Source organism: Strix uralensis, chromosome 27 (genome assembly GCF_047716275.1).
Source record: "Strix uralensis isolate ZFMK-TIS-50842 chromosome 27, bStrUra1, whole genome shotgun sequence".
Taxonomy (NCBI): Eukaryota; Metazoa; Chordata; class Aves; order Strigiformes; family Strigidae; genus Strix; species Strix uralensis.
In genome coordinates this window covers 6,723,456-6,774,716 of record NC_133998.1, presented here as the reverse complement: position 1 = coordinate 6,774,716, position 51,261 = coordinate 6,723,456, and the positions used below count along the sequence as shown (strand labels likewise).

The 51,261-nt window shown below is 67.8% G+C and overlaps 5 protein-coding genes across 9 annotated transcripts; 3 read left to right on the top strand and 2 right to left on the bottom strand.

The window, feature by feature from the left end:
- Positions 1-1,726: 1,726 nt before the first annotated feature.
- On the top strand, positions 1,727-9,588 carry FSTL3 (follistatin like 3). Its single transcript, XM_074851554.1, has 5 exons — positions 1,727-1,859; positions 4,354-4,539; positions 7,297-7,512; positions 9,099-9,326; positions 9,435-9,588. The coding sequence occupies exons 1-5, from the start codon at positions 1,802-1,804 to the stop codon at positions 9,485-9,487; spliced, it is 741 nt and encodes a 246-aa protein (XP_074707655.1). The 5' UTR covers positions 1,727-1,801; the 3' UTR covers positions 9,488-9,588.
- A 3,039-nt stretch (positions 9,589-12,627) lies between these two features.
- PRSS57 (serine protease 57) lies at positions 12,628-15,756 on the bottom strand. The gene is made up of 6 exons (XM_074851518.1): positions 15,675-15,756; positions 15,265-15,418; positions 14,899-15,043; positions 14,046-14,306; positions 13,755-13,963; positions 12,628-12,994 (listed from the first exon to the last, which is right to left on the bottom strand). The coding sequence occupies exons 1-6, from the start codon at positions 15,730-15,732 to the stop codon at positions 12,628-12,630; spliced, it is 1,194 nt and encodes a 397-aa protein (XP_074707619.1). The 5' UTR covers positions 15,733-15,756.
- A 941-nt stretch (positions 15,757-16,697) lies between these two features.
- On the top strand, positions 16,698-35,464 carry PALM (paralemmin). Of its 3 annotated transcripts, none has more exons than XM_074851536.1 (9): positions 16,698-16,970; positions 26,104-26,152; positions 27,341-27,421; positions 27,524-27,654; positions 28,811-28,934; positions 29,282-29,303; positions 29,574-29,633; positions 30,574-30,705; positions 32,126-35,464. In XM_074851536.1, exons 1-9 carry the CDS (start codon positions 16,966-16,968, stop codon positions 32,710-32,712), a joined length of 1,191 nt encoding a protein of 396 aa, XP_074707637.1. In that variant the 5' UTR covers positions 16,698-16,965; the 3' UTR covers positions 32,713-35,464. The 3 variants fall into 3 exon arrangements, with proteins under 3 accessions (XP_074707637.1, XP_074707635.1, XP_074707636.1); XM_074851534.1 differs by lacking the exon at positions 16,698-16,970 and adding an exon at positions 21,575-21,910; XM_074851535.1 differs by lacking the exons at positions 16,698-16,970; positions 30,574-30,705 and adding an exon at positions 21,575-21,910.
- A 1,980-nt stretch (positions 35,465-37,444) lies between these two features.
- On the top strand, positions 37,445-44,546 carry MISP (mitotic spindle positioning). 3 transcript variants are annotated; one of them, XM_074851996.1, is made up of 5 exons: positions 37,445-37,687; positions 40,515-42,689; positions 43,150-43,361; positions 43,636-43,674; positions 43,914-44,546. In XM_074851996.1, exons 2-5 carry the CDS (start codon positions 40,640-40,642, stop codon positions 43,998-44,000), a joined length of 2,388 nt encoding a protein of 795 aa, XP_074708097.1. In that variant the 5' UTR covers positions 37,445-37,687; positions 40,515-40,639; the 3' UTR covers positions 44,001-44,546. The 3 variants fall into 3 exon arrangements, with proteins under 3 accessions (XP_074708097.1, XP_074708096.1, XP_074708098.1); XM_074851995.1 differs by lacking the exon at positions 37,445-37,687 and adding an exon at positions 38,411-38,501; XM_074851997.1 differs by lacking the exon at positions 37,445-37,687 and adding an exon at positions 39,169-39,921.
- A 1,287-nt stretch (positions 44,547-45,833) lies between these two features.
- Positions 45,834-50,937, bottom strand: LOC141935604 (uncharacterized protein KIAA1958 homolog). The gene is made up of 3 exons (XM_074851998.1): positions 50,865-50,937; positions 48,893-50,078; positions 45,834-47,448 (listed from the first exon to the last, which is right to left on the bottom strand). The coding sequence occupies exons 1-3, from the start codon at positions 50,865-50,867 to the stop codon at positions 46,601-46,603; spliced, it is 2,037 nt and encodes a 678-aa protein (XP_074708099.1). The 5' UTR covers positions 50,868-50,937; the 3' UTR covers positions 45,834-46,600.
- Between the last annotated feature and the right edge of the window lie 324 nt (positions 50,938-51,261).

The window sequence follows — 51,261 nt, the reverse complement described above, 5'->3', positions numbered from 1 at the left end:
ACAGACACCGGAGTCCTCGCCGTCCCTCACGGCAGGGCCCTGCCCCACACACGCTGCCGGAGGTGCTGAGGCACCACAGGGCCCGCCAGCTCCTCCACCAAAGGCCTGTGCTTTACACCAGTGCCACCTGGGGTAAACCCAGCCCTCCCTGTCCCCATCCCATCCGCTTCCTGGGGGTGCAGGGGGCTGTTTGGGGAGAAGGAGGGGAAGAGTCACCTTGGTGGAGGGCCTGGCCGCTGCCCTTCCCTGGGACTCGTCCTTAGGACGGCGGGAGGGACGAGGACATGGTGGTGCCAGCAGACACAACTGCTCTGCCTGCACTGGCTGCTGGCATTGCACCCTGCTCCCCCCGCGTCCTGGGACCCGGGCTGCTCCGTGTCTCGCTGGACCAAAGCTGCATCCAGCCCCGTCCCGCGACAAACCGAGCTGCTCACGCTGTGCTGGCACCGGCTCGGAGCGAGGAGGCTGCTGCCGGGGGCTGGAGGGGTGGTGCAGGGTCCCCTGGGCCCTCCGGCCGGGGCCCCTCTCCTGACAGAGCCCAGCTCAGCTCTGCCGAAAACATGACCTCAGCTGAGGCCAGTGCAAAGGGTAAAACGTTCCTCAGCTGCGCACCCGGGAGACGGACACAGTTCACGGGGCCGGAGAAGGCCCCTGGGCGGCAGCGGGAGGAGCGGGGACGGGCAGAGCTCCCCGTGTCCCCAGCGCTCTGCCCGGGAGCGGGGTGATGGACGGGGGGGCCTGGCTGTGCCCCGACCCCCCTTGCAGACGGGTGGGACTGAGCGGGGCGCGAGGCCAGGCGATGTCGGGGAGCCTGACCCGCCTTTCCCTGGGCCCCCCACGACCCCCTGCCCACCCCCATCCTGCCAGGACCCCCCAAGCTTGGCAGCGCTGGCAGAGCCGCAGCTCCCCGGGCCGGGCCGGGTCTGGCACACGCTGGGGAGCCGTGACGGAGCGGCCCCAGGGACGATGGGGATGTGTGGGGAGGACAGTGCCAGTGTGTGCCATGGGGGGTACATCCCCCCCAGCTCTTCTCCTTCCCCCCCCCGGCCTTGCACGTCTCGCCCAGACAAGGGCTCACGCGGCTCGAGGCAGCAGGACCGGCGGTGCCTCGGTTTCCCGAACGGCGCAGGGTGGGCGATGCCGAGCCGCCGGCGGAGCCGCACCGGGGTTTGGGGAGCGGAGGCGAAAGGGGCCCCACGACACAGCCCTCGCTGTAACGGCGGGGCTGCTGCGGGGAGGAGGAGGAGGGCGGGAGGAGGGTTCACACGAGGATGGGGGGGGAAGGAGCAGCCGTGTGGGAAGGATGGGGTCGGGCAGGGGGGGCTGCTCGGGGTCCCCCACGCCTCGGGGACACTTCCCTGCTCTCTCTGCTCCGGCCCTTCCTCCGTCCTGGACTCTGCACCCCGAGCACGGGGGGCACCCCCAAACCTCCCCCTCCCCATCTCCATCCCAGCGCGGCCCTGCGGACACACGGACACATCCCCCCCCGCCCCCCAACACCCCCCCATCGCCCACCCGGTGACGAGACCCCCGCTGCCACCCCACACCCGCCCCCCCCCGCACCCCGACTCACAGCCCCCATCCCCTCGCCCCCCCCCACCCCCTTGCCCCTCAACTTCTCCCCCCCGCCCCGCTGCCCCCGCCCCCGGCCGCGGCCCCCCCGCCGCCGCCCCGCCCGGTGATTCACGCCGCCCCGCCGCTTTATAACGCCGCCGGCCCCGCCGCCGCCTCACAGGCAACAGGTCGCCGGAGCGTCCCGGCCCCGTCCCGGCCCGTCCCGTCCCGCCGCCCCGGCCCGGCCATGCCGCTGCGGCTGGCGCTCTGCCTGCTCGTCCTCTGCAGCCCCGCCGCCGCGCACGGTAAGTGCCCCCCCGGGGGGGGTCCGGAGTTGGGGGGGGGGGAGGAAGCACCGGGGCAGCCGCTCCCGCCGGGGCCACCCCCCTGCTCCGCCCGCGGCCGTCGGTGCCGCCGCTCCCCGCCGGCAGGTGCTTGGGGACGGGGGTCCCGGTGTCGTTACCGCGCTGTAACCCCCCCCTCCCCACCACGACAGCGCTGCCCTCCCCCCCCGCCTCCTGGCCCCGGTGGGTGTTGGGCTCTCGGCGACAGAAACCCGGTTTACCGGGAGGTGGCCGGGTGCCCGGTGCCTGGCGGTGCCACTTCGGTGGCCCCTGGCCCCCGTCTGTCCGTCCGGCTCAGTCCCGGGGTCCTGCACGGCCCCGCAGCCACATCCCGTCCTGTGGCAACGCGGGTGCCCGACCCCGGCATCCCGCACCCCTGCGACGGGGCCACCGGCACGACAACTGGGCTGGGCCCGCCAGTCCCCCACAGAGCCCCCGGGCCGGGGTCCCGCTCCCCGGGCTGCGGGTGGGAGAGCGTCCGTGCCCTGGAGCTCTGGGAGCCGGCTGGGAAGGACTGGGAACGGCGGCCGGTTCGTGATCTGGGTGTGGAGTTTGCAGCTCGAACCCCTCCCGGTTCAGCTGACGGTGCTGGCAGCTCTCACGGACGCTTGGGAGGTGTTGGGGCTCTTTGGGAGCCGTCCCGGCACCCAGGTCCTCCAGGACCCCGGCGCGGGGCTCCAGCCCCTCTTCCCAGCACCGCGGAGCCGTGGCCGCTGCTGCCGGTTCTCCCGCCGCGGCGCCGGAGTTTCCATCTTCCCCCTCGCACGACGCCGTGTGCCTCCGTGTGCCAGCGTGGGCAGGAGCCGTGCTCCCGGGATAGCGGCAGGTCGGGATGCCTCGAGGGACGGGGGAGGCTCCCACGAGGCCCCTCGTGCCGCTGGAGCCCCCGGGCGTGCGTTTGGCGTCGCCCCAGCCCGCGGGATTTCCGCTTGCTGCTCCGTGGGGCCGGGTTCCGCTGCCGGAAGGCCCCGGGCAGGGACACGCCGGAGCCCGGGTCCTCCAGCCACTCCGAGCACGGGAGCGCCGCACCCGGGGATGGGGCACCCCAAGAGCCCCGCGCTGGCTCCCCCGGCCTGTGGCCACCTTACCCCACTCGCCGGCTGGGTGGGCTCCCTCCCCCTGCCCAGGGCTTGTCCCTCTTGGGGTCCCTGCACCCCAGTGCACCCCAGAGACCGGGCGCGTGGGCCCGTCCCGTTGCGGGTGGGATCACTCTGTGCGGGGCTGTGTCTGCGGGTGCGGGGCAAGCGCGGTCCGAAGGCAGGACACAGCCCCAGGGAGCCTCGTGCTGTGGGGGAACTGGGGCCATGGGGGGTTGCGAAGGAAAAATGGGCTGGAAAGAGCCATGAGACAAATCCATGGAGGATAAACCCCCCGATGGCAGAGGCGTCGTGGCCTGGCTGATGCTGCCAGGGGTGTCCAGGCTGTTGGGTCCCGCAGCCCGAGGGTTTGCTCCATCCCCGGCTGCCCCCCAGAGCCGTCGCTGGGAGCTTTTGGCTGAACCAAAATCGGGTCCTTGGGAGGGAGCGGGGGGGGACACGCGGGGTCCGAGGTGGGTGCTGACTCGGCTTTGGGGCAGGGTGAATCCCTGCTTTGGAGGGGAGCGACTGCAGCCTGGCACGGGCAGGACGTGTCCCTTCCCCCACCCCCCCTCCCGCACATCTTTAGCTGTTTAACAAACCTCAAACGCAGCTAATGAGAGCATAAACCCAAATAAGCGTCAGAAGAGGCTGGTTTGCAGAGGCGGAAATTGCAAAGGAATCACTCACAAAAAAAAAAAAAAATAACCGATTTGCTTGTGGGGTTAAGGAACAAACAGGCTTTTGAGTCAGAGGGATCCGATGCCGCTGGGCTGGCCCCGGCCCAAGGGCTGTGTCAAGTGCCCTGTTCTCCAGCCCGTGGCTCAGATGCTCCTCGCAGAGGCCGTGGGTGTCAGGCCCCCGCGCCGCGGGGATGGTCTCCGTCCCTCCGTGGGGCCGCTGGCCCATGCCGGGGGATCCAGCCCTCGCAGCGCGGGTGCCCACCAGTCCCGCTCTGCCCGTCCTCCCCGGGCTGGAGCCTCCCCTCAGCGGGGTCGGGCAGGAGTGGGGCAGGGCAAGGGGGCAAGCTGCAAGCCCAGATCCTGGCCCGCTGGCTCGGCATCTCCCGGAGCATCCTGGTGCTTCCCTCCGGTCCCAGCGCTGGGTTTGGAGCCTGTTGGCCAGCGGGGCCGGGCTGCCAGTGGCCCAGGGCGTTGGGGCAGCTGCTGCACCGTGCTGGGGGCCCACGGGGACGCCCGCTCTGGGACAGCCCTTGCACCACGGGAGAGGTGGGAGCCAGCACGGAGTGTCCTCAGTTTCCCCGACTCATCCCACGCCGGCCCTTTTCCAGCACCACAGGTGGCCCGGCCGGGGCCCGGCTGCCCTTGGCGTGGTGGCCCAGCACGGCGGGGACCCCTCACCCTCTGCCCTCCCCGCAGGTGGGATCTGCTGGCTGCAGCAGGGGAAGGAGGCCAAGTGCACCATGATCCTGAAGACGGGCGTGACGTGGGAGGAATGCTGTGCCAACGGCAACGTGGACGTGGCCTGGTCTAATTACACCTACCCGGGCAACAAGATCAGCCTGCTGGGCTTCCTGGGGCTGGTGACCTGCCACCCCTGCAAAGGTGAGCATGGTGCGGGGAGGGTGCTGGGAGCCCTGGGGAGGGTGCTCGGTGCCCGCAGCTCTGGGTGAAGCGGCGGTGATGGGACAGGGCTCTGGGACAGCACCGCGACCCCGGGGACTGCTGACCCCAGGCTTGTGGGCCAGTTACGGGCGCTGCCGTGGGGCTTGTGGGCCAGGGACGGGCACTGCCATGGGGCTCGCGGGACAGCTTCCATCCCCTGGCCGCTCCCAGCCCGTGTGTTGTTCCTCTGCGGAGCGGGGTGCCTGACCTGGGTCTTGGCTGGGCAGCCGGGGTGCCAGGAGCCGCGCTGGGGCTCCCCGTTCCCAGGTTAACTCTGCTGTGCCTGGGGCCTCCCGCCCCTGCCCTCGCCAGGTCTGCTCAGAGGGAAACTTCTTAAGTTGTTTTTTTTTTTTAAGGAAAAAAGATCTATTTCTTCCCCTCAGCTCCCCCTTCCTCCTCCCAGCGTGTGTGTGAAATGGCTTTATGTAACGGGCAGTTCCAGAAGTGGAAACTCTCCAGCTGTGAGTTCCAGCCCCGCCAGATGTTTTGGCGTGCGCCGGAGGCGCGGATCCCCCAGTCGCACTTGCGTGGCTGTGTGAGAACATGCTCGAGGACCTGCTGACCGCAGGAGGCAGGAGCAGGTCTTTGGAAGGTCATGTCGTTATTTGCTTAAAGGAGGAAAAAACGGTTCTTAAGAAAACCGCTTCTTCCAGCCCCCCTGCACCTCCCGGCTGCTCCTCGGCCCGTCCCGGCACGGCTCAGGGATGTGCCCTGGACCAGCCGAAGGCTGAGGGAGACCTTGGCCCCGGCTTTTGGCCCCGCGGGTGCCGGGAGCACCGGGACCCTCTCAAGGGGCTGGTTGGGGAGCGCGGGGTCCCCGGTGCCTGGGGCAGAGTGTGGTGGGGATGGGCAGCCCTCGTCCGGGGGGGCTGCCTTCACCTCGGGGGGACACGGGGGGCTGCCAGAGGCCACAGACCGTGGCGGGGGCTGCGGCTCCGGGGGTCACCAGGGTCTGGGAGCAGGAGCTTTGCTGAAAGCGCCAGAGAGCCTGGCCGGCACGTCCCTCGCGACTCCCCACCCTTCAGAAAGCCCCAGCCGGTCCCATGCAGATGGAGCTGGTGCTGCTCCCCATCGGGCTCGGAGGCCTTGGAAAAGGGCAGCTGAGCCGAGCTGCTCCCCGGCGCGCGGGGCCGGGAGGGGTCACTCCGGGATAAAGTGGGCTGCAGCCACCAGCCCCACGCCAGCAGCCGGGACGGCCGAGCCCCCCGGGACGGTGCTGGCCGGACCCCGGGGCTCTGCAGTGGGTCTCCGGTGGGGAGGTGAAATTCCTGGCTCCAGCTGCTGGGGACACGGTGTCCCCCCCAGGGACCCGGCGTGGGGGGGAGAGCCGGGCTGCTGGGTCAGGGTCACAGGCGCATGGTCCAACCACCTCCCTCGCGGGGATGGTCGGGACGGCCGGATCCCGCTGTGCCGGCAGCAGCGTCTCAGCGCGGGGGGGTGACGAGGGTCCCGCTTGCTCCAGCAGCTCTGGGGTGCAGGGCCAGGCCCCCCTGACCTGGGGTCTTGTCCCTGTGGAAAGCCGGGGGGCTCAGCCTGCCCCTTCCCTTGGACCAGCCCCAGCTATGGAAATCAGGGAGCAAACTGGGAAACTGTCTCCCACCAGGGAATTTCCCCTGGGGAGAGCTGGGCCAAGCAGACGGGGAATTTCCCCTTCCTCCTCCTCCTCCTCCCCTCTTGCTGTCTCCCAAAGTGACCTGTCTTGGGCAGGGAAATCCCCCCTGTACCTCCCAGCAGCTCCGGGCACACGCCCTGTCTGTGGGAATCCCTCCTGCTCGGGGGTGAATCCCCGGCTCGGGAAGTTTCTCAGTCCTGCCCGACCTCCCTCCCCACGGGTGCCGGTGGGTCCCTGCACCCCCAACTCCCAGCACTGCCGCGTCCCGGGGCACAGAGTGTCCCTTTGGGGTGAGGGCTGTGTCCGTGCTTCAGGGGGGGCAAGGGGCTTCCAGCTGCCCCAGCCGTTGCCCCCTCCCTGCCATGCTCCAGGCGCTGACCCCTCTGCCTCTCCCCACGAGGCACCAGTGTCCGGGACGGGCCCCTCTCTCCGTCCCCTCCAGCGTGGGCACGGCCCCGGGGCAGCACTGGGTGCTGGCGGGACCCTCTGAACCCGGCCCCCGTGCTGGCCAGGAGGCGACCCGGGGGACAAAGCGACCGCCTGTCTGGGGCTCCGCGCTTGCTGCTGCGTCCTGCGCTTGTGTTCAAGTCACGGAGGCCCGGAGCAAAACAGGGCTGGGTATTGTCTGGTGGAAGCGGCGTTCTTGATCGCCCAGACAACTCGCGAAGCCCAGTTCCTTCTGGAGGAGCTGGGGCCTTGCGGAGATAGATTTTTCCATTGCACAAGAAAAAGAAATGTCTCTTTCCAAAAAATAAATACATAGAAATGAGTGAGCTGGTGCTGAGCGGAGGGCCGGGGCTCTGGCTGGGGCGGGCGCTGGATGATCGCGTGGAGCTGCAGCCAACGACCTGCTCCTTGGCGGAGCTGAGCAGATCCAGATGCTGCTCGGGGCCGCTCGGCGTCAGCGCGCGTGGTGGGACCCCGGCAGGGATTCGGGACCCCGGGAGGGATTTGGGACCCCAGATGCTGACCCCGTCCCAGTCAGTGCCACCTGGCGTGGCCGTGGGGCCAGGCGGGACGGATCCTTCCCTGGTGGGGGGCAGCCACGGCCGGTCCCTCACGTGCTGCTCCTGCTCTGTCCCCAGAGAGCTGCGAGGGGGTGGTGTGCGGCCCCGACAAGGTCTGCAAGATGAAGCATGGGCGTCCCCAGTGCGCCTGCGCCCCTGACTGCTCCAGCCTGCCCCGCAAGCTGCAGGTCTGTGGCTCCGACGGCTACACCTACCGCGACGAGTGCGACCTGCTGACGGCCAAGTGCAGAGACCACCCCGACCTCGAAGTGATGTACCAGGGCAAATGCAAAAGTAGGTCTGGTCGTGCCCCCATCCTGTCCCGTCCGTGTCCCCTGTGCCTCTCGTGCTCGGACTGCTCCGAGCTGCGCCCGCACGGGAGGAGATGAAGGCCGGGGTGGGTCCCCGGGCCCAGGCGCTCACCGGCACCACGAGCCACTCCGGTGCGGAGAGGAAGGGTCATCCTGATGGGTCGTGCTGTCGCGTCCCGGCACGTCCTCCCCTCTCCCACCCGGGAAGCCGCGTCTCCCCGTGTTGTGCCACAAGCACCGGCGGCTCCAGCAGCACGGCGCGGGGGGGTTGTGGCTGGTGCCTGGCCCTGGCTGTGCCCAGGGAGGGAAGGTCTGGCCCGGCACAGGGTTCTCCTGTGGGACGCGGTGCCCGGGGACAGGGCGCTGCTCTGCAGCCAGCCCGGTGCTGATGGGTGCCGGTGGCCCCTGGCCTGCAGCAGGGTCGCACCCCTTGGCATTGCCCTCACTGCGCTCCCAGCTGGCACCCGCCCAGCTGGCGGCCACTGGCCACCCGGGGTCCCGGCCCGGCCACCCCAGCGGGGACGCGGCGGCGGAGCTGCCTGTGATGCCGTCAGTGCAACAGGGGGTTTGGCCTCGCCGTGGGCTGAGGAATAACACTCCGTAAAATGTCACTTAAAAACATCAAGCCCCTTTTTTTGTTGTTTTGTTAAAGAGAGCAGCAATCCTCCTTGCCCTGCCAAGAACTGTCAGAATTATTATGATTATTTTTGCCAGCCCTCCTCTCTGAAATGCTTTGCCTGTCAAACTCTGGCCTGCACAGGGAAATGTGGGGCAAGAAATGTGAGTTGCGAGCTGGGAGTTGCAGACGCCAAATCTCCTTCCAATCCGGCAGGGAAAGAGGGAGGCGGAGGGGCGGCGTTGGGAAGTGTTTACGGTGTCCGGGGAGCGCTGCGGGTCCCGCCGTGCCCCCGCTGCCGCCGCGGGGTTGTGCCGGGTCGGGGGGGCCGCGGGGCTGCACAGAGCCCGGGGTTTTGCTGCGGGATGGGGGGTGCAGGAGCCCCCCACTCTGCGCCAGCCCGGCAGAGCTCTGTGCGGGGCCTGATCCTGTCCGGGCCGGCTCCCGCCACCCTCGCTCACGGGGCTGGGCTGGGTCCAGGGTGACGCTGCCCTTCCCCTCTCACCGGGGCGGCTGCCAGCCTGGCCCGAGCGGCCGCTGCTCCCCCTGCCAAGGCACCTGCGTGGGGCCGCTTGCCCCAGCCAGGTCCCACCGCACCGGGCCGGGCTCAGCCCCGCGCGCTCGGGCTCTGCAGCTGGACGTCGGCTCCCCCCGCGCTGTGACTGCAGCCGGGGCCGTGCCCGAGGGCTGCGGGGCCACGCGGTCCCTCGCACACCCGGAATGTCACCTCCTGCCAGCTCCTGTCCTCGGGAGCGGGGGCAGTGGGGGAGCTTGGGGGGCTTGGGACCCCCTGGCTCCGCTTCATCCCCCGGCAGCTGAAGGCAGGAGGGGGCCCGAGCTGCCCGGGTTTCCCCGGGGTGATGCCCGTGGCCCCCTGCCCCCCCGGGTCGGAGGAGCTGCGGCAGGGGGACGTCCGTCCCGGCTCGGCCGTGACCCCATGTGCTTCCCCGCAGAGTCCTGCTCCAGCGTGGTGTGCCCCGGCACCCACACCTGCGTGGTGGACCAGACGGGCAGCGCCCACTGCGTGATGTGCCGGACGGCCCCCTGCCCCGAGCCCACCAGCCTGGACCGTGCCCTCTGCGGCAACAACAACATCACCTACCCCTCGGCGTGCCACCTCCGCCGGGCCACCTGCCACCGCGGCCGCTCCATCGGCGTCCGCCACTACGGGAGCTGCTCAGGTGAGTGGGGCGGCCCGGGGGTGGGGGGCAGCGGGCTCGGACCCCCGGCGCCCGCCCACCCCACGCACCCCCCTCACCGCTTCTTCTCCTCTCCCGCTCCGTTTCCAGCTGCGGCCAAATTCTCCCCGGAGATGGACAACGCGGAAGAGAACTACGTGTGAATCCTCCCTCGCCGCGAGGCCGGACCCGGGAGACAGGGGCATTATGTGTATATTGTACAAACCATATACCTGATATTTATTAAGATAAAAAGATCCTTATTTATACCCGTGTATGTTATGCAGTCGCAGGGGGCCCGGTTCTCGGTCCGGCCGGCCGGGGGGCAGGGGAGGGGGCTCCCAGCCCGCGCAGCCGGAGCGATGCCGAGCCGGCCCGGGGATGCTCCCGCGCCCGCCCGGTGCCTGGCCGAGCTCCCGGCTGCCCGGTGCCCACTCCCGCGCCCGTACAGCCCTTCCCCGCGGCCGGCGCGGCGCTGAGGGGGTGTCCGTGCTGCCACGCGTTGGGCCCCCCCACGTGTCCTTGGCCGGCAGCCCTGGGCCTATTTATTTTTGGATTGAATTCTCGGTACTCTGCTGACGTTTCTGGCCGGGACCCCGAGGTCTTGAGGGAATCTGCGCTTCGCCGTCCCCGGAGGGGCTCAGCCCCAGCTGCCAGCGGCAGGAAAGGCAGCGCGGTGCCGCATCACATTGGAGAGAGATAGGTAGATATTTTATATATATATATATATAAAAATATATATATATGTATGTGATTTTCTCCTGAAGTTTTAGCATGTGTTTGCTAAAATGGATTTTAGTTTCGGTCCTCCCGGCCCGTTCAGACCAGGCTCCCCCCGTTTCCGGAGGCGAGGCCAGGCCGATGTGCTGGTGGCCGGGCGGCGCTGCCCACCGTGGGCCACGGCAGCTCCGGCCGGGGGCCACGACCGTCCCCCCAGGCCCGCCGAGTCCACAGCTGCTGCAGGTGCCCCCGCCCCGAGCCCCGAGCCCAGGGTCAGCCTGCCCAGAACCCTCTTCACTCCCCCCTGCCAAAACCCCTTTGAAAGCAGCCAGGGGAGGGGGGGGGGGTCCGTGGCCCCTGTGAGGCATTTCCAGGGCCTCGGGACAGCGCTCGGCTCCCGACCCCACTGCAGAGCTGCCGGGGTGGCCGCGGGGAGCACGGCTTGGTGGAGGGGGACAGGAGAGGGACAATGGCCCTGCCCGTCCCCCCGGGGACCCCCAGCCTGGCTCCCCCTCGGCTGCGCAGCCCCCACCTCCCGCACCCCCTGCTCTGTTGACACCGTCTGTATTTATTTTTTCTTCTCTCCTTTTGTGTGTTGTCACCTGTGTAAATACCATCTCATCTCTGACACCGAAAAGCTATTGCCTTTATATAAATATCATATATATATTTTATATATATATATATAAATACCCTGTTTTCTATTTTTGTATGATTGCGTTCCGATTCCCGAGGCAGATGCTATGGGAACATATGCATTTCCTATTCGGTATTGTTAGGGGCATTTTATGGCTGTGTTACAGTTTGGATTATAATTAAAAAGAGTAAACGGTGCTGCGGCTCCAGTTTTGTTGAGCAGGTTCTGGGGCCGCAGGCGGTGGCTGCGTCCCGAGGGGCTGTGTCACCCCCAGCCTGCGGGGCTCGGGGCCGGCGCGGGCAGGGGGGTGCGGGAGAGCCCCGGCAGCGGGCGAGGGGCTCAGCCCAGCTCCCAGCCTGCGTCTGCTCCCACTTGGGGCTTTTCCAGCGCGGCCAAGGCCACTGGCGGCAGCGGGAGGAAAGGGGAGAGCGGGGAAGAGCAACCAGCGGCGCAGTTAAATCTGTTCCCAATATCAGGCCGTGCCATGAGGGTTTGGTATTTCACAAAACAATTCCTGCCATTAATTGGGTCCTGATGTGCGATGCTTCCCGGGCGGCAGCCTGCGGCTTGGCGCTCCCAGCTCAACGGGAGCCGCCGCTGGTTCCCCCTCGGCTGCATCCCCTGTGCCAGGGCCTGGCACGGCGCAGCCCCCAGACCCCACCGAGCCCCCCCAGCCCGTGCCCGGCTCAGGACCCACCACCTGGACGGGCTCTGGCACAGCCCCGACGGCCGCAGGGAGCTCCTGGGGCCAGGCTGGCCCTGACAGACGCCCCCAACCCCCCTGGACAAGGTGGGGTTCACACGGGGGAAACTGAGGCACCGTGAAGCGGTGAGGGGGAACGAGACCCTCGCTCCCGGCCAGCACCCAGCACCCCCAGCTCTCCCTGCGCGCCGGGAAGGTGCGGAGCATTGCGCAGGATCTGGTTTGAACCCAGGAGACTTGTGTGCTCCAGGGCCGCGCCGCCAGGCAGCGGCAGATCAATGCGGGGCGGGCACGGTGGGGACCCTGCTGCAGCCCCTCTCCTCCACAGCTCGGCGATGCCCCCCCTCCCCTTTTTGGGGGTGGGTGTAAAGGAGTTGCCAAAACGCTGCCCAGGACTTTCCCTGGCGCCAGCATTTGCCGCACGTGGTGGTGTGTGGCCCGGGTTTCTCTCCCGCCCGCCCACAGCGCCTTCCTCCCCGAGGCAGCTCGTCATCCTCCGCCTGCCCCGGCCGCAGGGTTTGGCCCCCGAAGCTCCTGGCTCGCTGCCCCGCGCCGAGCCCGCGGGCACCGGCTGCAGCGGCGACGTCAGCTCCCGCCGATGAGCGGGAGATTTCGGCTCCCAAAACAGGCCCGTGAGTCAGGCGCCTCCTTCCCGCCGGTGTTTGGGTGGTCTGGGACAGGCCGGGACAGGCGCCGGCTCTCCAGGCTCCTGGCAGCGCGCAGAAGCCCCGGGGCTGGCAGCCCTACCCCGGCATCCTGGGGGGGTCTGCCCCGCGCTGCCGCGGCCGGGACCCCACGGGGCTTTGGGGCTGCCTTGGAGCCTGGCAGGGGTCTGTCCTCTGCCGGGTGTCCCCAAGGCCACCGCTGCCCGCGGCCGTGTCCCCCCAGCCCCGTGCAAAGCCCCGCAGCAGGGAGCTGGGGTTGGGACGGGAGGGGCCGGGGCAGCCCAAGCCCCCGCGCTCCCCAGCACAGCGGTTGGGGGTGATTTCTGGGGACGTCTGGGCACGCTGGCCTGGCCCTGGCCTGGCCCGTCCCCGGCAGAGCCCCGAGGGCGGCGGGGTGGCCCGTGCCGGACGCTGCGGTCGGCTGCAGGCTCCTGCGGGATCCCCCGGGCAGGGCTGCGCCCCGCGGCCGCGGCGTGCCAGCAATTTGCAGATAAAACAAACAACCAGGAGCAGGGAACGTCTGGGTCCGTCCCCGGAGACGGCCGTGACGCCGGGCAAAGCCGCAGCCATGTGCGTGTCTCAGCTGAGACCCAGCAGCAGCTCAGCACACGCCCCCCCGGCCGGCGCGGGCAGCTCCCGGCCCCTGAGCCCGTGGCCACCCAGGTCCCCCCGGGGCGAGCGCCCGAGCGCGCCCGAGCGCGCCGGGGAGGCGGGGGAGGCTCTCGCCGGGATCCCCGCGGGCTCTGCCAGCGCAGCCGGCGGCCGGGAGCCCATCTGCCCCCGGGAGGTGTCTGTGGTTGCCCCGGTTGGGGGGTCCCGTAGCGCGGTGGGGAGGGTGCGGTTGGGGCGGGACGGGACGGGACGGGGAGCCCCACCCCGGCGGGAAGGCAGCTCCAGCGCTCCTGGGGATGCTCCCCGGGGTGGCAGCGCCCCGATCCTGGCTCCTCTGGGGCAGGGCCTGGACCTGAGTGGGGGCTGACACTGCCCTCCTTCCTCCTGCCCCCCCCCCCGCTCCATCCAGCCCAGCCCAGCCCAGCCCAGGGGGGTCTGGCCGGGGACAGGAGCAGTGGGACAGGCAGAGAGGGGGCGTGGGGTGGGGCAGGGGAAGGACAGGGGAGGGGAAAGCTGGGAAAAACCAGCCCCGGGGTTGAGATGAGCAGCAGCCACCTGGGCTGCGCAGGATCAAGGATCGGCCCCAATCATCCCCCCCCCAGCTCAGCTGCCCACCAGGAGATTAAAGGGGGGTAAAGCCCAGCCCAGGCTCTGCTGGTTCCCAGGGCGGGGGGCTCTGGGTCTGGGTCTTCCCATCACGTCCCTGGGGCAGGATCAGGGTGGGCAGGGGCAGGCGGGTCCCTGGAGCTCCGGCCTGCCCAGGGCGCAGCTGTGGCCCCCCTGGAAGAGGGGAGCAGTGTGGGTAGAGGGAAGGTGAAGGGACAGAGGTCTGGGACCGACATTTTATTGAGGAAGATGAAGGTCGCTGCTGCAAGAGGCTGAGTGAGGGGCCGGGGCTCCTCGTACAGCGCGGGGGGATGCGTCTCCCCTCAGCAATAGGCCGTCGGTCCCCTGCCCGGGGTGGGGGAGCCCTGAGCATCAATCAGCTCCCAGACCCCCCGCAGCTGGCCCCACCCAGGAGTCCTGGCTCTCTTCTCCCCTCCTGGGAGCTGCCAGACAGCCGAGACCCCTGAGCCCCCCTCCCCGCAGCCCACCTGCCCCCGGCTCCCCCTGCCAACCCCGGCTGGGGCTTTGGTTGCCCCTTCTGAGGGCGATGCCCGTGCACGGTGCAGTGCACCCAGTCGATGTAGTTGGAGATCTTGGTGTAGATGTCGGGGTACCGGCGGTCCCCACATCTCTCCCCAGAGAACGAGACGATGCCGTAAACCTTTTCCTTGAAGATCAGGGGTCCCCCAGAGTCACCCTGCAAGGCAAGGGGGTAGGAGGGAGACTAGCGGGTCTCCTGGAGGGGGGTGCTGGGGGCAGGGGCCGGGGCGCGCACTCACCGCGCAGACGCCCTGCAGCGTGGCGTTGCGGCTGGCCCCGCACAGCATGTTGGGCGAGACCTTGCCCCTCCACAGCGTTCGGCAGAAGCTCCGCTTGATGATGGTGGTGCCGGTCTCCATCAGCTCGGTGGGCCGGTCGCCGTAGTTGGAGGTGTCCCCCCAGCCCACCACGTAGCAGACGGTGCCGGGCTTCAGGTCGACGTGCGGCGAGGGCAGGCGGATCCGCTTCACGTACTTGTTGAGCGTGGCCGACCTGTTCAGCTGGATGGGGAGCCGGGGCAGCTTCGCTCACCCTGTCGTGCGCCTCTCCCTGCTCATGCTGTCCCCCCCCAGCCCTGCCCTTCCCTCTTCAGCGGCTGGGCCCCTCTGCCAGACCCTCTGCACTGGTCCCAGTCTGCTCTAGGGACTGGCTGCCCGGGGTCGCCTCCATCGCACCCCACGGCGCGGACCCGCTTCTCCGGAGAAGCACTGACACCTAGTGTCGGCCAGGGCCTGCGTGGGCACCCCCCCTCCTGCACCGCGTGGGGCACCCCCCTTCCTGCACCACGTGGGGCGTGGGGCACCCCACCTCCCTCCTGCACTTCATGGGGCGCCCCATCTCCCTCCTGCACACCGCAGGGCACCCCACCTTCCTCCTGCACTGAGAGGGGCACTCCATGTCCCTCCTGCGCCCCATGGGTCGTGGGGCACCCCACCTCCTTCCTGCACTGTGTGGGGGACCCCATCTCCCTCCCACACCCCGCGGGTCATGGGGCACCCCACCTCCCTCCTGCGCTGTGTGGGGGACCCCACCTCCCGCTGGCGGGTGCCCGTGCCCCCCCAGCAGGCAGGTCTGCGGCGCCGACGGCCTCACCCTGAGCAGGCGGATGTCGTTGTCCACGGCGAGGGGGTTGTAGTGGGGGTGGGCGATGGACTCAGCGATGCCGAAGACCTGCTGGGACCCCTCGGGCTCCTCCAGCCTGTGGGCGCCCAGCACCACGCGCACCGAGGGGTTGCGCCTGCGGCAGAGGGGCCCTGAGCGGGCGCTGCCATGGGGGGGGTGACCGGGGAGGGGGAGAAGGGGGCTGGCGAGGTGGGCTCCAGGGGGGCACGGGTGGGTGGGAGGGGGGTTGCTCCAGGGCTGTGTAACGCCCTGGGACGGGGGTACCGGTTTGAAGGGGGCTGCACCGTGTCCCAGGGGGCACGGGGGGTGCATGCCCCCCCCGGGAGCATGGCTCACCTGGGAATGAGGCAGTGGGCTGCTGTCATCACCCACTTGGGCCACACCAGGAAGCCCCCGCAGACGTGCTGCCCGTCCATCTGGATGGAGGCGACGAAGGGCCGGGAGTGGGGGGCCACCACCTTTCCCCCGATGATCTGGCTCCCCTGAGTGCCTGGGTGGGGGGTGGGGGGTGCGGGTGGTCACCGGCTGTCGGGGAGCCCGGGCACGGCTCTTGCCTGTGTCTGTACCGCTCCGGGCTGCCTGTCCTGAGCAGCCCAGCACCTCCCGTGGGTGCCAGGGAGCAGCTGAGCATCGGCCGAGGGCTGAGCGTGGGGGGACAAAGGCAGCTCCAGCCCCGGGCCTCCACCTCCCCCCCCCAGGCCGTGGGGACCAGCCCTGCAGCCCTCCCACCCCAGCTCTCCCATTACCTGCTGGGAGCAGGATGGAGCCTCCCAGGCTGAGGATGAACAGCCCAGCTGTGACCATGCTGGCGCAGATTGGGCCACTGCCACCTCCTCTGGGGCCACTTCGGGCTGGGGGGGGCCTAAATAACTGGGGGCTGAGCCTCTGCCCAGGTGCTGGCGGGTATCTCCCTCTGCTTCCTCCTCTCTGGGTCTTCCTGCCTTGTGCAATTGCCGTGGGGTGGGGGGCACCGGCCGCGCAACGCTGCGTCCAGCTTCCCCCGGAGCGGCCGCGCTGGGAGGGGAGCGGGTTGGGGAAGGAAGAGGGAAAGCAGGCGGCTCCCCGCTCCCCTTGGGCCTTTGGCTAAGCAGGGTGAAACCCCCCTCCTCGGGGTGTTGAGGTGGGAGCAGCAGGGCCCAGGACACCCGCAGCCGGGCTGTGGGGGGTCGCGCAGGGCCTGGGCTGGGCTCGGCCTCAAGCGACGCAGCTTCGGCCCCGCCAGGGACCACCCAGCTCTGGGATGGTGCTGGGGCAGAGGGGCTGCCCCCCTGGTCTGCACCCCCCTGGGGTGTGAGAGGGGCTGGGGGTGTACGGGGTGGGGGGACGGGGACCCCACTGCCGGGGTGACCCCCGCTGCAGCGCCGGGCTGTCCCGGGGCCGCGTGCGGGCTCTGGCCCCCCACGTTTCCCAACAGCGCGGTGGCCGGGGCCTGGCTCGGGGCTTCCTGTGGCAGTTGCCAGCGTTTGCCCAACGCGACCGTTGCGTTGGGAAACGGGGGAGCAGCGAGGGGGGGACGCACACACACCCGCGGCCCAGGCTCCCCCCTTCTCCATCCCCCCCTTCCCGGCCGCCCCTCGGTGCGGGGGGAGCGATGAGAGCAGTGCCCGGAGCGGGGACCCCCCCGGGGGGCGGGTGGGGGGGTCCCCTCCTGCCTGCTCTGCCCGGGAAGAGCCGCCCGCACCCCCCACCCCCCATCCTGCCCCGCTCCGCGCAGCCGGGACCCGCTTTGGGGCTCCCCCCGCCCCGCCGCAGCAGCAGGCGCGGCCCCGGGAGCGGCGGGCGGGGAGCGGGGAGCGCCGCGCCCCGAGGCCGGGTGAGGGGCGGCGGCAGTGGCGGGCCGCGCCCGGCAGACGGAGCTGTGCGGGAGGCGGGAACACCGGCGCGGCCCCGCCAGCCCTGCGCATCCCGCAGCCCCGCCGGGGATGCCGCCGCCCGCCGGGCCCTGAGCGCCGGGACGGGCGGCGACCGGCCCCGCTCCGCCGCGCCCCCCCCGGCCCGACCCCGCCGGAGCCGCCGGAGCCGCCGCCCGCCTGGAAAATGGAGTGAGTTACCGGAGCCCACCGGGCCGCGGGACCCCGGCACCGGGCCGCGGCCACCCCCCCCCCCACCCCGGGCCGCCGGCTGAGCACCGCGGGACCGGGCGGGGGGTGACCCCACCGGCTGCCGGCGCTCGGGAGCCCCGCACCGCCACTCACGGAGCCCACACCGGCGGCTCGTATCGCCCCCCCCCTCCCCGTGCTGGGGCTCGTGGGCCTGAAACAGGAGGCTCGCATGTCCGGACCCCAAAACCGGGGGCTCGCATCCTCCCAATGCTGGGGCTCAGGACCCCAAAACCGGGGGCTCGCAGCCCCCCAGTGCTGCGGCTCAGGACCCCAATACCGGGGGCTCGCATCCCCGCAGTGCCGGGGCTCAGGACCCCGATACCGGGCCCTCACGTCCCCCCGGTGCTGCTCAGCAGGTGCTGCCCCCCCCCCCCCCCCGGTCCCTGCCAGCTCGGGGTGCAGCGGCGGAGGCCCCCGAGCGGCCGCGGGGGGCGAGTCTCCGCTGGCAGCGGTGCGGGGAGGGGTGGGAAGGGCGTTTATTTTTGTGTTTTGAACCTGTTGTTGCTGCTGCATGTGGCGGGGGCGAGTGGGTGGCTGCGAGCCGCGGACCCCTCCCTGCGCGCGCACCCCCAGCCCCCTGCCCAGGGCCCCGGCTGCTGCGGGGGAATCCTCGACGCCGGGTCCCGCCAGAGGGACGTGCTCGGACCCCCGGCCTTGTCCTTTGTGTGCTGCGGCGGGGCCCTGCCCGGTGGGTCGGTGCCGGGTGGATGCGGGAAGGAGGGAGCTGGTGGAGGCCGTTGGGAGGGTGGTGACTGGGGACCATCCTGCCCGCAAACTGGTTTCGCCCCTCAGGGACAGGAGCAGCCCCTGTGTGCAGCGTGTGGTGCCAGGGGGGGCTCGGGGCTGGTCGGCCAGGCTGGCCCTGCCTCACCGCGGCCTCCCCTCCCGTGACTCTGGTCCCCACTGTGGCAAACAAGGGTCCCCCCAGCATCTCCTGGGTCTGGTGCTGGGGGCATCCAGCCAGCCGGGGGGCGGCCGCCCTCGGCTCCTCGCGGGCACCTCGCCTGGCACCAACGATCTGGCCGCTGGCTACCGAGATGCTGGGGGTGCTCAACAGGTCCCGCTCGCCGCCTCCCACCACGGAGCCCCACGGAGCTGTGGGGCGCTGGCGAGGGACGGGGTTGGGGGGTTCCTGGGGTCGGGGTGGGCTCTGGCTGTTTGCGGAAGGCACCGGCGGGGGCCTGGGGATGTTCTGGAGGCCAGGGCGCAGCGTCTGCGGGGCTGGGGAAGCAGAGCGGCTCCCTTTGCTGCTGGGGGGCCGGGGGCTTTGCCATGGCTCTGGGCAGCCCCTCGGGGTGTCGGTCCCTGTAGAAAAGTGCCTCTTTGGGGAGGAAAACATGTGCGGGATTCGCCAAAAGGCAGCGAGGGAAAGGGCAGAACCGAGGGCCGCGATGTGCCCTGGGGAGCGGGCGGAGGAGCTGCGGGAGGGTTGTGGGGTCCCCCCGGGCGCAGGCGTCGAGGGCTGGGGTTGAAGTGGGGGATGGCGCCGGGCAGGACGGCGGCTCCTGTCCCTGCGCCCCACACGCTGCGCTGCGCCCCGCACCGCTCACCCCTGAGCTGTTCCGGCAGCCGGGGCTCTGGAGGTTCCCGGTGAGGCCGAGGAGCCCGTGGAGGGGTGCGGGGGCTTCCCTCCCGCCACCTCCATCCGGCGGACCTGCCGATCGCTCTTCCCTTTGAGTGAAGCCCCGTGAGTGCCCTGGGCGGGGGCTTGCCCCTCCACGCGGGGGGACCACAGCCGAAAAGCAAACCGGGGCGCGCGTGGCTCCTGTGTGGGCAGCGCCGGTGCAGCCCCTTGGCCGCGGCTCTTCAGGAGGAGGCTCCTGAGCCTGGAATAAATGTGCAAAAGTCGGTGGTTGAAATGCTCAAATGTGTTCCCCTGGGCAGGTCTGGGTTTACGGGGGACCTGCCGCTCTGGTGCCCCTGTTCTGGGTCTCACCGGGTCAGTCATGCTCCCTCAAATCCGGAGCCTGAATCATGGGGCTGGAGGTTCCGGAGAGTCCCGGGGCGGGGGGGACGCAGCGAGGTGCTCCCCTGATGTCGGCCTGGCTCTGCGGCAGACAGCGGGTGCTGCTGGCCTTGCTTTGGCTCCCGCTTTGCCTTGGCACCGGCAGCGGCTGGAGGAGGGTCCTGGCTGCCGCGAGCCGCTGGTGCCCAGCGGGGTTTGGCTGAAAGCTTCCAGGTCTTGCACAGCCTGTGCGGGTCCCGTCGGGGCTGCTCCTCTGCCCGCTGCCATTAACGCTCTCATGCAGCTGGAGGTTTTGCATCCCCACGTCTGGCTGCTCCGGTGGTTTGTCTCAGTGGGTCGCTGCTCTCCCCTCCGGGTCTGGGGTCCCCTCGGAGCGGGGGCTCTCCTGGTCCTGCCCTCCCGACCCTGCCCATTCCTGATCCAAAGCTGACGGTCGCACCCAGGGGAAGGAGGGAGATTTCTGCCTGAGGAATAACCTGGGAGCCCTTTGGGAAGGGACTTGGGACCCTGCTCTCCACCTGCCTCCGGGGGGAAGCTGATGCTCCCCAGACTGGTCGGGTCCATCCCTGTCCCTGTGCACGGCCGAGGGGACGGCAGCGTTGCCCTTCCCAGCTCTCCCGGAGGGAGCGGTAAAGCTCCGCCGCAGGTGCCCAGACAACGACTCCCCGGCCCTGCTTGGGGCTGGCGGATCTCGGGGTTCAGGGTTTGGCCACTGCCACAGGACGGGGCCTCTTGGCCAGTGGGCAGGAACTGGAGCAGGTTTCCTGGGAAGCTGCCGGTGTTGGCGTTCCCGCTTCCTGGCCAGAAGAAGCCCCTTGCCCCGCGCCGGGTTGGTGGTTCACACGGTCTGTGCTGTGCTGGGGCTCAGCCGGGCCGTGGCGTGGGCCCGTCTCCAGTGGTGGAGGTGGCAGCAGCGAGGAAGAGCCAGGAGGGAGGAAGGCTGGGGAGGCGACGTGCGCCGGGGCAGGGTGGGGTGGAGGCGCAGAGCTCAGGGCTGGGGGCAGGGGCGTGTGTGGGAGCCCGGTTTCCCGAGTCTTCGCTCCTTCCGGAGGCGAGTGAGCCCCCGGGCCCCAGACAGAAGCCGCTCTCGGGAACGAGGATGAGCCCTGCAGAGGCCCGGGAGGAGAGAGAGGAGCTGGGGCGGATCCTGCCCCAGCCAGGTGTTTCCTGGTGGAGCACGGCTGGATGTGGCTGAGCCCGGCCCCTTGGCTCGGCGCCGAGGGCCAGCTCCCGGGGGTGCCCCTGCCAGGGGCCCGGGCAGGAGCTCCGTGGAGCCTCGCGTGCGCCTGCATTGACGGCGTTGGTGTGGGAAAGCCGCGCTGCCTCGTGCGAACGGGAGGCCAAGGGCCAAGTGACATGGCTGGGGCCACCTCGAGGTGGCAGGGAGCCGGGCGCCGTGCCCCGCGCTGGGGCTGCCTGTGCCTGCCGGCCGGTGCTCGCAGGCGTGGGGAGAGGCCGGCTCCTCTCTCATTCATAAATCGTGGGGGAGTTTCCTGGTGGAGCCTTGCTCCTCTAACTGGAAGGGAGCTGGAAACCCAAGTGTTTGGAGGGCACTTGAACCATTGTTTGAAAGATCTGTAATTTTCCAATCAAACTCCCTCCCCAAGCCTCCGTTCATCAAATATTCATGGGATCCATTTTCTCCTGGCACTCCCAGCCCACGTCTCAGCCCGGAGAATCAATCAGGCAGCTCTGCTTGCTCTAATGCATCCTGCGTTTTCGGGAGCCTGGGGCTGCCATCGCCTCCTCCCCCCATCTCCCCCCTGTCCCCGGGCAGCAGCGTTGGATGGGGCTGGGCAGGCAGCGGGAGCACGGGGAAGGCAGGACACAGGGAGAGGGGACACACGGAGAGGGAAGGCACATGGAGAGGGGAGGAGAGGGAAGGCACGGCTCACGGCTCACGGCTCACGGGGCGCGGGGCGCGGGGCGATGTGCCGGCTGCAGGCTGGAGGCAGCTGCACCGTGGGGCAGGGCGGGAGTGGCCCCGAGTCACCGGGACCCGAGCAGGCGGGTCGGACCCTGTGCCCAGCTGCCCCGGCTCTCGGCTCCTCGGCAGCCCGGCTTTGTGGCCGTCCTCGCCCAAGCCACTGGCTGCTGATTTATTTGCCTTTGCGGCCCCTGGGCTGCTGCACCCCCTCCCCTCCGCACCCGCCGCCAGCGCGGGCGTTTGATGGCGGCCCCGTGGCTCCGTGACAGAGGCTTTGCAGAGTCCCCGTGGCCATGGCAGCGTCACTCTGGGCCCGGCCAAGGGGCCCAGCTCTGGGCGCGGGAGCGGCAGTGGAAATCACTGCCAGTCCCTCGACTGCCGCCGGCGCTGCCCCTCACACGGGCCCTGGGCCCCACACCCCCCCGTCTCCCCGGGGTGGGGGTGCGGGGGTCCGGGCGGTGCTGCCCCCGCCAGGGCTCTCTCCCTGTGTCCCCCAGGCTGGGAGCTGAGCGGGTGGAAGGGGAGCGGAGGTCAGGGGAGCGGAGGAGCCGCTTGAAACGGCTCTTCGCACATTTGGATGAGCTAATGGGAAAAAACAGAGGAAGGCAAATAAACATTATTGTTTCATGTCAGGCGGGGAGGAGACAAAAGGTCACGGGCTTCCCTTGTGATGGTAGGAAACGGCAGCATCAGCAGGGCTGGAAAGAGCTGGAGAGCCAAGGGGGAGTGCGGTACGTGCCCGGGGCGCGTGCGTGCCCACACGTGTGTGTGGATCCGGGGGTCCGGGGACTGCTGCCGTTGCAGGTGGGAGTTCCCGGGGCATCCTCCCCCGGTGCCGCCTGCATCCCTCGTCGCACCAACCTCGTCCCCAGCGCCAGGGCCCATGGCTCTCCCCGCCACGCGCTGCCTGTGGACTCGGCTCCCGGAGCTGCCCGGGGACACGCGCGCGGCCGACGCCGGGCGGAAAAGCCGGAGCCTGTTGACCGGGTGAAATGAGGGGGCAGGGAGGGCTCGCTGGGGGTGCCTTCGCGGGGCTCGGGGTTGCTGAGGGGCTCAGTGGTCCCTTTCCGCCCCTCCCTGGCACCCAGGGTGGCTGCAGAGGCACGGCCGGACCCTCTGGGGTGGCACCGCTGGGGCCTGGCCGTGGCCCCCCCGGGGGTGCCGGGCCCGGGGCGCTGCCGCAGGGCGGGGGGCAGCGCTCCCATCCCAGGGGGCTTCTCGGGCCGAGGGGGGGCCCCTCGCTGCGCATCCCCCCCCTGAGCTGCGCATCCCCCCCTCCCGCCGCTCGCCCCGTTGCCATGGCGCCGTTGCCATGGCGCCGTTGCCAGGGAACCGCCTCCCGGCTCGGCGGAGCCATCGGTCACCGGGGCCGGAGGCTGCGGGGCCACATCGGCCCCGGCCCGGGGCTACCGGCACCGCCGCCGCCCCCGCGGCGGGGGAAGAGGAGGATGAGGCGGGGGGGGCCGCTCCGGATTGTGCCGCGGCGTGGGAAGGGTCTGGGGCAGGGGCCTCCCCCACCCCGGATCGGGCCGCGGGGCGCTGCTCTCCCGCCACAGCAACAGGGTCTTGTCGCGGCTGCTGATCCCCGGGGACCGGGGGGGGCTGGGGGACACACGGGACCCCTCCACCCGTCCGCCTGCCCCGCCATCCTGTCCCCATGGGCAGGGGCCTGGGGGCACCAGGGCTGTCCCTGCTCTGCCCCCCCTCGCCGGGGTCCGGCAGTGACGGACGAGCCCCCCCAGGGCGGTACCTCGGGTCGGGCCCCGCAGCGGGGCCGGGGTGCGCAGGCTGGGGGGGCAGGGGGGGCCGGGAGGGTGCAGTGAGGGGCATCCAGCCCATTTTGGGTCTCTCCCTGGGCCAGGAAGATTCCTGGCGTTGGACCCGGGAATGTGGAAACTGCAGCAAATAATGGAAAATAAAGGGGATGGAGGAGGGAGGAAGAGCAGAGCAGAACGTCTCAGGAATGCTGTGAAAGTCTGGATCCATCGTACGGGGAGAAACAGGCCCTGGCGCAAAGCCCCCCCGAGTCTGGGGTGCCGAGAGCTGGACTGGGGGGTCCCGCGGCCCTGGAGCAGGAGGGGGCCGGTGGCGAGGGGCAGCCCCGGCACCGTGGGGCTGGTGCCAGCCTGGGCCTGCGGCCACTCGGGAGCCCGGCACGGGGCAGGGCGGGGGGCGGCCGCTTCCTCCCCTCAACTTTGGCCCATCACCCGTCCCTGCGGAACCGTCCCGGCTGCCCCGAATCCCGGGGGGCTCCTGGCTGCGTGGGGGGGTGGGGGGGAGGTTTCTCCCTTGGGCTGGAGCCCGGGGCAGGGCCGTGGTGTGGATGCGGCTGCCAGTGCCCGCTCCGAGCTCCCCCCGCCAGGGCCCTGCGTCCCCACGGCCCCCACACCCACGTGGGGGTCGGCGCCGTCTCCGAGTTGTGCAACTGCTTTGGGTCTCTGTGCTGGGAAAGGACCTTCCGCTGTGTCGGGGGCGCGGTGGGACCCCGGGCTTGGGGCTGGGGAAGGGCAGACCCCCGGCTCACGGCCCCGGCACCTCGGCAGGGGAAGTTTCCCTCGGGACAGTTTCCTGCAGCCCCCAGCTCCCACCGTGGGGGCTCGCAGGGCGCAGCTGGTGTTCGGGGAAGGCGGGGAGGGAGCGGGGTCGGCCCCTCGCCCCCCCCCATGGTCCCTGTGCCGGGTGCTGCTGCTCTCAGACCCTGCGCAGCCAGGCAGGGCGAGCGGGGACGGCAAAGGGCCGCGCAGACACTCCGAATCTCTTCGGGTTTGTAATTATTTCATTCCCGCCCGGGGCGCAGTGTGGGGCTGCCGGGCGAGACCCACGGGAGGCTGCAAGCGGCGGGCGCGCGCCTGCGCCGGCAGAACCCTCCCCGCGTCGCCACGAGCGGCACGAAAATAACCGCTGCAAGAGTGACAGCTTCCCCGGTTTGTTTTTCTGGCCTGGATTTGTCGTGCCGCCGGGATGCCGGGGTGCGGGGCGAGGGGGGGCGGGCGGCTCCCCACGGGCTCCGAGGGGGCGGCGGGCGGAGGCCGGGGGGTCCCTTCACCCTGGCAGAGCCCGGTGGATTTGCTGCAAAGCCCAGGCGTGCGCTGGCCCCGCCGGTGGTGCGAGGGCACGTGCGTGTGCGAGGGCACATGTGCCGACACGTGCGGCCAGAGCCCGGCCGGGCAGGTACCGTCTGTGGGGCGCAGCAGCCTGTGCCCACCCCACGTGTAAAACTGCCTTTGGGAAAAGCCCTTTGGGAGCGCGGGGGAGATCCCCGGCCTGGGCCACGTGCAGAGCCGAGCCGGCGGCCCCAGGGAGCGATGGGGAGAAACGCGGGGAGCGGGGTCGCTGCCCCCCGCTGGGGCACCCGCAGCCTGCAGGTGCCGGGCAGCACCTCGGGGTCTGTGTTGTCTTCCAAAATGGGCCCCCCGAGCCGGGCTAGGGCTGCTGGGCACGGGGTTGCCCTCCCCGGGCCTCGGCTCGGCTCCTGGTGCGGTTGGTGCCGTAAGAAGCTGGGGGTGGCTTCAACCTGTGGCCCCCGAGCGCGCAGCTGCGATGAGGCCGGGCTGGGACCCGGCTTCTGGCGCTGGCTGCTCGCTAATGGCTTTTCCCGCTGTGCTGGGGACACGGCGCTGCCCACCCCTCCCTGTCCCCCCCTCGCCTGAGCCGCCCCGCCTGGGTTGGGGCTGCTGGTGGCCCTGCGGCCGCTCCTCTCCCTCCCTCCTGCCCGCTGGGGAGGGACTGGGCTGTCTGCTCTTGTTTTAATTGCGCTTTCAAAGCCCTCGGGCCCGGCTGGGCATGCGGGGACAGCCCTGGGGAGAGGCAGGCGCAGGGGTGTCACTCCAGCCCCCCCACATCAGCCATCCCGGCTCTGTGCACTCAGCCAGGACAGGAGCTCCTGGGAGCCCTGAAAATGGATGTGAGCTTAACCACCGGCATAAATTAAGTGCCAGAGCTCTCCTCCTCCGCCGCCTCGGCCCTGGTGTCCCCCAGATGCAGGAACAGCCACGGGCAGGGGCTGGAGCCGGGCCCCGCTCTGGGCTGGGGGGTGTGGACCCTCTGCCCCGGTTTCCTCTGTCCTGCTCGCCCAGGGCATCAGCGCGGGCGGCCCCGGGGCCGAGGGAGCAGCCGGAGGAAGAGCTCGGCTGCGGGGACCGGAGCTCAGACCCGGGTCCTCGTGCCGGTGTCTCCTCTGGAGCAGCCGCCGGCGCAGCAGCCCCCTCGCAGGCTCCGCTGTCCCTCGCTCTGGGAGGCAAGTGGCAAAGATCCATCTCCTGACGATACCTCTGTGCCTCCCACCCCAATTACTGTCACAGCCAAGCACTTCGTTAGTGTCGCCTGGCGAGCAGCCAGCCGGTTCCCTGCGGCACCCGAGCGTCCCCGGTCACAGCTGGGCCCCGGGCAGCCGCCCTCGGCCCCGCTCTGCGGCTCCTGGCTGCCAAACCCGCACCTGATGCTCTGCGGCGCGGGGGCTATCGGGGGGCCCGTGGGGCTGCGGCACCGGTTGGGCTGGTCCGGGGCTCCGGCGCCACTGGGACGTGGGAAGGCGGGTGCGTGGACACGTGGCGGCAGGGGGTCGGGGCACCCCCTCCTCGCAGCACCCCGGGGCCCAGCTGCACCTGGGGGAGCTGCACCAGGGCCAGCACGGCACCGGCTGATCCCCAGGCACGGCCGCAGCGGTTCGTGTGGCAGAGGTGGGTGCCGGGCGCAGGAGCACCAACCCCGGCCCAAACAGAGCCTGTTGCGACGTGTGTGTGCGTCGTGTGTCGGTGCACGTGTGGCTGCGTGTGTCCGTGTGTCCGTGCACGTGTGTGTGTGCCTGTGTGCGCAGCCCGGAAAGGTCACTGTCTGGGAAAGGTCCGCAGCCAAGAAACGGTCTTGGAATGGGAAGTGTGAGCCAGGTTGAACCGCAGGGGTGGCCAGAACCGTCCCACCCCAGCCCCTCCACGGTCACCGTTGCCATCTGCGCCGCGGGAGAAGCGGGTCCAGCCGTGCCAGGTCACCCCTGGGTGCCTGTCCCAGGGGACTGGGGCAGGGCAGGGGGCCAAGGGGCACCTGGAGGAGCTGGGTGGGCAAGGGGTGCTTGGCTGCAGGGGGCGAGGGGAAGGGGGGGAAGCAGCTGTGCCCGGTCCGCTGGTGGCACAGTGTCACCTTGACCCCCCCGCTCCTCACTCCTCCGCTCTGCTCTCTCGCAGGGTTGTGGAGCCCAGCACCCTTCAGCAGGAGAGGCTGCAGGCCATCGCGGTGAGTCCCCTGCGCGCCGCCAGCGCGTCCTGAGCACGCCGGACCCCGAGCTGGCGTCCCTGTGTCCCCACGTCCCCGCATCCCCGTGCCATCACCTGCAGCACGTGGGGCAGACGCCAGCGGGGAGGAGAGTGGGGACTGGGGGGGCTGTGGAGGGGTTGTGGGGACTGGGGGCGGCTGCCAGCTGCTCTCCCAGCCCCTGCCTCTGGCCCAGAACGTGCTCCGAGGGTGCGGGCAGGGGCAGGAGCCAGGGACCCCGCGTGGGTGCCCAGCCCCGGGCCTGGGGGCTCTGGCAACCAAACGAGGACTTGCGGGAGCCCCTGCCAGCGTGTCCTGCCCGTGGTGGCTCTTCCTGGGGCTGTGCCACTGCCGGGGTGCAGGAGCCATCCGGGCTCGGCTCTGCGCTGCTGAAAGAGGGACGGAGCGAGCGATGGGAGGCTGGGGGGTTTAATTAATGAAGCAACGCCTTGACGAGCCCCAAGTGAGCGGGAAACAAGCAACAATTCCCCCCTCACTCCTTCCCAGGGAAGCGCTGAGGCTGGTGCACGATCCAGCCCTGCCCGCTGTGGGCACTGGTAATTATATTAATTAGTGAGCAGTGGGGGGCCGCGCTGGGCAGCCCCCCCCAGCCCGGAGTAGGGCACTGGGTTGGTTCTGAGCCCCGTCGCAGCTCCCCTGCCCGCCGCGGGCTGCCAGCGGCCCCGGCCCGCAACCGGCCGATCTCCGCGGCACAAAGGGCAAATTGTTCTGGGCCGGAGGAGGAAGAAGCGGGTGACGCTTCCCGGGCTGGGACTGAAATGATCCGCACCGGCCCAGCGAGGGGGGGCCAGGGGGAGGCTGTGGGGGCTGGCTCCCCCCGCGCTGGCAGCTCGCTCGCCGGGGCCCGGTGCGGGGAAGGTGAAGCTTTGAGACGGGGAATCCAGGCTCTGCCCTGATTTCCCTGCACCCCCCGTGCCTCAGTTTCCCCCCGTGAGGGCAGGGGCGTGACGAGCTGCCGCTGGGCTGTCCCCAGGGCCAGCCTCGCAGCCCAGCTCGGCTCCTGTCCCCATGTCAGACCCCCCGGGAGCCCCCCGCTCCCCGCTGCTCCCCGCTCCGGGGGGCCGGGAGGGAGGTGCCCCCGCCCCGGCGGTGCCTGACGCCGACCCCGGCCCCGCGCCGACCCCGGCTCTGCCACTCTCGTCCCTCCAGGAGAAGCGGAAACGTCAGACAGAGATCGAGAACAAAAGGCGGCAGCTCGAGGATGACAGGCGGCAGCTCCAGCATCTCAAGGTGAGGGTCCCCCGCGACACCCAGGCTGCCTCTGCACCAGGGACGTGCCGGGACCCCCGGCTGCGGGGGTGGCAGGTCCGTGACCCCCCCTCTGCTCCCCAGTCCAAGGCGCTGCGGGAGAGATGGCTGCTGGAGGGGGCCCCAGCCTCAGCCTCCGAGGAGGATGAGGCCATGAAGAAGCAGATGCAGGAGGATGAGGTGAAGACCAAGGAGCTGGAGGAAACCATCCAGAGGTAACGGGGATGGGGTGTCAGGGTGCGCCCGGAGGCTGCCAGCGTCTTCTCAGAGACCCCCCGAGCGGGCAGGAGGCTCAGGTGCAGCTCAGTGCCACGTGCCAGCCCCGTGGCCGTCCCCGGCGGGACCCACAGGCTGTGCAGGGCGTCTGTGGGAGCCATGGGGCTGGGGGCCAGGGTCCTGTGGGGGGGCTGGCGGGTGCCCAGCACCCATCATCGCGGGGACAGGGAAGTGGGGGGTGGTTCCCCGTGGGTGTCTGTCCCCATTGCGGTGGCTCAGCCCCGGGGGAAGGGGTAGGGTGGGAGGTTGCGGGGGAGCAGCCTCAGCCCCTGCCCAGCCCCCTCGTGCCGGAGGGGGGCCGGAGCCCCAGCACGGAGGTGTCCCGGCAGCCCGGCCGGCCTGCAAGAATGCAATCAGTCACGGCTGTGCCGTCAGCCACCGAGCATCGGTGCAGAGAGGGGTCAGGCACGAAGGGGCCTTTGTGTCCGTCTAATGGCGCGGTGCATTCCTCCGCCGGCGCCTCGCGGGGAGACGGGAGTTAAGGGGGGGGGACGCTGCCGGGGGGTGCTGCCATTTACACGGACAGGAATCCGTGGGGACACCCAGAGCTCTGCCACGTCCCGGCGGGGCCCCGCTGCCGGCGCAGCTCTTGGCTGTGGGAAGCTTAAATGGGCTTCGGGCGGCACATAGGGAGTGGGACGGTGACGGGGGAGCGTTGCTCCGTGCCACTGAGCGAGAGCCCTGCCGAGGGCGTGGCGGGCTCCGCTGTCACAGCACGGGGACGGCGAAAGAGCCTGGGGGCTCCATCCCCCTGCCCGGTGCCCACGGGGGGTTTCTTCCATCCCCCCCCGGGCTGAGCTGTCGGCCAAGCGGCCGCCCTGGTTGCTGCAGAGCTGCAGCGTCGTCCCATGCAGCTGACGGGCGCCCGCGCCAGGGACGGGACAGGGGCTGCACCCGCGGGTCCAGCCCCTGGGTTTGTCCCAGCAAACACACGCTTCTCCCCTGAAAAGAGCTGGCGGCTGTGCCGGAGGTCGGTCGGTCTGTCTGTCTGTCTGACCTGGTGCCCAGGGGCTGGTTTGTGCCTCCCCTCTCCCCCGCGCCCCCTTCTCAGGCCTGTGGCTGCCGCCGGCCCCTCAGCCCCGACTCTCCCCCCAGGCTGGAGAAGGAGCTGGAGACGCTGGAAAACGGCACCTCGGCAGCTTCCACCAAGGAGAACCTGGCGGAGGCGGCGGCGCCGGCCAAGGAGGGGCAGGCAGAGGCCGTCCCCAACACACAGAAGGTGGGCACGGCCGCGCTCCGCTGCCGCGGCGGGGGGAGAGGGGGTGCCTGGGGGGTGGGTGCTCGCCCGGCACCCACCAGAGCGGAGCAGATTGAGGGGCCGAGCGTGGGCAGCTGCTGCCGCTGGGTGGGGGGGTTCACCGGGGCGCTGGCGCGGCTGCGGGGGTCCCAGTCCACGGCCGTGCTGGGCGGATTGGCCACCCCTGTGTCCCTGTCACCCTTGGGGCTCCATCCTGCCGATCCTGTGCTGGGGGTCCCTTGCCCTGGGGGGGCTGGGTGCTGGGGGGGTGGGTGCGGGGGTGCGGGGCATCCCCCGGCAGCTCCTAACCTCTCCCTTCTGTTTTGCAGAGTCCCCTGGGCACAGTCAAGGGTAGGTGACCCCAGTCTCGGCTGCGGTTCCCGCTCTCGGGGGGGCAGCGCCCGCCACCCCCTCGTGCTGCCCCAGTGCTGGGGCCGTCTGGGGGGGGCGGAGCTGGGGCAGCCCTGTCCCCACGTCCCCCGTCCCGGTCCCCTCCTGGGCAGTGGTGCCTTGCAGGGGGGGGACGGGACACGCTGCCCTCCCCGGGGCCCGTCCCACGGGTGCGCGAGCGACCAGGCGGCCGCTTCGGCTGAGGCAGTCGCTTCTCCTCTCCGCCTGCAGCCGAGAAGGTCTCCGGCAGCCCCATGAAGGCGGTGGAAGGCACCGACATGATGAAGGCAGGTAGGTGCCACCTCTCCGGGAGGAAACGCTCCTTCCCCGCTCCCGGCCGCCCCGGCTCGCTGCCCCCCCCGCAGCCCCGCCACCGCCGCTCGATGCTTTTCCAAGCCCAAGGCAGGGAACATCCGTTCATTGCAATCAGAGGGTTTGTTTTTGCTTCCGCCCCGCGGCTGGTTCATGGTTCGGGGACACGCACACACTCCCCCCCCACCCCCCGCCATTTCCATGTCTCTGCTCCGGTTCCATCCTTCGCCTCCCGCCCTGCGCAGGGAGCGGAGCGGCGGCTGCCGGCATGGCTGACCCTGCGCCGGCGCTCTTGGCTCGCCGGGGCGCGCGGGGCCCAGCCGCCCACGCTGGGGGGGTCGCTCTGGTCTGGTGCTGTGGCACCGGCACTGGACTGGTCCTGGGGTCCCGGGAGCAAAGTGCCACCAGGCCGAGGTGACCCCGGGGATGGGGCCGGGCCGGGAGCCGAAGGAGATGCCGAGGAGCGCCCGTCCCGCGGGGCGGAGGGGCTGCCCCAGCGCCAGCTCTCAGCGGGGGACGATGACACCCGCAAGCACGTGCCGAGCTGCCAGCACCGGCCCCCGCCGCCGGCACTGCTCACCGGCTGGACAGACGGACACGGCACTGCCTGGCACGGCGCCGCTGGGGCCTGGGTGGGCCCCGGCGCGGGGGGACGCAGGAGCCATGGAGGTAAGGTGACACCGGCAGCACCAGGACGGCGACAGCCCCGCGGTCCCGGTAGGAGAGCTGTGCCCGGGAGGTCGCACCCGCCTCTGCCGTTCACTCCTCGCTGCCGCCTGCTGCCTTGCTAACACCGCTGAGCACCGCGCCGCACCGCGCCGCACCGCTGCTGCCACGTGTCTGCCCGCTGCTGCCCGCCGAGCAGGGGCTGGGGAGGGCTGGGGCCGCCGTAACGCGCGCTGTCCTCTTTGTGTCCCAGCCATGTACTCGGTGGAGATCACGGTGGAGAAGGACAGAGTGACTGGGGAGACCAAGGTCCTGTCCAGCACCACCCTGCTCCCCCAGAACCACTGTCTGCAGGGGGTCAAAGTGTACGAGGACGAGCTGAAAGGTACGGCCTGGCCCGCACCGCTCGGCGGCGTCAGGAGCAAAGGGCAGGGGACGAGGGAGCAGCCGCCTGAGCATCCCGGTGGGCGCCGGGACTGGGAAGGGCTGGGGCCGCTCCGGCCGTTCTCGCCGGCCCCAATCCTGCCCGGCGTGGGACCTGTCCCGGCGAGGTGGTGTAGATGGTCCCGACGGGCCAGGCCTGGTTTGCACGTCACAACCCTGCGCCGCTGGAGAGCAGAGAAGAGGATCTGCCCCGTCCAAGACTTGGGAGCCCGTCCCGCAGGCGGGGAACGCAGCACCGGCACCGCGTTGGCCCGACGTGCCCAGGCTGGCGGAGGGCAGCGAGGCCACCGGGCGCAGAGGAGGAGCAGCGATAGGGACAGTCCCTGCTTCTGGGAACCTCTGGGGACCTGCTGCGAAGGGTCTGGTGACAGCCGAGGGATGGCCGCGTCGGCGGCAAGAACCAGCCGTGGAGCCGGGGCAACGTTACTGGGGACTGTGGTGGCCAAGCGGACCGATGGCCTCTCCACGGAAACTGCGCTGCAGCAGCAGCTGGCCCCATCCAACACCCTCAGCGTGGCCCTGGCCGCGCCACACTGGCCTTCAGGAGCCGCCTGGCTCGTCCCCCCGCTGCTCTGGGACCCCCGGCTCCAGGGACGGGCCAAGGAGCCGCCTCGGGGCAGCCGCGCGTTGGTCCCGGCCGGGCTGGCCCTGCCCAGGCTGGTTGTCGTCCATCGCTCCATCGACCGGCTGCTGAGGCCGCTGCGCCGATCGTCGCCTGGTGCCCCCGGTCAAGTGGAAAACACGATGAGGCGGAGGCGGCTCTCGCCATGACGCACGTCAGCGCCGCAACGGCCACGTCAAAGCGTGCCGGAGGCGGAAGAGCCCGGCACGGGGCCCCCGGGTGCCAGGGGCAGCGGGACACGGCAGGACGCGGGGGACACGGTGGGGCAGCGCCGGCCGAGCGGGGACCTGCCGCAGAGCGTCGTGTCGGCCCCGGGCGCCAGCCAGACGCCGTCCCGCCGCGGCCAGCGCAGCCAGCTTGGCAGGCTGTCGGCAACCTGGCAGATGGCCGCGGCTCCTGCGGGGCTCGCTGGGTCTGAGGCTTCGGAGGTGCCAAGGGCCGGGAACGGCTCCTCGTGTTGTGCTTTTGTTTCGGCCTCCCCATCTGCTGTCGGGCAGGGGCCAGGCGATGCTGGGGGGGTCCGGCAGCAGCTCCGGCCAAGGCGGGGGTCAGGGTGCTACCGGGGGGTCCCGGCATCAGTGCCAGAGCCTTTGGGGAGGGGGAGGTGCCGCTGCCCGGCCGCACGGGAGCCGGGTCCGAGGGGGTCACGCCAGCAGGAGCTTTTCCAGGTTGATTCGTGTCCCCAGCCCGAACCCCGCGTCCCGAGCCCCCCTCACCCTCCCTCCTCTTGTCCCCGCAGTGGTGCACGCGGTGAGCGCCGAGGACGGGGCCCTGCAGAATGGCGCCCACCCCCTCAGCTCCTCCGAGGTCGACGAGCTCCTGCACAAGGCGGACGAGGCCACCCTGAGCGAAGCCGCCGGGCGCGAGGCCCCGGCCAAGGCGGGAGAGGAGGCCGGCAGCGGCCCAGCCAGCCAGAAGCCGACACCGCGGCGGGAGATCACGGGGCTGCAGACCAAGCCGCGGGAAAGCACCACGGTGCTGCCACCGGGCGAGGGGATGGAGCCGAGCCGGGAGCAGCCCGTCACCATGATCTTCATGGGCTACCAGAACGTGGAGGATGAGGACGAGACCAAGAAGGTGCTGGGGCTGGAGGGCACCATCAAGGCCGAGCTGGTGGTGATCGAGGACGCCGAGAGCAAGCCAGAGCCGGCGCGCAAGGACCACGCGCCGCCCAACGGCACCGCGCTGGAGCCCGCGGCCGCCCAGCCGCTGGGCGAGGAGGGCCCGGGCGGGCAGAAGCCAGGTGCCAACGCCACGGAGGCCAAGGAGGCCGAGCAGGAGACGGACGTGAAGAAGCAGCGCTGCAAGTGCTGCACGGTGATGTGAGCCGCGCCGGCCCCACGCCGAGCTGCCCCCGCCGAGCCCCCTCTGCCCCGGCCCCCGCTAGCCAGGCCCGCTGCCCCGGCACGCTGGGCTCCCTCCCCCACCGGACACGGACCCTCTTTCTGCAGAACCGGGGAGAACCAACACGGCGCCTGCGAAGCCGCAGCAGGCAGCAGCGACCCGCGGCCGCGGCACCGCTCACCCCGTCTGCCCGACGCCTGCCCCGCGCCGCACCCCACCAGCGCTGCCTGTGATATTTATTAGAGACCCCCTCGCCCCACAGTGTCCCCGCCCGCGGCCCGGCCTCGCCCTGCGCCGGAGCCCTCCTGCCGCCGACGCCGGAGCCTTGCCCCCCTCTCACCGGCAACTTCCCACCCACCGTCAGAGGACGGAGCCGGCCGGGCCGGGGGATCGGAGGATGCTGCTGTGTCTGTAGATGACTCCCGGGGAGCCGGCGGCCAGCGGGACCCGCACTTGGCCCAACCTGTGGCGGGCGTGAGCCAGCCCCATGCCAGCCCCTCTCTCTGCGCCTCCACCATCCACTTCTCCCACGGGAAAGGCCCTGGGCTGTCCCCTCCTCCCCGGCTGCCCATGGATGTCCCCGCTCCATCCCGTGCCCATGAGCCCCTCCGGGACGGAGCGTGTCCAGGCCAGGGAAGGCCGTTGAGGGTGACGTCCCCTCCACGATGCTCAGCCATGGTCAGGAGCTCGCAGGGGGCCGTGGGCCACGCATGGATCCCGTGGGGTCGGCCGCAGCCTGTCCCGGGGGCTGTGGGTGGGAGACCCTGCGCTGCTCCCCGGGACGCGGCCCCCGCGCAGGAGCTCCTCGCCCTGGCACTCACGGTGACGGCTGCCACCGACCGAGTGCTGGTGCCGCAGGCTCCCGCAGGGCCGTTCCTCCATCTCGGCTGCCGCGCCGGTGTCGCTGGGCTCTACTGGCCCAGGGGGCTGCGGGGTGTGGTGGCCGGGTGCCCGTGTCCTCCTGGGGCAACGGGGGTGGTGATGGCAGCGAGGGAAGGGGAGCTGGGGGGGCCCATCCCCATGGGGACGGGGCTGGGTGGGCACTGCCGTGCCTTGGCGCAGCAGCGGGAGGGTGGCCCAGCACCATGTCCCCCTCCTGCCTCTGGTGCCCGGGGACGGCAGGCTGGCAGAACCGCTCTCTGGGGCCCCGGGCTACAGCGTTGGCCCCCCAGGTGTGCGGGGCAGCCCAGTTCACCCCAGCACCGGGACTGGGAGCTGCCAGGGGTCCGGTCTCCCATGGGGGGTGTCCTGGGGATGCCATGTCCATGCCAGGGCTGTGCACAGCCTTCCCCACTGCCCCCACCCCACACCCCAGCCCTTCAGCGGGGATTTCACCACCAGCACCAGCGTTTCCTCCCCACTGAGACCTGCTGGGGCAGGTGGGGAGGGGGGGCGCCCATGGCAGCACCCGTGGGTGCTGAGCCCTGCCTGAACCCCGGGTGCTTCTGCCGCAGCAGCTGACACATCTCGCTGAGCCCACCTCGTGGGGCCGGGGGCACCATCCTGCCCTGCCCCGGCACGGGGGCTGCCCCAGGGGGGTCCCATCTCCTGCCAGCCCTGTCCCAAACATGCCGGGCTCGGACCCCCAGCCTGGCCCTGGGCTGGGGTTGCTTTCGTGCCCCGGTGCCCCACATTGGCTGCAGCCGGGCTGGCAGCACCCAGTCCCCGTGTCCCTGGGGCGCAGGAGCTTTGGGGAGGGCGCAGCTGGCCGGGAGTGCGGCCCCGCTGCCAGCCTGCCCACACCGGGGTCCCCGTCCCAGTGCCAGCAGGTCCCTGCTGCCAGGGACCCCCCGAGTGCCCCGCGAAGCCTGTACAGGGCAGCCCCCCACACTGCCCAGCCGGCCGGGGCGCGGGTGGTGGAGCAGCCAGGGATGGCACTTGGCCCCCCAAGGCCTTCCCTCTCCCCCACCCCCCTCCTGTGAGCAGTGACCCCCTCCATGACATCCCAGTTGCCCCCCAGTTACCACCCAGGCTGCAGTTCTCCCCCAGTGGAGTCACTGTAGGGACAGGGGAGGGGTCGGGGTCTGGGGGCCGTGGGGGGCTCACGGTGCTGCTGTGCCGGTTGTCCCAGGGGGAGCCTGGCCCGAGCCCCGGCTGGGCACTGAAAGCCTCTGGGAGAGGCAGAGTTGGGGGAGGAGGGGGGGTCGGGGCTTGCACCCCCAGGGGGGAAGGGGGAGCCCGTCCCACCTCTCCCACCGACGGGCATCGCTGGGGCCCCATCACTGCAGTGCCGCAGTGCGGGGGGCTGGGTGCTGCGGGGCGTCTGCCCCATCAATCCTGGGGGGCTGAGTCAAGGCACGTCACCCTCTGCCACCCCCTCACTGGGGACCAGCACCCCCCACCCCATCCTGCCCCGTGTCCTGCAATCCTCCCCCCCAACCCCAAGCCAGGGCCCCCTCCCACCCTCGGCACCCCCTGCCCCTTGGTTGGCTTCGGCCCCAGTGCCGGCCCCATCTGGCCCCCGTGGCAGTGGGGAGCAGGATCGGGCCCCCCGGTGCTGGGGCTGGCAGGGGCTGAGCCGCAGCAGCGGAGGAGCCCGGCCATGCGCCCCAGCCCCATCCCGGCCAGCCCCTGCCACCCCCCGCCTGGCTCCGCTGAAGTGCACTTCCCGCACCCCCGTGCTTTTCACGTGTGCCGAAGCCGTTTGAAGTTTCCCTCCCCGCCCCCCCCCCCCGGCCCCCCCCGTTGTTTGTAAAACACCCGAACCGAGCAAATAAACTGTGTGAACAACCAGGCTGGCGCCTCGCCCGCTGCGTGGGGCCCGGGGCTCCGCACCCTGACGGGTGGGAACGGGCCGGATGGGCACAGGGATCCTGGGGATGAGGGGGGTGATGGGGATGGAGGTGGGGGTGCTGGGAATGAGGATGATGGGGAGGGTGGGGATGAGGATGATGGGGATGAGGGAGAGGATGATGTGAACGATGGGGATAAGGATGATGGGGATGGGGGTGATGGGGATAATGGGGATGGAGATGAAGATGGGGATGATGATGATGGGGAGGATGGGGATAGGGATGGTGGGGAAGAGGATGATGGGGATGGGAGTGATGGGGGTGATGGGGATGAGGATGATGGGGATGGGTGTGATGGGGGTGATGGGGATGAGGATGATGGGGATGGGGGTGATGGGGGTGATGGGGATGAGGATGATGGGGATGGGTGTGATGGGGGTGATGGGGATGAGGATGATGGGGATGGGCGTGATGGGGGTGATGGGGATGAGGATGATGGGGATGGGGGTGATGGGGATGAGGATGATGGGGATGGGGGTGATGGGGGTGATGGGGATGAGGATGATGGGGATGGGGGTGATGGGGGTGATGGGGATGGGCCCTGCTTCTGCTTCCCTGCCCAGGCTGAGGCTCCTCCCGCCCCTGCCCAGAGGCTCCCCACAGCCCCTCCAGCCATTTCATGGGTGCAGGAGCCACGTGTGGGGACATTGGTGCTGTCACTGGGGGGTGACAGAGCCCCCCCTCTGCTCAGCAGTGTTCCACACCCCGCTCCGGCCTTGACTCTGTCACCTGCTGTCACCCGCCATCCCCTGTGGGCCCCGGGAAGGCCGACGCCAGCCCAGCAGCACCCAGGGGATCCCCACCACTGCCCTGCGCTGCCCAACACTCACCCACCATAGAGACCCCCCTCCCCTGGCAGCTCCGGAGCCAGCCGGCGCGGGGCAGAGGCAGGAGCCCGCCGGGGTCCCTCCCAGCAGAATAAACCCCCTCGGTTCCCCCCTCCTGTGGCTGGTGGGGCCTGGCTATGGTGACAGCCAGGCAGGGGCAGGGGCAGGGGCAGGGGCAGGGGCAGGGGCAGGGGGTTTTCACATCCCTGCGTGTCTCCGGCCCCTGACGCTGCCCCAGAGGTGTCTGTCCCCAGACTGACGGTGACACCAGGCAAGGGCCATTCGGGGATACCCCACCGTGGCAGGTCCCCTGTGCCACCGCGGAGCCCAGGGCACAGGTAAGGGCAGCGTGGTGGGGATGCCGTCCCGTGCCGGCAGCGCCGTGTTGCCAGCCCCGGCGCTGGGGTGATGGACACCCATGCCGTGTGGACACCTGCCATGCCAGAGCAGCTGGGAGGAAGAGGCAGGTGGGAACTGGGATGCTGGGAGGACAGGGGAGCCGGCGGGATGCTGGCGGGTGTGTCCAGGCGAAGGGGATGTGGCAGCCTGGCCTCTTGCTTGTCCCCAGGGGCAGCGCTGGGGCCAGGGCCCCCCAGGTCCCGTCACCATGTGGCCGTGGGTGTCTGCCCCTCCCCAGCCTGGTGTGGGTCCTGCTTCTGCCCGGCACCGGGATGCCAGGGCTCGTTCCCGTGGCGGTGGGGCCCCAGCTCTGCCCGGTGCCAGCCCAGGGCACCGAGCACACGCCCTGTGGCGGGCGCGGTCGCTCCCCGGCCATCGCCTGTGGACTTTGTCTCAGCCCCGCGGTAAAACAGGCTCCTCTCTCCCGCCCGGAAACACCGAGCTGCCTGGCAGCCGCGCCAAAGCTGCTGTCCCCGCACCAGCCAGCCGAGCCAGCACCCAGAGAACGGGGCCGGGGTCACCGAGGGGCCGAGCAGAGGGTAAGTGGGACCCCCCAGGCCCCCCGCAGCCGGGCAGAGGCAGCCAGGGCGAGCTGGGCTCGACGCCGTCACCACACTCGAGCCATCGCAGGCAGCGGCGGGGCCGGGAGGGGCTTTGCGGCAGGAGCGGGCTCCGGCGGGATGCAGAGCTGTCGTGGCGGGGCAGAGGGGACGAGGACGGGGACCTCCTGCCCCAGACACAGGCGCAGCAAAGGGCTGAGCGTCCTGGCACAGCATCGCCCGCCCGGCCACAACACCCGTGCTGGGACGGAGGGGGGTGCTGGGTGCTGGGTGCTGGGTGCCAGCTCTGCCAGGGTCCAGCAGCTGTGGCCAAGGGCACCGAGAGCATCACGGCTTTTACGGTAACAGCGGTGCCACGGTCCAGCCCTTGGCCTGGCAGGTAATGGGGTGCCTGAAGTTTCCAGATCAGGCGCAGGGGCTCGTCCCTGCTTGGGGGGGCGGGGGGCTGCTTCCATCCCGAAGGGAGCAGGGAGCTGCCCGGCTGCCGGGGGCTGGGGGGGAGCAGGGGGCCGGGGAGGGCAGCGCCGGGCTGGCACCTGCAGGGCAGAGCCAGAGCCACCACCGCGGTGAGGGCACCGGTCCCAGCCCCGCCTGCGCAAACACGGGGTTATCGGGCGGCCGGGCTGGGAGAGGCCCCGCCGTGTAAACAGGAGAGTGCCGGCTCCCGGCACGGCCTCTGCCAGCGCGGTGGCGGCCGCCACATTCGCTCAGGCCCACGGGCCTCTCTGGGGAGTTCCAGGCCTCGCGGTGCTGGAGCCGCGGCCGTGCCGAGGCAGCGTGTGTCTGCGGGAAGGGACGTTGGCGCATCGCTGCGCCGTGGCGGTGCTGCCGTGGCACATGGGTGCGGCGGCACATCGGCTCTTGGGTGCGGTGGCACGTCGGCACGGGGGTGGGTGGCCACGGGCAGCCGTCCAGGCGTGGGAGCGTGGGAGCCAGCTGTGGCGGGGTGACGGTGGCACAGGGGGGTTGGGGACGGGTCCTTGAACCGTGGCCAGTGCTGAGCCCAGCGCGGTTCCTGGAATTCCCCACAGGCTCGGGCTGAGCTTATCAGGGCCCCGCAGCCGCTGCGGCCCCGCGGCCCCCACGCCCCGTCATCACCCGCCCAGCCGCTCCCTGGCACACACGGCTCCGCCGGCTGCCCCGCGCGGCCTCCCCGGGGGTGGGGACCCCCGCCCCGACGGCTCCCCTGGACAGTAAGTGCAGCGCGGCCGGGGCGGGGGCGAGGGCAGCGCCGGGGTGGCCGTTCCCCCCTCCCGCAGAGGGCCCGGTCCCCGCGCAGGCCCGGCCGCAGGCTCTGCCCGCTGGCTCTGTCCGCGGGGGGCAGGCGGAGGGGCCGCTGCCACGCTCGGCACGTCGGCAGCGCAGGCGGCCGTTGGCACGGGGGGGTGGGCGCGCTGCTGCGGGTCTGCAGCCCGTTGCAGGACCCCCGGGGCGGGGGGGACCCCGGAAAACTCCCTACATGTCTCTTTATGAGGGGGGGGCTCAGGCCGGGCTGGAGGGTGCCGCAATGCCGCCTGCTCTGCCCAGCATCTCCCTGTGGCACCTGGCTGGGCATGGGGGGGACGAGCCCGGGACCCCCGCACCCCCACGTTCCCGCAGCGCCGGGCAGCCAGGGCTCAGCCGGGGCTCAGCCTGAGCAGTCGATGGTTTCGGTGCTGCTTTGGGAGGGGCTGTGCCGCTTGGGGTGGTGCCGGCCGGGAACCCCGATAACTGCCCCGCTGGCTTCCCCCTCGCCACTCCCCGGTGAGGAGTCCCCTCCCAGCCGGGACCTCTGGCCCCTCCAGACATGATAAGATGTGTGGGCAGACGATAGTTTTCACTATCTGGGTCATCAGGGGCTATAAAAGAGCAGCGGTGAGTTACGGGCAGGAGCACGAGGAGGTTACAGGAATTCTGCTGGGCGCAGTGTGTCGGGAACGGGGGCTCCAGCAGCCCCGGCTGGTCCCTGCCGCGGGCAGCGAGGCTGAACCGCCCGGGCTGGGCACGGGGCTGGGCAGCAGCACGACGGTGGCCAGGCATCACCCTGGGGCCGGCCCACGGTGCCCCAGGCAGCCCTGATGAGCCCCAGGTGCTCCAGCCCCAGGAAAGGCTTAAACGGCTGCTCAGCTGCTGGCCCAGCCGGGTCTGCCCTGGGAGGAGTGCTGCAGCTGGCCGGGCCGGGGGGGTGAGCACAGGCAGCCCCGTCACCGCAGCCGGTAGCGCAGCCTCGGGCTCTGGGCTGTCCCCCCATCACCGTAGCCTCGGTCCCGGCTTTGCCGCCCGTCCCGGGAGGCTGCGAGCACCGGGGGAGCGGTGCCCGGTGACGACGTCCCCCTGAGCCACTCGGGCTCACGTGAGCCCAGCCGGAAGCGGAGGTGGCAGTGTAGTGGCTACGCCCCGGCAAAGAGAGGGAGAGGATGTGCTGCTGGCCCTGGGGCTCGCCCGGCTTGCCCAGGGCCCGCGTGTGTCTCGCTGGCACAGGGGATGGGATGGCAAGAGCTGCTGTCAGGGGGGACCCACCTGTGTCACCCTCCCTCCCCCAGCACCGCCGCCCCATCCAGCTCTGGCCCAGTTGGCGCAGGAGGATCGACGCCAAGGTCAAGGCAGTTTACTCCCGCTTTGCGCGATACGGAGGTTAAAGTCCCCCCTTTTTATGAGCCATGAAACCATTTTTATGATCCCCGCTGTTTCAATAGCTCAGCTGCTCGGAGCCTCCTTCCCGCAGAGCACAGGGAGGAATTCCAGGCAGAGGGAGACGCGGTGCCGCCGCCTCTCCGTGCCACGAGCTGGTGCTGCCGGTGGCCAGTGGCCGGTGGCCAGTGGTCCCTCCCCGCCCGGGGTGCGCGGTAAGGTGGGAGGGCGGCCGTGCCGGAGCGGGCAAGGGCTGGCGGAGGCGGACGCAGCCGAGCTGGACGTGGCATCGCCCGAAGCGCGTCGCTGGGCTTTGCTGGCAGCCGGGGCTCGGCGCGGGACGGGGACGGAGGCGGGAGGGGGATGAGGCTTTGGGGCAGCTGCCGCTGGCGCTTGGTGCTTTTGTCCCAGACCCGGCGCTTCTGGGTAAAGGGAGCGAACGGCTGCTGGGCCGTGGCTGGTTGGCCTCCGCGGTGGCTGTCCCCTGGGCACAGGATGGCAGCACCAGCCTGGGAGGGGGAGCTGCACACACCCCCCCCCCCCCACCCTCTGCTCCTTCGGCTGCTCCTAACGGCCGCTCTCCCTCCTGCTTGCAGGGCCAGCCAGGTCCTGCCCCTCATCCTCACGTGAACCAGGAGCCCCAGGGCGGCCTCAACGCTGAGCAGCGTCCCCAGCCCAGGGCGAGGTCGGCAGAGGGTTGAACGGCGGCTCCTGCCAGGAGATGGACAGAGTCACCAGGCACCTGGTCTTCCAGCTCCCACAGACCTCACACAAGCACGACTATAACGATGCTCCCCAGGCCAGCGCGTGGGCAGAGCAGAGGGCCGACAGCGACGATGACGTCTTTGGCCCTGCCCAACACAGCAGCCAGTGGGTGGAAAACGGCTACGGCTGGAAAACGAGGTCAAAGTCACCCTCATACTTCCTGGATGGTGGAAGAGATGTCTGGACCCCATCCCCGGACAGGGAGTCCAAGCTGGAGGTGGTGAGGTCAGGAAGCCTGTACGACCTCAGGGCCTACAGAGGTGAGAGGAAACCCTCAAAGCTTTACGATGAGGACGAGCAGGAACAGTGCAGGGTCCCTCCGCCGAACATCTCACCTGAGAAAGCCAAGGAGCTGGAGGACGAGAGGAAGGAGGTCATCCGGAACCAGGTGATGAGGAAGAGCTCCACCATGGCTGAGAGGTGGAGCTCCACGGATGAGCTGAGCTCCATAAACACCAGCACGGGCAGCCCGGGCAACAGCAGGCACACAGGCAGCTTCACCAGCAGCTTCGCCATGTGCTTCAACAAGTCCTCCTCGGGGAGGGCAGCGACGCCTGTTGACCCTGAAAATATTGACACAGAGCAGATCAACTTCTCCGCTGCTCGGCAGCAGTTCCTGATGCTGGAGAAGACCAACCCAGGCTCCTTTTTTAGCCCAGGGCTACAGGCCATGTCTCCAAAGACAGAGTCAATGACAAAAGTCTCTAGGCAAGAGTGGCCGAGTCCTGAGAAGGCCGCGAAGGCTGCAACAGGTTATGGTAACGCCGGTGCATCCAGCCAGAGCAGGACGGACAAGACCGTTTATCAGGTTTATAGTGTGTCCGACAACACACCTGCGAAGGAGGAGGTTTATGCTCCCAGAAGGGCTGATACTGAAAGGCTGTATCCCACCAGGAAAATGTCCAGCTTGACTAAAGCATCTTCCAGAGAGGACCTGGACTCCGGCTTGGGCGAGATGTATAACGAAGCCAGTGTGGGCTACGCCAGCGATGGAAGCGCATCCAGTGAGATCTTCAACGGCCTTGTGGGTCTGAGGGCCGGCAGCAACGGCCTGGACAAGGAGACGAAGATCAGCAACGAGACGCCCATCGAGCGGGAGATCCGCATGGCCATGGAGAGGGAGGAAAATCTCTGGAAGGAGAGGGGGATCCAGCGGCTGACCTCCAGCAGCGAGCTGGTGGAGATCAAGACCAAGCCTCTCCTCTCCATGGACACCTCTCCCAGCCCTGGCAGGAAAGGGAAGGACAAAGGCCACGCTTCCCGTTATGTCCAGAGGGAAATTGAGCAGGAAACCAAGCGCGAGGAAGATCTGAAGAAGCAAGGGAGGCTGCTAGGGATGTATGACCGGGGGACGCAGCAGGAGCTGGACGAGCGCAGGAGGGTGTTCGAGCAGGAGGAAGCCCCCCCACAGAAGCCCACCCCCCCGAGGAAGGCAGACGAGCGGAGGAGCTGGGTTAATGAGTTTGTGGCGGAGCAGCACATGAGCCACGGCCCCTGGCCCGCAGAAGACACGAGGAGTGGGAAAAGCCTTCCCAGCTGCGCCGCGAGCACCACGCGCTTCCAGGCGGCCCAGCCGCGCTGCGCCGCCAGCGAGAAGAGCCAGGACCAGCCCCTGGTGTCCCGGCACGTTTCCGCCAGCGCCAGCAAATGGGGGAGCGAGGATTCCTGGGGGGGGAGGCTTCCCAGCTCCACCCCGAGCCCCGCCGGCACGGCTGTCCTGCCCAGACGGTACTTCTCCTTCTCCTTCTGGAAGCCCAAGGTCTCCTTCGTGGAGGACATGGGGACACAGAACCCGCTAAGGAGGGAGGACGGCCGGGAGGAGCAGTACAGGCTGAGGACCTGGAAGCCCCAGACGTCAGCGCTGATCGACAAGGAGATTCAGAGCGACTTGCAGAGGGAACAGGAGCTGCAGGAGCAGCGGCGGCGGTGGCAGCTGATAGACGGCTACTCCCTGGTCAGCGGCGACGGCGTCCCCCAGGACGGCTCCCGCTCACGGCACAGCTCCGGTAAGGGGACGGGAGGGGCGGCGGGCTGGGGCGGGGAGGGGTCAGTCCCGGGGCAGAGCTGCTGTGGGCATCGCTCCTGCCCTCCCGCGCCCTGCGGCTCCGAGCCTCTGGAGCCAGCGGGACCAGCCCAGTGTGCCGCGGGGAGCAGATGTGGGGGAACTGCAGATGACGATGAGGGATGGGGTCTGCGAGAGCAGCACGGCTTTTGACTCCAGAGCTGCTCAGGTTTTGATGACTTTGTGTCATGTTACCACAGAAAACAGTGCTGGGAGGGCCCGGAGGTGCCCAGCTCATGCGTTTCCCCTCCCTTGCTCCTGGCAACCCCTGGCTGGCACCCAGACACCGTCCCGGCCGTGACCAGACCTGTTGGGCTGGCCAAGGGGGCCGGGCTGGGGCAGGAGCTTTGCTCTCCTGCGGGTACCTGGTGTCCCTCACGCCCCGACGGCTCTTTCTCTTGAAGCTGCCTCAGGTGTCAGCGGCAGCTACTCGGTGTCCGGGTCTCCCGTCTCCACTCCTGCCCCGCACCAGGTGGGGGTCCTGGGGCTGGTGTCGTCCTTCACGCCGCTGAGAGTGGCCGGTCCCCCCCAGGGCAGCACCGAGACCCTCGGCCCCGACTTGGCGCGTTCCAGCCCCTTCGAGGAGCGGAGGAGGAGGGTGAAGGAGGACGGAAAGGTGAACGCACCCGCCCCGCGTGAGGGGGGCTGGAGCCCGGGAGGGGGCTGGTGGCTCTGGGGCCGGAGGCGGCCGTGCCCGGCTCCCGCCCAGCGCTGGGGGTCCAGCCATGGTGGGAGACGCGGTGGTGGTGGCACCGGCACGGGGCTGTGCCAGCCCCCAGGGCAGTGCCCAGCGCTTGGGGTGCCTGACACCCCCCCCGGCCGTATCCAGCTGCCTCTGGGTATTTCCCTCCCTGGCCGCTGTTGTCTGACCCTTTTTCCCCTTTTCGCAGTACGCCGGCATCGAACCCGTTGACAAGATCAACACAGAGGTAACGTCCTTCACGTGCTCGAGGGCCCCGACGCCCCGCTCCCCCCCAGGCTCCCCTCGCTCCCCGGAGGCCGACGGGACCCACAGGGGTCTCAGCCCTGCTCGGGTGGGCGTTGTGTGGGCAGAGCGTGTCGTGGCCACTGTCAGGGGGGGCTGCTGGCTGGGAGGCTAAATTGTGCCAGAAAGGCTGTTTAAAAAAATACCTTCGTTATGAAAAGCCCCGGTGCCTTCTGTCTGTAGGTTGTGGAAAGCACCAGAGTGACCCGTCACAAGAGCACCATGGCCCAGCGCTGGGAGGCCGGGCAGTACGTCAGGGACGACGACTGAGGGAGCCCTCGGGGCCGGGGAGGGCCGGGGCCACCGGACTTCGCCGTTTACTTGCCCTGTTTGGGATCAGCTAACGCACGATTGAAACACTCGATCAGTTCAGCTCCTGGTTATCCCGAGAATCAGAGACTTGCCCGCTGCAAATCACGTCCTTTAGCTCCACAGATGATCCCTCCAATGCGTTAGATCTGCTCATTCCTTCCCCTTCGAGCTGAGGTAACACTTTTCTTTCCTGAGAGGGGAAAAATTGGATCACTTTCTTTTAATCACTTCTGCAAGGAGGCAGCCGGATGAAATCACACGGTAATTTAAGTTCTTTCCCACTGGAAGCTGTGTCTCTGGCTTACAAAAAAGCTACTTTGTTTTTAAGTGTTTTTAGGGTTTTAGGCACCGCGGCTGCTGCGGCGCGTTGGGTCGGTGTCAGCATCCAACGGGGAGATCAACGTTTCTGCTTAACTCGTGTGACCGCTGAGCTGCAGTAGTATACGTCTATATAAAAATGCTGTTTATTTTGCTAATTTATTAAAGAGCCGTTGCTTTCCCTCATTCTTCCTGGCCTGTTTTGTCTGTCTGCTCCTCTGGGTTTGCACCGGGCGGTTCAAAGGAGCCCCCGGGGGTCCCTGCGGGTTCCGGGGGGGTCCCTGCGGCTGCCGCCCCGGGAAACGCCGCGATCCCGCCCGCCGGCAGGAAGGGGAAAGGGGCGGCCCCGCTGCCCGCCCCCCCCCCGCTGCCCGCCCCCCCGCTGTCGCTAGATGGCTCCCGGCGAGCGCCGGCAGCGCAGCCCCGAGCACCCACGCGCGAACGTGGGGCCGGTGGAGCCCGGTCACGGCAGGCCGAGCTCTGGAAGGGAAAGGCCGAGCTCTGGAGGGCAAAGGCCGAGCTCTGGAGGGCAAAGGCTGCGCTCCAGGGCACAGGGGGTGCCGCCCCCCCCAGCCGTGCCCATGTCGGTGCGGCTGAGCTGGGCTCAGGGCCCGGAGCAGCAGCAGCAGCGCTGGCCGTGACGGCGGGACACGGGCAGTGCCCTGCTGCCGCCTCCCCTCCGGTCCCTGAACCGCCGGTGGAGCGAGGGACAAAACTCGGTGCGAGCAGAGGAACAGAAAAAGGGGCTTTGCGAAGCCGCGGGAAGGGCGCCGGCTGCGGGCGCTGCGGGCGGTGGTCGCGGCTTCGCCGGCTCCTCTGTTATTTCTGGGACTTTGGCTCCCTGGTTGCCCGTCCCCTCCTCCCCCTGATCTCCCTTGTAGCCCCCCGAGGCCCAGGGGCTGCCCCTGCGCTGGGGCAGGACTCGGCCAACGCTGCCGGCTGATCGTGCTGCCTGAGTCTGGACTCGTTAGGGACTAAACAGGTCAGCGCAGAGGAACGCAAAGCCTGAGCCGGTGGTGCCCTCGGCGGGTGAGTGGCGCCCAGCCCCGCAGGAGGGGTTTGCTCTGGCTCCGGGCCCTGCAGCCGTGGCGGCGGCGGTTGCGACGTCCTCTGGGCTCGGCAGCGCGAGGGCGGCTGGAAGGCTCCAGCCCAGCGTTGGATTAGGTGAGTTTCTCTTTCTTTATGGCTCTTTAAACATCTATAAGGTATTTGGTGATATTAAATGTTGCTTGAACAGGGCCAATTCTGGCAAAGGGTTTGGCCACAAAGACCTTGTTAAGAAACCACGAACGCGGGCTCCGTGGGATCCCAAAGGGCCCAAATCCTCCTCGGGGTCAGCGCCGCGACGCTGAACGACGACGGGCTGAGCGGAAGAAACCCCAGCAGGAGGAGTGAACGCGCTGGCGCGTCGGAAGAACGTCCCCTGCCAGGCTGGGGTTGCTGGCTTCATCTTTATAGAAGAGACAAACAGGGCTGAGTAAAACGTTTTTTATTGAGTTATGCCAACAGTGCAACCCAGCAACTTGCCTGGGCTCAGGGCAGAATATCAACGGGACAGGACCTGAACAGCTGAAGAAAGTCGACCACATCTACCGAAGCGTATTTCTGCAGCTGGGTTTAGCACTCTGGGGAGAGCACTTGCCATGAAACCTTTCAACGCTGTGAGCCATTTTAAATAACTTTTAAAAACACAGTCACAACTTCTTAAAGCTACAAATCTTTCACTAAGAGAAACGACATAAACCTTGTTGAACGCGTTCCCATGAGATTCGGATCAGCAGCTGGCAAAGACGGCGTTTCGTCGTTCTCCTTCCACCCCAGAACTAACTCGTGTTGCTCCTCTCCTTACCGTGGGCTCCTGCTAGAGACCAAACGCTGCGTACGAGCGCCAGCTCCCCGCAGGCTCTAAACGCCGAGCTGGTCAGCCACCGAGCCCTCCCCGTGGTTTATCAGGTCATTAGTAATAGAGCAGAATATTAACTTGTTTGACAAATGTGAAACCTAAAATTCTCATCTTTAACTTACTGAACTATCAATTCCACTAATGTAAAGAACAATGGAAGTTTTACACTTAACCTGAACGCTAAGGTGATGCAGATCTGTGGATGACTTCTGCTCTGAGGCGCGACCCAAGAGGAGGACGTTCTCCTCGAGCGGTGCTACTGCCACTCACACCTCTCCAAGATCACTTCCAAACAGACTCCTAACAAGAGTGGCGCAGCGGAACTAAACAGGCGCCTTTATTTCTTGGACTTCTTCACAGACCCCTTGACTTGCTGGACAATAACCCTCAAGATCTTTTCTATTCTGGCTTTTGCCAGGGACTTCCTGCTGTACCAGACCTGGTCCCACATGGAGCACAGGGCCTTGGGAGCCAGGTAAAGCGGGTCGTGGTCATGCAGCATGTCCGGCGGCCGCCGCCGGGCGTACTCCTTGTAATCTGTGACCGGGCAGGTCCCCGGGTCGTCGGGCTTGGCAAAGAGACGCAGACCCGCCTCCCCCGGGTCTACCTCTGCGCTCAGACCATCCTTCCAGGCCAAGTACTCCAGCTCGCCCTCCTGCTTTTTCAGCACGAGCTGTCCCCAGTACAGAGCATTGCCCTGACTGTGCGTACTTGCCCCAAACGCCCTAATGATGGTTGTGAACATGAGGTGCAAAAAGCCCTGAGGGTGCATCCTACTTACAAACCCCTTCTTACGAAGACCTTCCACATCTTCATCTGTCAGGTTCTCCACAACACTCCACTTGCCCTCCCTCTGCTGCTGAGACAGGTGCTGATGCTTTAGTTTGAAGGCTTCCTGGGCCGCTCTGAATTCCAACCCCTTAACCACGCTGTACCCGTAGTTGTGATCCTTCAGGTATCTCTCTATGTTGCTCTGAAACAAGTGCAAAGAACTGGCAGAAAAATCTGCGCCGTTCTGTCTCTTTGCACAACTGTAGAAGGAGGCCAGGTAATTATCGAGGTCTTGGGGTGGCAGCTCGTAGATCTCACATATTTCAGAAGGGTAATGTAAAACCAGCCAGTCTTTGAAAACTTTTATATCGCCAGTGTTACGGTTTCTCTTTTTCTCTCCCTTCTTCAACACATCTGAAAGATAAGACACAGCTTTGTGGACAGCAAGAACTTACAAGGAGATCAGTGAACTATAAGGAGATGCAGAACAACCTTCACCTTCCTTCTAAAAGGAATTTGGAGATTACAGGACTTTCACAAACCCCCTCTCTGAAAGCTCTGGTTTAGCTCTGTGTCCCCAACCAGCAGCGCCCAGCAGCGCCAGCCCCGGCAGGGACAGGACTCTCCCCTTTCTTGCTGTGGTCACTTGGCTGGTGGGCCTGCCGACCACCATGGAGGTAAATTTAAGATATTCTTTCTTTTTGAATTATGCTTAAATGGGAGGGAACACACTCCTAATGAGATTGGATGTTGTGGGGTGGAAAGCAGTGGTGCAGGTCCTAGGGGCCCTTCAGGCAGCGATGGGGCAGGAGAGTGGCACCGTCGGTGGTGGCTTGGCCCGGCACTGAACTTGGCCGGGGCTGCCTCTGGGGCTGGCCCTGAGCCTGCTCGTGGGGCCGCGCTCGTGGGGCCACCGCGTAGCCAGGGGCAGCAGCTCTGAGCCCGCGGCGCTGGCCAGGAAGCCCAAACCACCCCAAATGGACTCGATACATTTTCCCCGATCTGCAACTACCCCGGCGTGTCGTTTGTGGTGACTGTGGGGGCCAAACTCTGCTCTGCTCGAATAGATGGGAGTTGGCCCCTACGTGGATCTTGTGATCCGCCCCGGGACTAAGCATCAGCCATTTCGTGTGCTCAGAGTGGTGTACGAGGCGTTGTGCAAAATGTATTTCAAAGCATTCATCTTTACAAAAATCTCTTCAGAGCAGGAGAGCTCTCGGTGTGAGATAAAAGCATTAACCAAAAGTTAGGGGTGGATAGTAAAGAAGAACAAAAAGATGAGTAAAATTGTAATTTTTTTTTAAAAAGGACTGCCAGGATTCCAGTTGGGTTCTCTCTCAAGTTGCCATGGCAATACATCATCTACCTAGTTCGATGTAGCATGAGAAATTAATTCTTGGATTGCTGAAAAGCTCCATCTGCTCGCCTGGGACTTTTCCAGGGCTGAGGAGGAGTAGATTGAAAAGGGTTCTAGAGCCAACACCTAGAGATTCCCCTGCTCGCACCAAGTTGTTTTTTACACGATCAGTTGTTATCTTAAAATGCTGCGGCTGGACTGAGGTGGATTCTGCTGATCCCTGTGCCACAAACTGGGTAGTTAAGGCTGGGCCAGAGCCGAGTCCACGGCCGGGCACCGCGTGAGCAGCATCACCTGCTGAGGTGCCGACTGCTTACGGTAGGAACCTGGTCAGTCCCTTCTTAGAAACGAGAGTGCCCCAAACCATTTCCTTAGATACTACAGGACAGATTTTGGCAGCTAGATGAACTCACCCTCCTTTGCTATTTTGGGAAAGAGATTAACAGAACGCACCCACACACCCACAGCCCCCTCCAGGAATAGAGCTCCAGACTCTCTTACTTTTGTGTGAGGATGCGGGTGGACGGTCTGGGCTCAGGGAGGCTGCAGGGTGAGGTGTGTGCCCGGATCCTGACGGTTCACCCTCCTCAACGGAGTCTTCACCAACGCTCCCGCCGAAGCCGGCTCCTGGCGTGCGGTGCTCGGGGGGGCTCTGCTGGAGTTGGTGCTGGACGCTTACAGTGGCTTCTAACTCAAAGAATGTCACGGAGGAGGGTGACTCGGGTTGGGCCTTTGCTTCAGTGTTGGAGACAGGAGAAGATTTTAAATGTTCTTTGGGCATTGGTGACCCAGAGGAATTTCTTGCGCTAGAAGCTTCAGGCATGGCCCCTGCAGGGTTGAGAGGCCCCAGCCCCAGGAAGCTGCTGTGCAGGCTCTCTTGCGGGCTGGCGGGGGCCTGCAGAGCGCAGGCGAGAGGCAGGGGCGGCCTCCCTGGGGGGGAAGAGGCGGCTGCTTGGGCAGCTGCCGGCTTGGGCAAGGCCGTCTTCTGACTGCGATGCATTTGCAAGTCCACCTCAGCGGTTACACCTTTATTTTGTGATTCTGACAGAATACTCTGGTTGATTCTGGCTCCTTGGTTGTCTTCATCTGATATACACTGTTCTTCATTAGAGAGGATTTGTAGATCTCTGTCGCTTTCTAGCTTCACCTTATGTCTGTCAGTTTTGACTTCATCACCAGATGATGACAAATGCTGCTCTGCTGCAAAGCCTGATTTCATGGATTTGCTATTTTTTCGACTTAGTCCGGGTGGTGGTTCATTATCTATTACACAGATTGTGTTGTCTTTCTGCTGAGGGACCCCTGGAGAACTGCTGCATGACCCTCTACTAACAGCATCTGCTTTAGCCCTCCCAAAAGATGGGGTCATCCTGAACCTCTTTTCATCTAAATTAGCCTCTCCTGATGAAGCCTCGGAAGATACCAACCTCTTTCTCTTTTCTACAGCTTCATTCTCTTCTCTGCCTCTGCCGTATATTTCTTCACACTGCCAGCAATACGCATGTCCGAGCGCACACATCCACAGGACAGAATTGTCCTTGCTAGGATGACCCACGTTCTGCGCTGTCTCCAAGGCTGGGATTTGGTCACATATGGTCCCATGACTGTGTGCCCAGGTCACAAGTCTGGAGAGATCCCTGTAAAGTGAACCGGCATCGCCGCACCTTCCGTCACGGACACTCTTGTTCTGCAAAAACACGTTGGAGATAAGTGAAAGAGGATGTGCATAAAATAGCAGTCCTGGCGACTGTTTCTAGCCCCATCTCAACAGAGCATTAATTGTTTTTTGAAAAGAACCATTAGAGGAATCACTGAGCTACAATTTGCTCATTCTTTAAAATAAATGAATAAATTTGTCCACTTTGAAGACCCGGAGGGGAGTTTGTGGGCATGGTCCTGGAACGATGCATTTATGATAGATATAACCTACGCGTACCTGCGGGCTCTGAGACCTGATCAAGGGCTTATGAATTTATCACACCCCGGCTGAGCCACAGCAGCTGTTCACGTGCGTGTTCTAAATCCACAGCGTCACTGAGATTAACGCCCTCACGCAGCCACCAAGCCGCGGCCGCAGGTCAGCTCACGGAAGGGTCGCTTCCTGAAGTGCAGCGCTCTGTTTGCAAATCGGAGTCCCGTGATCTGAGCGAGCCTGGACCCACGGCCAGTTCTGTGCTCGCTTATGGAAAGCAACAGGGGAAAGTGTCAGGAATCAGCTTCTCGGTCTCCCACCTCCCCACGGCCAACAGGGCTCCTACTTCTTTCATCTGTGGGAATGGCAGCACTGCTCGCCTCGAAGGGAAATCGGGTGTTTGGAGCTGTTTGTGGGATGCTTTTCAGAAACTAAAAAATAGACCTTGCATCCACATATCTAAAACCGCTTTTTAAAAAAATCTGCATTTTTTAATGCTATAATTGATTCTGTTAGAAACAATTGTCTATGGTACCATTTATGCTGTAAAAGAACACTCACCATGCTGCTGTTTTCTATCTCACTGAGCCTTCTCTCAGGTGGAGATCAGTAAGTGACTGAATAGTCCTTCTTTCTCCCTCAGAACCTAAAATAATCATCATACATGTGTGTGTGTCTACATGTACGTGTGTATATATATATTAAAAAAAAAATCCAGCTAGCAGACACAACCAAATTTTTCAGTGCTCAGCCCAAACTAAATGCTACTGCAGAGCATGTGCCCTCATTAAGGTGAGCTCCCATTGAGCTCGAATTAACTATACACGGACAGCTCGACTTGTGTAAATATTTGCAGGATTAGCCTCTACAGCGTACCAATCAAAGTTGAAACAAAATATAAATATTGAAGACAGAATTTTAAAACCCAGACTCTGCGAGATGTGCCTTTTGGCACTGG

Excerpts from the sequence above, each read along its gene's own strand:
- LOC141935604 (XM_074851998.1), bottom strand. Across the intron at positions 47,449-48,892 it reads ACCCGCATCCTCACACAAAA|ATGTGTTGAAGAAGGGAGAG; the intron begins GTAAGAGAGTCT and ends CTTATCTTTCAG.
- PALM (XM_074851534.1), top strand. The coding sequence starts at position 21,594 with ATGGTAGGAAACGGCAGCATCAGCAGGGCTGGAAAGAGCTGGAGAGCC. Across the intron at positions 21,911-26,103 it reads AGCCGGAGCCTGTTGACCGG|GGTTGTGGAGCCCAGCACCC; the intron begins GTGAAATGAGGG and ends GCTCTCTCGCAG. Across the intron at positions 28,935-29,281 it reads CCGTCCCCAACACACAGAAG|AGTCCCCTGGGCACAGTCAA; the intron begins GTGGGCACGGCC and ends TCTGTTTTGCAG.
- MISP (XM_074851996.1), top strand. The coding sequence starts at position 40,640 with ATGGACAGAGTCACCAGGCACCTGGTCTTCCAGCTCCCACAGACCTCA. Across the intron at positions 43,362-43,635 it reads GGGTGAAGGAGGACGGAAAG|TACGCCGGCATCGAACCCGT; the intron begins GTGAACGCACCC and ends CCCTTTTCGCAG. Across the intron at positions 43,675-43,913 it reads TTGACAAGATCAACACAGAG|GTTGTGGAAAGCACCAGAGT; the intron begins GTAACGTCCTTC and ends TTCTGTCTGTAG.
- PRSS57 (XM_074851518.1), bottom strand. The coding sequence starts at position 15,732 with ATGGTCACAGCTGGGCTGTTCATCCTCAGCCTGGGAGGCTCCATCCTG. Across the intron at positions 15,419-15,674 it reads CTCCATCCTGCTCCCAGCAG|GCACTCAGGGGAGCCAGATC; the intron begins GTAATGGGAGAG and ends CCCCCCACCCAG. Across the intron at positions 15,044-15,264 it reads GCCCACTGCCTCATTCCCAG|GCGCAACCCCTCGGTGCGCG; the intron begins GTGAGCCATGCT and ends CCTCTGCCGCAG.
- FSTL3 (XM_074851554.1), top strand. The coding sequence starts at position 1,802 with ATGCCGCTGCGGCTGGCGCTCTGCCTGCTCGTCCTCTGCAGCCCCGCC. Across the intron at positions 4,540-7,296 it reads GACCTGCCACCCCTGCAAAG|AGAGCTGCGAGGGGGTGGTG; the intron begins GTGAGCATGGTG and ends CTCTGTCCCCAG. Across the intron at positions 9,327-9,434 it reads CCACTACGGGAGCTGCTCAG|CTGCGGCCAAATTCTCCCCG; the intron begins GTGAGTGGGGCG and ends CTCCGTTTCCAG.